This window comes from Ipomoea nil, unplaced genomic scaffold (assembly GCF_001879475.1).
Source record: "Ipomoea nil cultivar Tokyo-kokei standard unplaced genomic scaffold, Asagao_1.1 scaffold2283, whole genome shotgun sequence".
Lineage (NCBI taxonomy): Eukaryota > Viridiplantae > Streptophyta > Magnoliopsida > Solanales > Convolvulaceae > Ipomoea > Ipomoea nil.
In genome coordinates this window covers 108,175-163,442 of record NW_017618711.1, presented here as the reverse complement: position 1 = coordinate 163,442, position 55,268 = coordinate 108,175, and the positions used below count along the sequence as shown (strand labels likewise).

General features: G+C 33.4%; 5 protein-coding genes and 1 long non-coding RNA gene across 8 annotated transcripts; 3 read left to right on the top strand and 3 right to left on the bottom strand.

Moving 5' to 3' along the window:
• Window positions 1-5,146: 5,146 nt before the first annotated feature.
• Window positions 5,147-7,799, bottom strand: LOC109151093 (F-box protein At5g49610-like). The gene is made up of 2 exons (XM_019299005.1): window positions 6,483-7,799; window positions 5,147-5,741 (listed from the first exon to the last, which is right to left on the bottom strand). The coding sequence occupies exons 1-2, from the start codon at window positions 7,729-7,731 to the stop codon at window positions 5,734-5,736; spliced, it is 1,257 nt and encodes a 418-aa protein (XP_019154550.1). The 5' UTR covers window positions 7,732-7,799; the 3' UTR covers window positions 5,147-5,733.
• A 10,510-nt stretch (window positions 7,800-18,309) lies between these two features.
• LOC109151262 (pheophytinase, chloroplastic) lies at window positions 18,310-21,294 on the top strand. 2 transcript variants are annotated; one of them, XM_019299182.1, is made up of 7 exons: window positions 18,310-18,623; window positions 18,715-18,813; window positions 18,956-19,094; window positions 19,806-19,976; window positions 20,099-20,339; window positions 20,423-20,514; window positions 20,847-21,294. In XM_019299182.1, exons 1-7 carry the CDS (start codon window positions 18,527-18,529, stop codon window positions 21,097-21,099), a joined length of 1,092 nt encoding a protein of 363 aa, XP_019154727.1. In that variant the 5' UTR covers window positions 18,310-18,526; the 3' UTR covers window positions 21,100-21,294. The 2 variants fall into 2 exon arrangements, with proteins under 2 accessions (XP_019154727.1, XP_019154726.1); XM_019299181.1 differs by having other exon boundaries at window positions 18,312-18,623; window positions 18,712-18,813.
• A 210-nt stretch (window positions 21,295-21,504) lies between these two features.
• Window positions 21,505-27,892, bottom strand: LOC109151267. Its single transcript, XR_002049275.1, has 3 exons — window positions 27,608-27,892; window positions 22,912-22,918; window positions 21,505-21,514 (listed from the first exon to the last, which is right to left on the bottom strand). It is a non-coding gene; the product is annotated as an uncharacterized LOC109151267 (long non-coding RNA).
• Window positions 22,341-25,795, top strand: LOC109151264 (soluble inorganic pyrophosphatase-like). The gene is made up of 9 exons (XM_019299184.1): window positions 22,341-22,439; window positions 23,037-23,172; window positions 23,380-23,408; window positions 23,777-23,842; window positions 24,415-24,522; window positions 24,675-24,740; window positions 25,024-25,144; window positions 25,356-25,437; window positions 25,511-25,795. The coding sequence occupies exons 2-9, from the start codon at window positions 23,043-23,045 to the stop codon at window positions 25,551-25,553; spliced, it is 645 nt and encodes a 214-aa protein (XP_019154729.1). The 5' UTR covers window positions 22,341-22,439; window positions 23,037-23,042; the 3' UTR covers window positions 25,554-25,795.
• LOC109151263 (gamma carbonic anhydrase 1, mitochondrial-like) lies at window positions 26,286-35,959 on the top strand. The gene is made up of 5 exons (XM_019299183.1): window positions 26,286-26,586; window positions 27,327-27,470; window positions 34,431-34,556; window positions 34,641-34,792; window positions 35,235-35,959. The coding sequence occupies exons 1-5, from the start codon at window positions 26,472-26,474 to the stop codon at window positions 35,487-35,489; spliced, it is 792 nt and encodes a 263-aa protein (XP_019154728.1). The 5' UTR covers window positions 26,286-26,471; the 3' UTR covers window positions 35,490-35,959.
• Window positions 35,960-41,110: 5,151 nt separating this feature from the next.
• Window positions 41,111-47,834, bottom strand: LOC109151261 (alpha-dioxygenase 1). 2 transcript variants are annotated; one of them, XM_019299180.1, is made up of 8 exons: window positions 47,658-47,834; window positions 46,740-47,003; window positions 46,180-46,463; window positions 45,368-45,581; window positions 44,915-45,288; window positions 44,459-44,661; window positions 44,126-44,369; window positions 41,111-41,530 (listed from the first exon to the last, which is right to left on the bottom strand). In XM_019299180.1, the coding sequence occupies exons 1-8, from the start codon at window positions 47,775-47,777 to the stop codon at window positions 41,305-41,307; spliced, it is 1,929 nt and encodes a 642-aa protein (XP_019154725.1). In that variant the 5' UTR covers window positions 47,778-47,834; the 3' UTR covers window positions 41,111-41,304. The 2 variants fall into 2 exon arrangements, with proteins under 2 accessions (XP_019154725.1, XP_019154724.1); XM_019299179.1 differs by lacking the exon at window positions 41,111-41,530 and adding an exon at window positions 43,420-43,770 and having other exon boundaries at window positions 47,658-47,833.
• Between the last annotated feature and the right edge of the window lie 7,434 nt (window positions 47,835-55,268).

Below are 55,268 nucleotides of genomic sequence, written 5' to 3'. Positions count from 1 at the left end.
GATTGAATTTTTGTGTTATAAACTACCAGTCTGCCAATGTAATTAAACTTTATAAATTGCTACTTTGCTAGTCTATCAGTGTAAACTGTGTGATTAAATTTTATAAACTGTCAGTGTATTTGTGTACAGCATGAGTGTGTAATTCAGTAATTGTGTAAATAGTTAACAGTGTATAATGTGTTAACCCATAAAATTGATTAACTGTAGATGTCAACACACTCATTTGAAAGGGTGATGTCTGGAAGAATTAATATTAATTGTGTAAATAGTTAACAGTGTATAATTTGGAGTCGATGATTGATCAATAGAATTTGGAAGAATTCTGCTATCTTAACGTAAAATGTTCACTTAGTTGATATTAATATTAATAATACTAATTATTTTATTATATAATAGTAATAATATTAATAGTTTTATTATATTTTATTTGATAGATTTGAAGAAATTGAAGATTTGAAGATTTGAAGGATTTGAAGCTTGGCAGGATGTTGTTTCATGAAATCTATGAATTATCAATGTTTTTAATTGTTTGTTCTTAATTTTTTATCACTTGTTAATTTGTTAAGACTTGTATTGGACATTTGGACGTTTGGATTATTTCTGACTTTCTGTTGATGTATTATGTTGGACTAATGGAATGGCAGTGCGTATTAAAAGTTTGGATTTTAACTTTGGATTGAATTGCTTTGTTTTCAGTCGGTTTTTTGGTAACCGGGTCGGTTTTCGGTCGGTTTTGGTCGGTTATGGAGGTAAAAAATTACGGTCAGTTTTTCAGTTTTTCAGTTTTTCGGTCGGTTATGTAACCGACCGACCGTTTGCTCACCCCTAAGTCTAGCCATGAAGAAGATTAAATAAATAACTTTTAAATTTTATTTTTTTAAAATAATTAATTTGGAAGGATGACCTGTTGACCTGTTGGATACCTTCAAATTGGAAGAATGGTTTAAAATTGGTTAATTGAGTTGGGGGACTCAATTGTTAATTTTTTTAGATTGAGTGACCTAATTACACTATCTTGTGCAGTTCGATAGCTTATTTGACCCTTATTCCAATGGTATATTTGACATTTTTTTCAAAATTAAAATATTTTTCTAAGTTTCCAAATCCATAGACCATAGTTATACATTCCATCTTCACCAATATTTCCATACTCGAAAAACTTCCTAGTAAGTTAACCGTTACTTGGCTTCACAGTTGCCACCATCTCAAAACCATTATCAACCACAGAAACACTAACACGAAACAATGGTTTCCGTCTGTTATGGGTGGTGTTTTTGGTCTCTAATGGATGGCGACATGGTAAGGCTTCCAACCCTTGGGTGTTTTCTGGTTGTTCTATGGTTCTCCGGAGAGAGATTTCCGGCGGTATCATCGGATTTTCTGGGCGGTGACTTCCGTGGACATTGTTTCTTCTCTACAAGCTTCACGGCCAATTTTGGATATTGATGGCTCCCCCTTGTGGTGAAACCGTCGATTTCATGAGCTGTTTGACTCCCATCTTGGACCTTGTTTTTCACTAAAAATGATGGCTGGAGTCCGGACTGAGTTGGGGGAGGTGTTTGGTGGCTGTTCGTGCATCAAAAATCTCTTAACGGTGATGTCCACGTTTTTTCCGGTCATTTTTGGTGAATCTCTGGTTCGAAATCATGGTGGTCTTTGCTCCGGTTGGTGGTGCAGTCTGTATTTGAGGTTTCAGTTCGCTAATGGAGGCTGGATTTGGTGTTGTTCATGCTCGCCGGAGAGATTTTTCCGGTGGAAGTCCGAGGCGGCGGTGGCGCTCCGATTGGTTGACCGTAGCTGTCTTCGGTATGGAAAGTGCGATGAATCTGGGATTTGCGAGATTTGTGGGATCATATTCTTATGGAATTGATTTGATTTATCTACAAAACGCGTTGTTGAGTTTTGTTCTCCGCATGCCGAAGATGGAAGGTGGTCGTGCATGGATTAAGGGTGCTGAGACCGGGTTGACCCGCGTAATAGTGGGTTATCCGATTCATGGCATTATGGTTAAGTATTTTCGGGTCAATGATTTTAGCATGGTGGACTCCGTGGCTAGACGGGAAGAGGGCTTGATTCTGAGCCGTACGGCGTGGGTTCGAGTCTCTGTTATGGCGGAGGCTTTTAATTAATTCTCCCTCCCTTATGTAGACATTATGCTACCACACTTCATTTATTATCTTGTGAGCTACTGTTCTAAAGGTCGAGTGTGGTGTAGTGGCAGCGTGGGCGTGCTTGGGACGTTTTGGCCAGGGTTCGAGTCTACGTGCACCGTTGTCTTTGGATTTTAGTGCTTTTCATTGGAGTTTGCCGTGCATGGAGTGCATATGAGACACATCATGCCCTACTAATTAGGCTTAGCTTATTTAATTATTTGCTTAGTCGAATTTGTGTTTAGCCGATGGTGGTTCCAGATTTCGTGTGTCTATTTAGTATTTATGTTTTTGTTTTAAGTAGGGGTATGCCCCGGTGACTCGTGTATTTGGACGTTTGTTTTTTATTTACATCCCGATTTCTCGAAACAAATCTATGTCCATAATGCCAATCAACGAAAAAATCTCCATTTCCTCCTCTCAGCTACATATAATAAATTCTACCATAAGATATACCGAATTCAAGAAAGCCCAGTATTCGACTTCCAGAGCATTTCCAGTGGAATTAGAACTTAGGGGGTGTATTCAATCATGACTTTTATGGAGTTTTAAAGACTTTTATGAACTTTAAAAGTTTGGAGGTATTCAATTCAAACTTTTAGAGAGTTTTAAAAGTCAGGCGGTATTGAATCAAGATTTTTAAAGAGTCTTTAAAAGTCGTGTGGTATCCAATTAAGACTTTTAAAGAGTCTTTAAAAGTCATGTTGTATTCAAAAAGTTATGAACTTACTTTTTAATTTTAAGACTTTTGTAGACTTTTCATTCTCAAATATAAATAGTTGAAATCCAACCATCAACCCCAGGATTTCAAATTTTCTTTCTAACAACTTTGAATGTTTTCTCTCTCTATTTAAACTCTATAAACCTATCTAAATTCAATAAAATTATTTTTTTCTTCATTATCCTATATTTTCCCCATACCTAAACTCTACCAATTTTTCTCTCTCCTAATAAACTTTAGAACCTTCATCTAAAAATTCGAAATATATTATTTTTACTTCATTATTATTGCTTGTTTATATTATTTTTATTTTTTTTATATGAATTTTTTATCCCTAACTTTCCCTAATTCTCCCTAAATACATGAACAATGCAAATTTTTCATCATCAAATTTTAGTATATGTTTCATAATATTCCTATAAATACTTATATATTTTTATTTTTATTCTTTTTATGTTTATATTCGTAATATATATTTTTTCGTTTTCTAACAACATGTTACTACGAATAGCGAATTACTGTTCGCAACAACAATTTGAGGTTGCAAACATTGTTGTTGTTTGCAGTCTCAAATTGCTATTGCAAATAATAATTCTTTGCGTGATTCGGTGATTCCTAGCTATATATCAAGTATAATTTTATATTTTATCTATATTATTAATATTAGTTTTTTTTTATGCAACTTGTAATTATATTTTTAACATGGTTGCAATAGACGCTAGGCGCTAGTCGGGCGGTAGAGTAGCGCCTAGCGCCTAGGCGGCTAACTGAAAAAATGAAAAACAGTACACGTGTGTAGGTGCATATATGTCATATTATACATACATACATATATATATATATATATATATATATATATATATATATATATATATATATATATATATATAAATGAAAAAAATTAGCAAGGTCGAGTCAGCTGGGTTAACTCGGCTAACTCGACAGAAATTGACGAGTTAATTCGGCGTAATCGGTCGAGTCGGCCGGATTAACTCGGCTAACTCAACAGAAATTGACGAGTTAACTCAGCGTAATCGGTCGAGTTAGGCGCTAGGCAGCCGGTTTCCTAGGCAGGCGCCTAGGGGAGAAATCGCCACGGCCTAGGGGCGCCTAGCGCCGATTACTCGGTGCCTAGGCGGGATTTTTGCAACCCTGATTTTTAAATATTTTATTTGATCAAGTCTTTTCTTATAATATTGTTCAATATTGTTATGAATTTCTAATGAAATAGTGTTTTTTTTTTTGTTGATATTTATTAATAATATATATAAGTAATAATTAGCATATAAGTCTCAGCAGTCAGCATACTATGGATAAAAATAATAATGTTGAGAATGTTGATGTGGGTGAAGAACTATATAATAAGAAGAATTGTATGATATATTATAAATGTTTTGTAAGAAAATTGTAAATGATAAGAATCAAAATCATTGAAAGTTTGTAAAGATGTATTCAATTTAGAATTTCAACGACTTTTGTAGACTTTTTAAAATAAAAAATTGATAAAAGTCGATTAATGTTTTTTATATAGACTTTTATAGTCTTATAAAGTTTTAAAAAATTTTGAATGACTCTATAAAAGTTTATTAAAATCTATCATTTTCAAAGTTTTTAAAATCCCCTTAGAATCCATGTCGCCTTCGTGCGCCATAGTGCTAGGCACGCTTAGAACAGATTGGTTCATTCCTTGCCCCAAAAAAGAAGTTAGAAATAATAAAAACTCATTAAATGCAAAAGAAACATAATATAGCAATCCAGTAGCTTGAGACATTTGATAATTAGACTTACGAATTACAAATATAACTATAAATGGATGATGGACATGTTAAAGAGTTTTTAATCATTATACGGTGGACAATAACACACATTGCAAGATGAACCATTGACATGTATGTTTATTTTTAATGTACTACATACATATAAGACATTTAATTGCACAAACCAAAACCCCAAACAGCACATCACCAACCACCACCACCAAATTAAATCATGACACTAGTCCCAAATAACGTAAACAAATCAATCCACACATGTCACCAACAAATAATGAAAAAGAGCACACCAAATCCACCAAAAGCACACACCCACACTGAAATGCACACACCATACCCTCCCACAGGGTAAACCATAAACCCACCTCTACATTCATAGCACAATAAATTACCACCACACCCCAAATGGCCAAAGCACATCACACTAACAGGTCAAGCAACAAAATGAATTTGCATTAAAAAAAAAAAAAAAAAAAAAAAAAAAAAAAAAACTCCAAATGCCTAAAAAATGAGGAAAAATAAAAATCCACAATGAGAATCTAATTTCACCAGTAGAGACAGGAAAAAGGTGCAACATTTGATTCAGAGAATACAAGATGTTATTAAAACCACCCTTATATATCTTTCGGACAAGACTTACTGTCTCAAGCCTACTCCAAATCCAAGTGATAAAGAGTTAATATTTTTCATATATGTGCCTACGTAGAATATTGCCACAACAAATACCCTTTAAGACTCAAACTATAGACACCACTATTGCTATTGTAATGGAATGACAAAATTATTCATACATTACTGGAATCATATTATGCATATCTTAAACTGCATATGATGGAAGTGACAGTGCAATTATAATAAACCTTCCAGCACCAAATATGACCAATTTACTAACCATACAAGGATGAGACCACTTAAACATCAGAAGGTAACTTGTCCAACAGAAAGGAAAAAAAGTGCATTCCTCTTTCGATACTTTGACTGCCTGATGGAAGAGCCAACCATGGAGAAACGCACACAGAGAGGGTCGGCAACGGAGAGGAACTGTGGAATTTGAGGCGGACTCGGCGCGAAGCAAGTCGGTGGTGAAGCATCACGCTGCTGCACACGCAAATTCAATTCCATATAAAATCTCGGGACTCTATTTGCTAATTAATTAAGAGTATGTAAAATTACAACACAGCCCCTAAACATAATAAACACCAACAGCAAACACTAAAAAAACACCTCAAATCAAAACCGTTAAAATAAAAAAAGGAATGAAATCTCACTGGATCTAAATCCTCTCTCTCTCTCTCTCTCTCTCTCTCTCTATATATATATATATATATATATATATATATATATATATATATATATATATGCTAGGACAAGATAAGTTTGTAGAAATAGTTATGAACTAAAACAACACAATGATCAAACAAAAAGAAACCTTCAAATTTGTTGTTTTTTCAAATAGATGGGCAGAAGGTGAGGAAACTCGATCTATGAATTTCCAAGAGTATTTTAATTATCTGCAATTATAACATGTAAATATATTAGGACAAATATATATATATATATATATATATATATATATATATATATATATATATATATCCAAATGCAACATTATTGATACAACAAATTAAACTATAATCCAAATAAAATGTGCTAGCCGGCCACTGAGCAAGCTATACAAATTATATATATGCCATATATATATAATAAGAAGCTAATTGAGGGGAGCAATCACAAGGCCAGAGAAGTACTAGAATGGGAAATATTAAACAAACTGCCATAGAAATCTGATGAAAGATTAGATCGATATTGTGTGAAATTAATACTTTTTAATTAACTTACTTTGAATTGTGCAGCCGCGGATTAGTGGTGGCACTGGTGTTGGCCACCACTGATGAGTAATTGAATTAATAATTCCATTACCAATGAACCACCCAGAAGAATTGGTCCAATAAAAATAACTCCCATCTATGTGGTTAAATCCTGTGTCTTTAATTTTAGGATCAAGATTAGGATGCAGAAGGTCTAGGTTGGAGAGAAACATATCTCCTCTAAAATAAACCTTGCGCACCAAACTCCACTTCCCCATGTCGTAGTTCTCCAGCTCCCATATATAATATATGGGGATTTCTGAGTGAAGAGCCGAAGTGCATGTTAAACGAAGACGATCCTCAAATACTCCAAGGGTTTGGGCGCAACACCCCTCAGCTTCCATATCAGTTGGCATATAAATTGCACGGGAAATTTTTTCAGGAGAATTATAGGGATCATACACAAGAATATACGCACTAAGCAACATATGTAGCATCCCTTTATAGGGGACAAGAAAGACAGAAGAACGGAGAAGAAACAGTGATTTGATGGGCCATGGTGATGAGATCACAAGAGTTTTCCATTCCTGAGACGAGAAGAGTTGGAGTCTGTATTTGCCCCTGGAAACGGGTGGGGAAACACAAATTTGAACCACCACACAATTATAGCGAGAATTGTCTACACATTGCGATTGCTGAGGGGTGGTGCAAAGGGAACAGGGCGCAGGAACGCAAAGTAAGCCAAAGGACATTGCTCTGGGCATCTTCCTCTCACTGAGTTTGAATTGGGGGGGAGGAGGAAGAGCAGTCCAGTGCTTGGTTACTAGATTACAGACATAGAATAGGGATAGGAATTTGGGGAAGGTGGTGAGGACGCATATGGGGGCGCATAGAATTAAATCAGCACACGAAACCTTCAAATAAATTCTGAGTTGGGGATCGGGACAGGGAAGGAAACTTAAATCCAGCTTGCGGAAGCCGCACAAATTGGCATCAGGGTGGGGGTATCCACCGCAAACGATCGGGGAAAAGGGGTCAATCTGAGATTGGAATATAATGCAGGCAGACGATGAATGAAGAATTGGCGGAAGGGATGGGTCATGGCGGCGGTGATTGAATAAAGTAATAAAATACTGAGAAGAAATAAGAGAACACCATGTCTTGCATACCAATTTCAACCGGATTGCTGTTCTGCAGGGGAGCCTGGCCAGGATTTCAACTACCAAGTTCTCGCCCAGATTACTGAACAACAACTCAGAGGATACATCTGAGAATTCCATCAACCTGGCGTCCTTAAGGCGATCGATAGCTTCGTTCTGTTCTGTTCTGTTCTGTTCGGTGATGCCAATTCTCCCAAACCCTAGTTCGCACTTTATAGGTACTGTGTTTTATATTTTTTTATATATATAATATTTTTTTTTGAATGCTACTAGCTCTATTACAATGTAGTATCTGTTCATATACTTTCTCAACCTACTGAAATACAAAGAGCTAACAACGCCTCCACTGAGGCTCGAACTCACAATCTTCCAAATGGAAGTTCAACCCGGGTACCATTTTAATAAATAAATAAATAAAATTTATAAAAAAAACAAAAATAAAAAATATTTTAAAAAGACACGTGTCAATCGTGTGTAGGCTTAACCTGTTAAACAAGTCACTTTGGACTTAATTGAATAATTTTACATGTTTAGGGGATCTAAATGGAGCTCTTTATAGTTAGAGGACCCAATTGCACTATCGGGTCGACTTAGGAGGCCAATTTGACACTTTTCCCATTTTAATATTATAAAATAGTGTAATACAATTCTTATGTAATAATTTTTTTTTTGAATGCTACTGGCTCTATTACATTGTAGTATCTGTTCATATACTTTCTCAACCTACTGAAACAAAGAACCAAGAACCAATAACGCCTCCACTGAGACTCAAACTCACAATTTTTCAAATGGAAGTCCAACCCGGGTACCATTAGATCACATAGTCTTGGTTTTTATGTAATAATCTAATATATATACTATTATTAAAAATAAAATCATAATAACAATAATAATATGGTTAATAATACTAATAATAATTAATAAAAAAGTTAGCAGTAAACAATGAAAATAAAAAAAATTATCCCTAATTCATTCAAAATGGAAAAGGAAAACGGAGTTTACTGATTAATACAAATAATGATCATTAAAAAAAAGTTAGAAGTAAAAAAAAAAAAAAAAAAAAAAAAAAAAAAAAAAAAAAAAAAAAAAAAAAAGAGATCCCTAATTCACTGAAATGGGATATGAAACAAAATTCACTAATTAATACAAATAATAATCAGTAAAACAGTTAGTACTAAAAAAAATCATTAATCCATATATACTATATATAAAAATAAAATCTTGAAACTTTAACTTCTCGCTCAATTCCTAAAAAAAATATTGATTTCTAATAAAATATATTGCTTTCTACTTTCCTACTATAATTCTAGGTTAAAATTCCTATTTTAATATTATAAAATAGTGTAATATAGTTCCTATGTAATAATCTAATATATACTACAATTAAAAACAAAATCATAATAATAATAATAATAATAATAATAATAATAATAATAATAATAATAATAATAATAATAATAATAATATGATTAATACTAATAATCTATATCTATCAATACTATATATAGTGTAATACAGTTCCTATGTAATAATGTAATCTATACTACAATTAAAAATAAAATAATAATACTAATAATAATAATAATAATAATAATAATAATAATAATAATAATAATAATAATAATATGATTAATACTAATAATCTATATCTATCTATACTATATATATAAAAACAAAATCCTGAACTTAAACTTCCCGTCCAATTCCTAAAAAATCTTGTTTTCTAATAAAATATATTATTTTCTACTTTCCTATTCGTACTATAATTCTAGGTTAAAATTCATAATGTAATCTAGACTTCTATACTTACTATATATAAAAACAAAATCCTAAACTTTAACTTCCCGCCTAATTCCTAAAAAATCTCATTTTCTAATAAAATATATTCTTTTCTACTTTCCTATTTGTACTATAATTCCATGTTAAAAATCCAATTCTAATATTATAAAGTAGTGTAATACAATTCATATGTAATAATCTAATCTATACTTCTATTAAAAACAAAATCATAATAACAATAATAATATGACTAAAACTAATAATAAGGGTTAATCAACGTGATCGGCGTGATGAATTTTGACATTAAAACAATAGTTGTGGATGAAAATTGGTACTAAAATATTAGTTGTGGATGAAAATTGGTAGGAATTAAACATGTGCACCAAAATTGTCATTTTGCTAATACTCATGGGACCAAAATTGATATTTGCTCATAATTCTAGGTTAAAATTATATTCTAATATTATAAAATAGGGTAATACAATTCTTATGTAATAATTTAATCTATAATACTATTAAAAACAAAATAATAATAATAATAATAATAATAAATAATAATAATAATAATAATAATATTATTATTATTATTATTATTATGATTAATACTAATAATCTATACTATATATAAAAACAAAATCATGAACTTAAACTTCCTGTCAAATTCTTAAAAAATCTCGCTTTTTAATAAAATATATTATTTTCTACTTTCTTATTCGTACTATAATTTTAGGTTAAAATTCATATTCTAATCTATACTATATATAAAAACAAAATTCTGAACTTTAATTTCCCGCCCAATTCCTAAAAAATCTCGCTTTCTAATAAAATATATCGTTTTCTACTTTCCCATTTGTACTATAATTCTATGTTCATATTCCAATTCTAATATTATAAAATAGTGTAATACAACTCCAATGTAATAATCTAATCTATACTATCATTAAAAATAAAATCATAATAACAATAAAAACGTGACTAATACTAATAATAATTAATAAAAAAGTACTCGCATGGGTAGCTCAACTAGTCATAGAGGTGAAACTTTGGAAGAATGACCAGGGATCGAGTCTCACCAGCGGCAATGAGGGGGTGCGAAGTGAGCAAATGTGCAAATGTCTAGCCTCTATGGTTCATGTTCATTTGAAACAAACCCTTACGAGGCGTTTGGTTGGAGAGGAAGAAGGTTTACATGGGAATTGAAAGGGAATAAGTAGTATAAAGTCAAAAATGTCCATTGTTGTTGTTAAGCATTAATTTTAGGTTAAAAAAAAAAGAAGGGGTAATTTTGACTCATCACTTTCTTTTTTTTCTTCCTAAAATCCCAGGAATTAAAATCGCGAGGGGGGACATGGGATTTTAATTCCATGAAAATGGAGGAATTGCAATTCCTTTCAACCAAACAAGGGAATTTAATTTGTGGCATTTGGAATTATGTGGGAATTAAGTGGGAAGGAATTTAAATTCCCTTCAACCAAACGCCCTGTTAGGGTTGGGGTTCAACCTTTTGAAAGAATAATTAATAAAAAAGTTAACATTAAAAAATGAAAGTAAAAAATAAAAATTATCCCTAATTCACTAAAAATGGAAAAAGAAACAGAATTTACTGATAATACAAATAATAATCATTAAAGAAAAGTTAAAAAGTAAATAAAAAAATCAAAAAGGATCCCTAATTCACTGAAAATGCAATAGGGAACAGAATTCACTCATTAATACAAATAATAATCAGTAAAAATGTTAGTAGTAAAAAACAAAAATAAAAAATAATTATTAATCCACATATACTATATATAAAAACAAAATCTTAAACTTTAACTTCCCGCCCAAATCCTAAAAAAAATCTTTCTTTATAATAAAATATATTGTTTTCTACTTTCAATTCGTACTATAATTCTAGGTTAAAATTTCTATTCTAATATTTTCATTCTTTCTAATAAAATATATTATTTTCTACTTTCTATTTGTACTATAATTCTAGGTTAAAATTTCTATTCTAATATTAATATTGTTTTATACTTTCTATTCGTACTATAATTCTATGTTAAAATTTCTATTCTAATATTATAAAATAGTGTAATACAATTGCTATGTAATAATCTTCTTTTTGAATGCTACTGGCCTTCTAATATTAATATTGTTTTCTACGTTCTATTCGTACTATAATTCTAGGTTAAAATTTCTATTCTAATATTATAAAATAGTGTAATACAATTGCTATGTAATAATCTAATCTATACTATTATCTATACTATATATAAAAACAAAATGCTGAACTTTAACTTCCCGCCCAATTCCTAAAAAATCTCTCTTTCTAATAAGAGCATCCACAATAGTGGTTCAAGTGGAGTTATTTCATAAATAAATCACTCAAGTCAAAAATAATACTTGATGTGGGAATGGGTTATTTGAAAAAGAATGAACTTGCAAAATGTGGGTTAATGTCAGAAATTATTAAAAAAAAAAAAAAAAAAAAAAAAAGAAGAAGAAGAAGAATAAGAAGAAGTAAGGCTGTGCGCGTTTCGCGCACAGCTAGGCAAAAACCAGGCGCGTGTAGTGGTGCGTTAGGCGCGCCTGACAGCATCAGTTTTTTAATATTTTTTTTTAAAATCAATTTTCTCTTTTTTTTTTCTTTTTTTTTTTTATCTCCTATTCCCCATTCTCGTTCCTAATCACTATTACATTATCCCCACATTCTTCCCAACTGATGCGGATGCTCTAAAAATATATTGTTTTCTACTTTCTTATTCGTACTATAATTCTAGGTTAAAATTCATATTCTAATATTATAAAATAGTGTAATACAATTCTTATTCTAATCTATCCATACTATATATAAAAACAAAATCTTGAACTTTAACTTCTCGCCCAATTTTTAAAAAATCTCTCTTTCTAATAAAATTTATTGTTTTCTACTTTTCAATTCGTACTATAATTCTAGGTGAAAATTTCTATTCTAATATTATAAAATAGTGTAATGCAATTCATATTATAATCTATACTATATATAAAAACAAAATCATGAACTTTAACTTCCCGCCTAATTCCTAAAAAATATCTCTTTCTAATAAAATATATTGTTTTCTACTTTCTTGTTCGTACTATAATTCTAGGATAAAATTCCTATTCTAATAGTATAAAATAGTGTAATACAATTCATATTCTAATCTACACTATATATATAAAAACAAAATCCTAAACTATAATATCTTACAGTTGGGGCTGATTGACTGGGGAAGGTTTTGTTGAGGTAGGAATCACGAGACTATTCGTATTGATCCCCACAGACGGCACTAATGTTGATTTTATGACTTTTGGGCAGTCAACGACAGGCCAACACTACCGTTAGAATAACGAGAATATAGGAGAAATATAGGGAAAATATAAGAACTTTGTATTAATGAGTATTGTTGGTGAATAATGAAAGTCCCCTCCATCCTGTGAGGGGTTATGGTGCACACGGTTGCAAAACGACGTCGTTTTGACTAAAAACGCGCGTCCCATTTAAAAAAAAAAAATCAAGTTTTGATTCCCCTCAACAGCATTATTGTGGATATATAGTTATGAATTTGTGGATATTTAGTTCATTCATTGTGGATATTTGGTTCATTCATTGTGGATATTTAGTTCATTCATTGTGGATATTTAGTTCATTCATTGTGGATATTTGGTTCATTCATTGTGGATATTTAGTTCATTCATTGTTGATATTTAGTTCATTCATTGTGGATATTTAGTTTATTCATTCTGGATTTTGTGTTATTCATTCACTGTGGATATATAGTTATGAATTTGTGGATATATAGTTATGAACTTGTGGATATATAGTTATGAATTTGTAGATATATAATTCAAATTATGCAAAAAATAAATAAAATGCTATTGCCGGGAATCGAACCTGATTTTTTTTTTTTTTAAGTGAGACGCGCGTTTTTACTCAAAACGACGCCGTTTTTGCAACCGTGTGCACCATACATGGTGCACACGGTTATACATGGTGCACACGGTTGCACAACGTAATTTGCGGTGAGGGGTCTGTTTATACATATTTTAGGCCTAGAGCCCTACAAGGAATAAGAATTCTAGACTGCCTCATATTGGGAGTCTTAGTTACATAATAAAACCTAATTCTATTATACTAGAAATAATGAGTCCAATTCTAATTATATCGGGAATACCGAGGCCAATCCTTCACAAACTCTAGGGTTGCTCCATATCGTGTATCTTTCTTGGGCTTTCTTGATCCAGTTGTTTTCTTAGACCGGTCCATGTGGCCCAGGCCTAGTATATTATCCATCAGTCTCCATGGCTGGCAATGTTGCAAAAATCCCGCCTAAGCACCGATTAATCGGCACCTAGGCGCTAGGCGCTGGTCGGCCGCCTAGCGTATCACCATAATCGGTGGTCTAGGCGCCTGACCGGCTAGGCGACCGACTAGGCCGCCTAGGCACTGACCGCCTAGGCCTCCTAGGTGCCGACTAGGCCGCCTAGGCACCGACTAGGCCACCTAGGCACCAACTAGGTCGCCTAGTCAGCCAATTAACTATTGTTCCATTCTTTTTTAAATGAGTTATTTCACACAAAAACAACATCGTTTTGAGTGAAATAACCCTAAATTTGTCAAACTCTAGGGAATGTTAGATTGCTGGGAATGTCATATTACCTTAGGGAATGTTAGATTGCTGGGAATGTTAGATTCCTGTGTTTGGTTAAAATTGGGGTATATAATATAATCATGTTTGGTTTAGAGTTATCTTTTATACACACTATAATATCCTTAACATATTTTCATATATTTTAATAAATTTAAAAATTAAAATAAATAAATAAGATAACTGTATCATATATAATTACATGATTTTAAAATAATAACTAAAATCTTGAACTTGAGAAACAAAATTATTTTATATGCTAACATAACATTATATATATATATATATATATATATATATATATATATATATATATACTAATAAGAGCCCAAGAGAGTTAGGCCTATAATGGGTAGAAAAAATGGCGGTCAAATTTTTTAATCAAATGAATGGCTCAGATTGATCAGATTTTAATTTTTCCTTGAGATTTCCTAATTTATCCTTAATGAATATGATTATCCGTTAACTTTTCCGTTAAATATTATCTTTTCCGTTAGTTTCGATTAATTCACCATTAACTTACTCATTGATTTCAATAAAAAAGGTCTTAGGTTCGAACCCCATCTCAATCAAAGTTGGCATAATTAGTATTCTATTTAGAATTATGTGTCTACAATGCCTTTATTCAAAAAAAAAATTATTCATTATCAATAAATTAAATAAGAAAAATAATTTCATTAGTTATATTGTCTTTATTTTTCTCCAATATAAAAATTCTTTACATTCAAAATTCAAATTCATCAATTGATTATATTCGCTACATTGTCCCTACAATGTCTTTATTAAAAAAAAAATTATTCATTATCAATAAATTAACTAAGAGAAATAATTTCATTAGTTATATTGTCTTTATTATTCTCCAATGTAAAAATTCTTTACATTCAAATTCATCAATTGATTATATTCACTACATTGTCTATTATATTTTTTTTTGTGCACTATTTTTAAATTAAATATCAAAGTTATAATACAAAATAATGATATATATTTATTTACCAAGTATTTTATTAATACCATGAAAAATTTTTAAAAAGTTTAATTAATAAAGTCAATCATATTAACTACTTGAGGGTTTGTTGACAAAGGAAATATTCGAATCACACAACAAATTGAAGTGAGAAACTACCTCGCAATGTCCTTGTTTGACAATCAGCAGTTAGCGCTTAGCGTTAACAGATTATATTAGCGGATTGGACCAGCGAATTATATCAACGGTTGGTAAAAAGATATTTAAAAAATTAACTATTTAAATTAACATTTAAAATGACCTAAGGGTATAATAATAATAATAATAATAATAATAATAATAATAATAATAATAATAATAATAATAATAATAATAATAATAATAATAATAATAATAATACTACTACTACTACTACTACTAATAATAATAATAATAATAATAATAATAATAACAATAAACAATAATAATAATAATAATAATTGTTTTAATAATAATTTTTTTTTAAATACAGATGTGTTTTGGAAAAATAATTCTCAAAAACGTTAAGTGAAAATATTGTAAATTGCAATGTTTGTATTTTCAGTGGTTTGGAACAAATTGTTGCTTCCAACTATTGAATAACCAAAACACTTTCTTTAACATTTTGATTTTTGGGTTACATCATATTTTCCAATCGTCCAATATCTTTGGGTTACATTATAATTAAATTTTTAAATTTTTTACTACATCTAAATTCCTCAAATTAGGAATTTCTTTATCCATAATAATTTATTCAACAATAATGGTTGAACTAAATGAATACTGAGCAAAACACATAAAGGACTGGTCTTGTATATATGTGCATTCATTTAATATTTTAGAACCCTTTGCAACAAAAATACTTGGTTACTATTTAAAAAAAAAAAAATAGTAACTATTATAATGGATCTCCTATATTATATTGTATTCATAAACTATGAATTACATATTTAAATAAACAAATTAGACATTAAATTACTTATGTTGAACTTCTCATATATAATCTTCCATTATATACTTTCAAATATTTATTTAATTATAAACATTGGGTAGAAAAATGACTGTCAAATTATTAAATCAAATGAATAGTTCAGATTGTTCAGATTTTAATTTTTCCTTGAGTTCCTAATTTATCCTTACTTATATGATTATTCGATCTGTTAACTTTTCCATTAAGTATCGTTAGTCTAATTCTAATATTAAAGTCTAATATAGAATTATAACTACAACATTAATCTAATTCTAATATTAAAATCTTAATAGAACTCTAACCACAAATCCTACTGCCGGAATCTCCTCAAACAATATTAGAATATATTTAATATTTTATGCTTTAATTTTTATTTGCTATTCCTTATGTCCTGTATTTGGTTTCAACCATACCCATACAATTATTTTGTTGACAATTATAATCAATCTTGACTATATTATCTTACATTTGTAAACTTAGAATTACCAATTTAAATACACAAATATATTCAATTATCTATACATGAACAATTCCAATATAATCTTGCCTTGATATACTTTAAAATACTTATTTAAGAAAAACATTGGGCATTGTCTCAATCGCGCAATGCGCGTAAAAAACTAGTATATATAATAAACTAACATAACTTTGGTTATCTTACATTACCTAAGATTTTGAAGGGAATCACATTCCCTTCAAAATCCTATGTGGAGGGAATGTGACATTCCTTGGGAATGTTAGATTCCCTAAGATAATATGAACCAAACACCGGAATGTGAGCTTTGGAATGTCACATTCCCTTGGTTATGTTATATAACCTGAACCAAACGCCCCCTAGATGTTTTTTAAGTTAATATTTAATATTTTAGTATTAGCTATTAAAGTATTAAATAGTTTATAATTATCAAGTCTTAATAAATTTTAAAATTTTAAACAATTTTTAAAAAAATAAAAAATAGGAAAAATAACACTTCCCCCCCCCCCCCCCTAAGTTATATACTTATAGCATTTTCCCCCCTGAATTATTTAAGTGGCCCTTTTCCCCCTAAAATGTTAAATGGACATATTTACCCTTAAAATTAATATTTCATTTATTTTTCTTCTCCAACAAATTATTACTATAATTTAGTTCAAACCAAACAGATATTATAGCAACCAAACCAAAATATTCCAATTACAATTTAGAATCAAAACGTGATATTTAGAGTTTATTAAAATCGCAAACCGGAATGGCCGGTTCATGTTCCGAACTGAAAAAATAAAATACATTTATTGTTGAATTTAGACTATTTTAAAATAAAATTTTAAAATAAAGACGGTTCAAAATCGCGAACCGGATCCAGAACCGCCGGTTCACGGTTCATGATCCAGTTTTTTTAGTTCATAAATTTAATAAATTGAAATTCAAATATTGGGTTCTAGATCTGAATCATAACCGAAAAGTTTTAATTCGATTGCTATAGTGTCTGGTTTAGTTCGAACCGAACCGTGGTCATTGCTACATATACACAATAATTTGTTGGAAAAGTAAAATAAATAAAATGTTTACTTTAAGGGTAGAAATGTCAATTTAATATATCAGGGGGGAAAAACCATCACTTTTAAAATAATTGAGTGGCTAATGTGCTTACATAAATAATTGAGGGGGAAAAAATGCTATAAGTATATAACTTAAGGGGAAAAAGTGTCATTTTCCCTAAAAAATAAAATAAAAAATACATTGGCGCCTAGGAGCCAATTAATCCCCGCCTAGGCGCTAGGCGCTCTCCGAGCGCCCGATTGACGCCTAGTGATTTTTTCAACCATGATGACTGGTCTTCGTCTCCACGGCCGGAGATGAAGAAACTCTTCATCTCCGGCCGTGGAGACGAAGAGTCCAGCCATAGAGAAGAAGAAACTCTTCGTCTCTATGGCCGGAGACGAAGAAACCGGCCGAGGACGAAGAAGGTTTCTTCGTCTCCGGCCGGAAACCTGTTTTTTTTTTTTTAATTAAATAAATAACTTTTAAAATTTATTTTTTAAAAATAATTAATTTGGAAGGATGATCGGTTGACCTGTTGGAAACCTTCAATTTGAAAGAATTGTTTGAAATTGGTTAATTAATAGACTCAATTGTTAATTTTTTAGATTCAGTGACCTAAATGCGCTATCTTGTGCAATTTGATAGCCTATTTGAGCATTATTTTAATAGTATATTTGACACTTTTTTCAAAATTAAAATATTTTTCTAAGTTTCCAAATCCATAGACCATAGTTATACATTCCATCTTCACCAATATTTCCATACTCGAAAAACTTCCTAGTAAGTTAACCGTTACTTGGCTTCACAGTTGCCACCATCTCAAAACCATTATCAACCACAGAAACACTAACACGAAACAAATCCATGTCCATAATGCCAATCAACGAAAAAATCTCCATTTCCTCCTCTCAGCTACATATAATAAATTCTACCATCAGGTCTTACCGAATTCAAGAAAGCCCAGTATTCGACTTCCAGAGCATTTGCAGTGGAATTAGAATTTAGAATCCATGTCGCCTTCGTGCGCCATAGTGCCAGGCACGCTTAGAACAGATTGGTTCAACCCGAATAGGAACAGCCTAATTGCTCCTGCGAGAATCAACCAGAGTAAGCTTTCAACCCCATTTTGTTTCAATCTTGAAAATCTCTAGTCTTAATTAAATTCGTATTCTTGGTATCTGTTGAATGTTTGAAGGAGGCAAGTGCGAATTGAGTAGAAGGGGTTTTGTTTTTAAAGGGATTTTTGCTGCTGGAGCTTCAGTTATAGCCCCTTCTGAAGCTGCACAGCCCTCTCAAGGTCAGTCTAGTAATCAAGTACTCATTTTGATTTTAATGCCTCTCTGATCTGAGTGGAGTGTTGTAGTTTCAAGATTGTATTGCCAACTGGTAGAGCTTTTGTCAGTGAGTTTGAGATTTGTAACTTGAAATTGCTTTAGTAGGGTTGGAAAGGTTGCCATTTAAGCCAGAGGGGTACAACTTCTGGACATGGAAAGGCCACAGAATTCATTATGTGGTGGAAGGAGAGGGGATTCCAATTGTTCTAGTTCATGGCTTTGGTGCTTCTGCTTTTCACTGGAGGTATTTTTTTGGTTTCAACACATGTTATTGGTGCTTATGAATTAAGATTCTAGTTCACCTTTCAGACAAATGCATTGTATTCCTACTCTTAGACCTCTCTTAGTTGGTTTTGATACTCTTTTTTTGAGTGATGAGGGAAAGAAGTGGGAAACCACAGCCACTCCCCGAGAGTGTGCACTTAGTCAGGTTGCCCATAGCTGACTGGCTCAAACCAAGAACGCCAATAGGCTTGTTGCCCATAGCTGACTGTCTCAAACCAAGAAGGCCAATAGGCTTCTTACCCTCTGAGTCGAACTTATAACCTTATGGTTACAAGGCCAAAAGCCTGACCAACTTGGTTGGGGTTGCATAATAGCAATCCAAATGTGTCTTCATTATGATTGCTTGTACCTTGAATTGTGGTTCTTGGGATCTTGTATTTTGCAGTCTTAATAGTATCCAATTGATTTATATTTGTGCTTGCATTCTTCAAGACAATAATTCCATCCATTGCAATCCTACTATCAGGCCATTAAGCCTTGTTTTGGAAAAAAAGAAAAAAGAAAAAAAGTTGTTCTTCTTATGGGTTGGGATTTGGGAAAATATAAATGCATACATGGTTATCTTTTGACCAGCCAATATGAGGTTCATAGCCATCCCCAGATTCTGCACTGTGTGTAAGACTGCATTTATTGAATTTTTTTCAGAAACATTTTTCTTTCTATCATTCAGGTATAATATACCAGAATTGGCTAAAAAATACAAGGTTTACGCTCTGGATTTGCTTGGGTTTGGATGGAGTGAGAAGGCACTCGTTGAGTATGATGCCTTGATCTGGAGAGATCAGGTTGTGGATTTCTTGAAGGAGATAGTCAAAGAACCAGCAGTTTTAGTTGGAAACAGGTAACTTTGTGCTAAATATCTGAGATTTCCCGTAAAATTAACGAGTTCTCTTCGTTCCTTTTGGTTTGTGATGGCCAGTGGCCGTGAAATGACTAATTTCGCCTGTATGCATGCTTTGACAGCCTCGGAGGGTTTACAACTTTGGTAGCAGCAACAACATTGCCAGAAAAAGTGAAAGGAGTTGTCTTGTTAAATAGTGCAGGACAATTTGGGGACGCAAGTTCTGCAACGACTGAGCAAGAAGACACAGCCTTACAGAAGCTCATCCTAAAGCCATTGAAGGAAATCTTTCAACGTATTGTTCTTGGGTTTTTGTTTTGGCAAGCCAAACAGCCAGCTCGAATCGAATCCGTTCTGAAGAGTGTATGGATCCCTTTCCAATTGTTTAATGCATCATTCCTACTACCGAAACGCTAAATTTACTTACACGTTTGTTATAATTGCAGGTCTACATAAATTCTTCAAATGTAGACAATTATCTTATCGATTCAATAACTAGACCTGCAGCTGACCCTAATGCAGGAGAGGTGTATTACAGGTACCATAATGAGTAGATGACAGTTATGTGTAAAAATTTTGTTATGATAGAATTGCTTAGACCCGTGACCTAGCTCTGATACTACTACGCTAAAAGTTATAGCTCATAGTGAAGACACAACTAAACTCAAATACCATTTGTTAGGATAAGTGTTAACTACTACACGCCAAAAGTTATAGCTCGCTAAGACGCAACTTTATTTCCTTATACTGACACATTTTCGAGAAACAGGGTACTGGACTTGGCACTTCAGGCTTCTGCAACTCCCCTAGCCACCAATTGTGTCTTCATATTTATGCATAAAAGTGTATAATGTTGTTGTGTAAATGCAGGCTAATGACACGGTTCATGTCGAACCAGAGAAAGTACACTCTGGATGCAGTCCTGAGCGAGCTGTCTTGCCCGTTGCTGTTGCTGTGGGGCGATTTGGACCCTTGGGTGGGTCCTGCGAAGGCCAACCGAATCAAGGAGTTTTACCCAAATACTTTGCTGGTTAACCTGCAGGCGGGGCACTGTCCACACGATGAAGTTCCAGAACTGGTGAATAAGGCACTGCTGGATTGGTTGTCAACTCTCAAGCCTTAGCTTCTTCTCCTTCTCTACAACAAGGAGGTTCAGTTCTATACAGCCACTGCGTTGCTTAGATGTACGTTCATGAGGTTCGCTCGCTGTAATTGAATTGTATATAACTATATTCTTTAGCTTGATTATCAAGAAAAGCTTTTGGTTGGTTGTTCTTTGAGCTGTTATTTGCAAGTTGAGAAAAGCTTTTGATTGGTTGATCTAACATCAAGTAGGGGTAACAATTTGCTATAAAGGAGTCTTTCTTTGAAGATTAAAGGGTGAGGTGAGGTGAGGTGAGGTGAATTACAAGGTGAGACGCTTACACAAAATTATTTTACGCAGCAGGCGAAAGAGAGAAATATTGAGAGAAGACTCAAAGTTATATTAAAAGGAATATCATATAAATCAGTTTAATTGGCGTGAATGGTTGTGTACTCTCATCGAGATTGGGAGTTCGGTTGCTCAGGGCACCTTATGGTCTGACCAAAAAAATTTAAAAAAAAATTCAAGATTATATTGGGTCCTTACAAGAAATGAGATTTTTCTCTGTATTACCTTCTAGACTCTTATTTTGACTTATTTAATCACTATTAGCTCTTTGACTTGGTTAAACAATCAATATAACTATATAAATGTTTGATTAATTAGTGTTTTTGTAATTGTTTATTGATTCAAAACGCTAAAATTCAAACAGCTTTTAATAAAGTCATGTTGCATGTAATAAGCTACTACCTCCATCCCATTTTGTGTGTCTTGGTTCGGTTAACGAGGCTGAAGTTATTTTTAATCTAATTTTTCATAATATTAAGTTTAGTATTTGTATACAAAATTTATATATTTAGAAACTACACTAAAAGTACTATTAAACACAAAATATCAAATTTAAAAATAAGTAAAAAATACCAAAGAAAATAAACAAAGAAGAAAGAGTTATTTTGACCCAATAAATAGTAAATAGGACATATAAAATGAGACAGAGGGGTATAAACTAACAACTAATTTACCAACTATCTTTACTAATACTTTCAACTAGTCAAACCTACTAATTCAATCAGCTAATATCTATTTATCAAACACCCCAAAATGTAACAATGTCAAAATATATTGAAATTTGCATGTAATAACGTCCGTGGCCAACTAAATTGGAACAAATTGTATTGCGACAGTGTGAATTGGCCAATGATGATTGATGAAAGCAACTCAATCCAACGACTCTCACTGACTTTAGTCTGACGAGTGGACCACTAGTCCTGAAATGCGGAGTATATATTCCAGAAACGCGACAATATTTATTAGTTCGTCATCGTTTGCAGCCGGGAAGAGAGAGCTCTCACCACCACCTCATAACGCCAATCGCAACAGTAAACCTTCTTCTCCTTCTCCAATATCCTATCTCTCTTTGCTTTATTCAAGTATCTTTGCAGAAATCGCGACTTCATGGCTGTTCATACTGTCCGCTACAGTATTTTATGTAGTCATTATTTTAGAAAGCCCTTTTTAGATTTTTGTTTTTGTGTTTGTATTGATTTATATTTATTTTTTTAGACTTTAGATTGGCGGTTAGTTGCTACTTGGATGTGTTGATTCTTACCTTTTATTTTATTTATTTTTTCTGATTCCAGATTTCGGAGTTTTATACTTGAATCAGTCTGAAATTTTTATTTTCTTAATTGTAGAAAATTGATCTTCTGTTGTTTCTGTTGTATATAATTATCAATAGTATCATGAATAGTGATTTGTGGAAGACAAGCCTGGCAAAGTAAACAGTATGATGCGTAAATGTTTACCATTAGTTTAGTGAAAATGTGAAATGCTAGCATACGATGATGATACTGCCATCCTTATAAGTGTTGATCATATGGCCATTCTTGTTGTACACTTGTTTGTATACTGATGCTGCTGATCCCTCTAATTCCTTATATTTCTGTTGCCCTGTTTTTTTGTTTTTTCCTGTTAAGATAACAATGGCTGAAGGCCACACCCAAGGGGGAGGAAGAAACTCGTTAAGCTCCCGTGCTGTCCTCAATCAGAGGATTCTCTCCTCTATGTCGCGAAGAGCTGTTGCTGCTCACCCATGGCATGACTTAGAGATAGGTAATAGTTGCAATGGATTTCTTTCAAGTGTCAGGTTCTTTTGACTAGAGTACATGATGAACTCCTTAGCTGTATGATTATTCTAGAAATGCATTTTTTGGTGATAGTCTGGTGTATATCATCTCAGTGTTTTTGTGTATAAAATTTCAGAACTAATTTGTCTAATTATTGGTTGTACTTATGTGCTCTATTACATGATGCATGCAGGGCCAGGTGCGCCAGCAGTATTCAACTGTGTAAGTATTGATGCAAAATGTACCTTCTAGTTTTTGTATACTCTGTACTTAATAAGATGTTGAACCTGTTATTGTGGTTATACATGATTAGATAATCTGGATTTTTTTATGTTCGGTGTATATATACTTACAATTCAAAAAATCTCTTTTGAAGTACTTGTCAATGTTTATTCAATTTTCTGGTAGTTGCGCAAGACAAAGAAATGGTATACAGCTTACAGGGGTCTGCTTACTCCTACATGTATTTGCCTGTTGTATTTGTGCTTGTTTCACTCAGGGATTTAGGCTTTTTGCTGCCTTTCTCAGATGTAGAAGGTCATTATAGTGTTGTAAATAAATGACCTTAACTAATTTATTTTCTGTGGCAGGTGGTTGAGATTGGAAAAGGCAGCAAAGTCAAGTATGAGCTTGACAAAGCAAGTGGCCTTATAAAAGTGCGAATTTTGCCTATAAGTTTTCTTTATTTTATTTTTCTTTAGATCTTCAATGTGTCTCTGCCATAACCTAGAGTTGTTCTATTTGGTAAAGGTTTACTTTATGCTTTTCACTTGTATGGGTTCAATAAATGTCCCAAGTGTAGGAGTCATTTAACTGTGATAAATGTATGTACATATATTCTGTCTTTAATATAGTACAAGCTAGAAACCATTTGCATACTGTTGCTTAGTTGAGTAAGCTCAAAATGATTATTAGAAATCATTAAATGTGTAGGGTGCAAAGAACAATACCCAGGTTATAGATATACAACACAGTGTACAGATGTAGGATGATGACAAAATCAAGATGAATTAAATTTACATTAGCATGCTCATATTCTTAATTAGATGTTCATTTAAAGACTTGTCTGATGGGAAACTAATTTGTGATTTGTGAATTGTGATTCACCAGTTTGCTTGTTTCATTTGGTAACATTAGATTGTGTTTCATTAGTTATTCAGCCTGTTTATTAGTATTGTGATATTGTCTCCAGTGAGTGACTAAATTTGTATGAATTTTATATGATTAGGTTGATCGAATTCTCTACTCATCTGTTGTTTATCCACATAACTATGGTTTCATTCCAAGGACCATCTGCGAAGATAGTGACCCTATGGATGTCCTGATACTAATGCAGGTTACCTTATTTTTATTTTTATTTTATTTTAACTAGACAAACACACAAACAATTTGGCTTTTGAAACGATCAATCAATCGACATACTTCTAACTGGCTGTATTTGAAATGATCAATAAATCACCTTCTAATCTGGCCCTTTCTCTCTACTAGGAACCTGTGCTGCCTGGTACATTTCTTCGTGCTCGTGCAATTGGATTGATGCCTATGATTGATCAAGTAAGTGCATTTCATTGTGCTCTACAAAAGGACATCATTATCTCATTGAACAATATTTATAATGGAGCATGCAGCTAGGCAATACTACAAGCATACTAATGAATGATCTAAAATGCTCTAATTTGCACTCATCTTTAATGTTGACTTGTAACAAGCTGTTTTCTTTTGCTCTGTGAAGTTAGTAGTTGTTTATTCTATTATATTGTTTCTGCTAAACATGAAAGTTGGACATTTTATAATATCTTTGATTCATTGCTAATTGTGAAAGAGGATCCTGTTACAGGGTGAAAGGGATGACAAGATAATAGCTGTGTGCGCTGATGATCCTGAGTTTCGCCATTACAATGACATCAAGGAACTTCCTCCACACCGCCTGGCTGAGATCCGCCGCTTTTTTGAGGACTGTATCCACAATGTGCTAATCCTTGATATTTTTATTTGCACCTCAGCTGAGTATTTCATCCCCATCTATGCAAATGGATGAATTTTAGTATGCATTTTACTGATGATTAAGGGAGTGAGCGAAAGCCTCATGTCATATCTACATAGTTATCCACTTATCTGCTTTCTTCAATCCCCATTCATTCTTGGAAATCCTTTACTATCAATGAATAGACAAAAAGAATGAAAACAAATCAGTGGCAGTGGAAGATTTCTTGCCTGCAGAATCGGCTGTTGATGCTATCAAGTACTCCATGTAAGTTGAATCCCCCTAACCCCGTCCCCAGGAAAATTCAGTAGTGACTTTTTATTCCATTTTGTGATCTCAGGGATCTTTACGCTTCTTATATTGTGGAGAGCTTGAGGCAGTGAATCACTCCACCATTATCAAGTTTCAGTGCATGTTCACTAAACAAATAACTCTGGACCTTCGAAGCTTAGGGCTCTTTGCTTCTATGACAATCTTGTCTGAACTTATAATCTTACATTTTAATCCATTTTAGACATCTTCATGATGTTTATGAAGTGTACTATTTTAAGTGCTTTTTGCTACAAAAGCTTATTATAATCGAGCAGTGCCGCTGAAAGTTACAAGTTAATTTGCAGGTTTTAAAGATGGTGGGTAGATTTAGTAATATAATTGTTCTAATGGTACAACAAGCCGTTTAATATGTTCGGCAAAAAGAATGTTGTTTATATCAAATGTTTCAACTCTTAATTAAACCAGTTTATGGACAGACTCGAATGTCGAGTTTGGGCGTTAAACTGAAATCAAATAAAATAGGAATAAAGTTTAAATTGCTCACTGAAGCCACTGAACGAAAAAAATAAAAAAGTGCAATTAGGTTACTGAATATTCCAAATGTATGCAATTTCACTTGATAGTATGTTACTATTCATTTCATCAGGTTTGTCTGCTTACGTGAATGGTGATTTGATTTTTTAAAATAATTTTTAATAATATATTTTAAAAAAATAAATAAATTAAAAAATTAAAATTGACTATTTGGGCTAAGCCTGACAGTTTACGCACCTAGTAGGGTCAAACTGTAAAAAACTGGGCCATTACGAGCGAGTTGACTCACTAGTCCAGTACCGACCGCTACATGAGTAGTAACTCGTTTCAGCTCCCTTCATTTTCGCTTCTTTGTTATGGTCTCCACACTCCATTCTGCCCCGGAAGCGAGCTGAAGGCTCTTACACTTTGAGAAGCCATATCTATATCATCTTTAATCGCCAATCTTTGAATCCGTTCTGGAATTGAAGGAGTAGGCGAAGGAATTGAAGGAGATGGGTTCCCTTGGGAGAGCATTTTACACTGTCGGATTCTGGATCCGCGAAACGGGTCAAGCACTCGATCGCCTGGGCTGTCGCCTCCAAGGCAACTACTACTTCCATGAACAACGTATGTCTCTCGATCTTCGCCTCAATAATTTGATATTTAAATGTGTCAAATTTTATCATGAGAATGTTGTGTATCCAATCTTCTGACGGAGAGAAAATTTTGGATTCCTTGCAAGCATTCATCGATTTGGCGGCTACTTATGTGTAAATTTTTTTTCTTCATTTTCCGTGTATGTTATTTTAATATTTTGTCAATTTTGTTGCTACTGATTGAATGTTGAAAGTGAAATAATTAGCTTGGAAAAATAATGAGCACTTAGTCTCTTGAATTACTGTGAAAAGATATATGCTAAAGCTTAGGTGGTGGAAGACTATCCATTCTACTATGAAAAGATGTCAGATTTTTTACTCTGGGTTAATAACAAAGCAATGCCATACAACACTCCAACAGGATTATTGATTCCCAATAATTGATTAGAAAGTGAAAAGTTTTAATTCATAAGCTTTTTGCAGATGCCTTGTTATTGCTGAAGAATAATTGAAATTAATAACAATGTGCTCGCTTTAAGCTGGTTAAAGTTCCTGATCAATACATCTTCATTTCATATTTTCATTATGGATTTTCTCTCGAGCATTGTACTGGAAGCTTACCACTTAAGTGTATCTCCCTGCAGTGTTCTCTGTTTGATGAATTTATGTGTTCTTCAACTTCAGATTTTTTCTCCTTACCACTTAACCAGCATAAATGTATGTAAGGTTGAATTTCTGACTTAACATCTTTTACTTTTTTATCCATTTCAGTGTCTAGGCACAGAGTCCTTATGAACTTGTTTGATAAAGTTCCTTCAGTTCATAGAGAAGCATTTGTTGCACCAAGTGCTTCTATCATTGGGGATGTTCAAGTTGGAAGGCATTCCTCTATCTGGTATGGATGTGTTCTACGAGGTAAGCTGTACAAAGTATCAGAAGATTGAGAAACAACAGTCTTCTGCTGTTAGTGTGTTGATGATGATTCCAAAATTATGTCTTCTTCCAGAAATTCCTGATCTTAAGTGTGGGGTTTCAATTGTTGTGATAAATACTCAAAACTTACAACTGTTGTTATTGTTGACACCTAACACAGGGTAGTCTTTTAGAAGTCCACTGTATTAAGATTATTGGGATCCTCTTGTACTTGGAGCCTTATCTGTTCTTATCCTTTCAACATTTTACACACTGCTTTGTTGATTGACTTAATTCATGGGTTTGGAATTTGTCATAGTGGGGGCTATTCAGTAAATGGAAAATATAAGAAAAATGGAAAGCAAAAATGTAAAAATGGAGTTTGTGTTCAAGTTGTAAAAATGGAGGAGAGTTTGCCAATTGGAAAATACAGGTGAACAGTACCTGCAAGTACAGTTCACTCTTGTTTTCCACTCCAGGAAGATTTTTTATTTATTTATTTTTGGGATAAATGTTCTCCATTTTGAGAATGGAAAATTGGAAACATTTTCCATACTGAACGCTCCCAAAACAAATCCCTTTCCAGACAATAGGCTTGAGTTTGAATCCTTCTTTTCAGCCCCTTTTGACGTACCCCAACAGGAATTCTTGTTTCAATGAACTACTTCATTAAGCTGGGCTATTTAGGATTTCAATGTATCATTTTTAATCAAAATAACATGCAGTTGTTCCCCTCAAGGTTTTTATTCAAATTGTAAGATTCAGCATGGATGAGAGAACTTATTTTCCTTTAAATGGCCATCTCATAACTTCTTCTTTAATAACATTTTCAACCTTGTCTCAAGGCATCTAGATGTGCCTTTTTGCAGTTGATCGGTTGATCCTACTCATAAAGTGAGCAGAGGTTAGGTTCATGAATGATTAGGTTGACAAATTAGTGGCTTTGTGATATGGTGCTGAAAAATAATTGCTAATTGGGCTATCATTTGTCTCGCATCTCTGGGAGTGTTTTGTCAACTCATGGTGCTTGGTTTTCTTGTTTCTTGCCACTTTTTGTTTTCTGTTCTTCTATCTTCTCCTTTCTGATAGGACAAATTCCAAATTGACTTCTGGCCATATCAATAGCAAACAACATAAGGGGCTAATTGGGAAACAGAAAAAAAAAATATATTAGTACTAAAAAAACAGATGGGGTTGCGTCCTTTTGAGGGTGAAGAATAGAACTTGATTTTATTTTCTTGCGAAGTAGGCCAGTAGGGTTTGAGGAACTGTTGGTAGAGAAATAGAAAGAGAACTTGGGGGATTGGTGGCAAGAAGAGAACAGAAGGTTTATTAAAAAGCTCTAACTTGTACCATTATAGTGGTAATTGGTAAATAATGCAGTGAAAAGATACTTGTGCCCTTTGAAGTAGAAATAGTGCTGATGATGCGTTCTTTGGAAAGGCATATCAGCGCCGGATTCGAAATCGCATGGAAGATATGTAGGCAGCAAACTAAGGGAACAAATCAAGATGATCTTTTTATTTCCTTTGTTAAGTGAGTTTATTTTAGGAAGACAATATTCTGCCTTCCTTTTGAATTATGTGAGTTTATTTTAGGAAGACAATATTCTGCCTTCCTTTTGAATTATGTACTAGCTGTGCTTAGTTTGCTATAAGTACCAGACTCTTAGAGAGTGAATAAATCAAGCATTGAAGTTTAAGAAATTAAGGAGCCGGAGACTCCAGAAACTCCTTCTATCTTTACATTATATTCCCAACTCCCCTACTTTGCAACTTTCATTCTTCCTTCCTTACACCATAGCCAAGTCTGCCTCTTCACAAACCCCAGCTTCTCGCCCATTGACGAGAGCTTTTTGCCGAGAACATAACATTCTGGTTCCGTTGCCGGGCGTCAAAATGGGCGATATGAAGAAACTCCAGGACGAGGTCCGAGCTATCCAGGCTTCCGTTGAAAAGTTGGAACACCTTCCTGCAACTGTGGACGCTCTAACTGAAAACGTAGCCAACCTCACCCAGATGGTACACTCTTTCTTCACATCACCGAACACCGCTGCCGCTACTGTCACTTCTTTTCTGGGCACCCAAGTTCCAGAAACTGCACCACCACAGCTAGCTGATTCCACCCATCCGACTAGATTCACCAAACTTGAGTTTCCCACTTTTGATGGCAAAAGCGACCCTCTTATTTGGCTCTATCGCTGTGAGTTGTTCTTTGAAAAATCGCCACATTCTGATCATGAGAAGGTTACCACTGCAGCATATTATATGTTTGATAGTGCCCAACTATGGTACAAACGTCGCTTACAAGATGGTCAACTATTTTCTTGGATCCAATTCAAAGCTGCATGCACCCTCCGCTTCGGACCGCCCCGGAGCATCAACCCGTTAGGAGAGCTGGCAAACCTCAAACAACAGGGTCGGGCTGTCGATGACTTCATTGATGATTTTCAGCTCTTGCTCGCACGGGCTGACAATGTCTTGTACTCCCAGCAGGTAAACTTATTCACTGCCGGCTTGGATGAGATCCTACGCATTGATGTTGAACGACTGAGACCTGATTCGCTTGATGAAGCCATTAATATTGCACGAGATTATGCTCGTAAAGGCACCCTGCTTTGTCCTACTACCTCCCGGAGGCCTTTCCCACCACAAACTCCACCGAGCAGCGCCATTACGGTACACCAACAGCCACTGGGGCAGAATACCACACAGTCTCGACCGCTGCGACCGAAGAAGCTTTCCCCGGCTGAGATGCTGGAACGGCAAAAACTGGGCCTTTGCTACAACTGTGATGAAAAATGGATTAAGGGCCATCGTTGCAAGCGCCACTTATATATGCTGGGAATTATTGAGGATGAGGAAGATGACGTGGATAATTGTCTGGAGGACTTGGAACCAGAAATCTCTCTCCACGCTATCACCGGCATAAACCATTCCCAAACAATGCAGATTCGTTTGATGGTTGCGGGTTCACCGATCATTGCCTTGGTTGATTCTGGGAGCACTGATAATTTCATCAATATCGCCACTGCCCACCGGCTTCATTTGCCTATCACCCCTCGCACTGGTTTGCATGTTGCTGTAGCTAATGGCGAACGCATGCCTAGCTCCGGAATCTGCCAGAACATGTTTTTACAGTATGATTCCATCTCCTTCATTGAAAACTTTTTTGTCATCCCTTTAGCAGGAGTGGAGTTGGTATTGGGGGTCAAATGGTTGCGCACGTTGGGCCCTATTTGGTGGAATTTTGAAACAATGCAAATGCACTTTGCGTGGCAGGGGACCGATGTGGTGCTTTCTGGGATTTCAGGTTCTGGTCACCCATCTTTGCACCTCCTTCACCAGCCCCTCACTGAAACTGCAGCAATGGATTCACTACTTGACCACTTTGCATCAGTTTTCGGCACCCCTCAGTGCCTTCCGCCCTCTCGCAGTTGTGACCACAGGATTGTAGTGGCGCAGGGAACTAATCCCGTGGTTGTCCGACCATATAGATATCCTCACCTTCAAAAAGATGAAATTGAGCGACAGTGCAGTGACATGCTCCATTCGGGGATCATTCGACCAAGCAGATCTCCGTTTTCGTCCCCGGTCCTCTTAGTCCGGAAACAGGACCTCTCTTGGCGCTTCTGTGTGGATTATCGGGCGCTTAACGCGAACACCATCAAGGACAAGTTCCCAATACCCACCATTGATGAATTGTTGGATGAGCTCCACGGTTCAAAAGTGTTCTCCAAATTGGATTTGCGTTCCGGCTACCATCAGGTTCGTATGCACCCGGAGGACATTGCTAAGACAGCTTTTCAAACACATCATGGCCACTTCGAGTTTCTCGTAATGCCATTCGGCCTCTCTAACGCGCCATCCACTTTCCAAGCACTTATGAATGAGGTATTCGGGCCTTATTTGCGTAAATTTGTGCTCGTATTTTTTGATGACATCTTAATCTATAGCGCGACGTGGGTTGAGCACATTCAACACCTCCGCCTAGTACTGCAGTTGTTACAAGACAACACGTTATACCTCAAACGTTCTAAATGCGTTTTTGGAGATCACCAAGTTAGTTACCTTGGACATGTGATCACTGACAGTGGCGTTGCTGCAGATCCTAGAAAAATTCAGGCTGTTCTAGATTGGCCTACTCCGTCCACACTCACTGCCTTGCGGGCTTTCTTGGGCTTGGCTGGATTTTACCGACGATTTGTAAAAGATTATGGGGTTATTGCTGCGCCCCTGACCAACCTCCTACGCAAGCATTCCTTCAACTGGGACAATGATGCAGACGCTGCATTCGCTACTCTTAAAAAGGCTTTGTCTTCAGCTCCGGTTCTTTGCCTCCCTAACTTTGCAATAATTTTTGTAGTAGAATGTGATGCCTCCGGGGTGGGCATAGGCGCTGTTCTGCACCAAGACGGGCACCCTATCGCTTATTTCAGCCGCAAGTTGGCTGATCGGCACCTGAAATTACCAGCCTATGAGAGGGAACTCATTGGCTTGTCTCAGGCTGTCCGCCATTGGCGCCACTATCTGTGGGGGAGGGAGTTCGTCATCAAAACGGACCATTATAGCTTGAAATACCTGCTGCAACAACGACTCACTACCTCCCCGCAACAGCATTGGATGAGCAAACTTCTGGGATTTGATTTCAAGGTGGAATATAAGCCGGGGAGGCTTAATGTCGTGGCAGATGCCCTCTCGCGGCGGGACGAAGAGCCTAGCACTCTGTTTGCCATCTCGTGCCCACGTACCTCCCTTTTACAGGACATTCGGGATGAGCTCGCACAAACTACCGAAGGGCGTGCTTGGGTAGCCCGCGCAGCAGCTGACTCTACCAATGTTTGGACTGTTCGTGATGGTCTTCTGTTTAAAGGTACTAAACTGGTTTTGATTCCATCTTCTAAGTTTATTCCAGTTGTGCTATCCGAAATTCATGGCTCCACTCATGAGGGTGTTCAGAAGACGATCCATCGCATCCGAAGGGAATTTTATTGGCCTAAGCTTGCTGATTCTGTGAGGGAATTCATTGCCCAGTGCACCATCTGTCAGCAGCACAAGTGGGAGAACACACACCCCTCTGGGTTGCTACAGCCGCTCCCTATTCCGGAGCAGATTTGGTCAGAGGTTTCCATGGATTTCATCGTTGGTCTGCCGAAGGTCCAGGGGAAGTCAGTGATCCTAGTGGTTGTTGATCGTTTGTCTAAATACGCTCACTTCTTCCCGTTGGCTCACCCATATACAGCATCTTCTGTAGCATCCATCTTCTACGCCAATATTGTTAAATTGCATGGAATTCCAGAGAGTATAGTCAGTGACCGTGACCCATCATTCACAAGCTTGTTTTGGAAAGAACTTTTTCTGCTCTGTCGCACAACGCTGTCCTTTTCATCTGCGTATCACCCGCAATCTGATGGCCAAACGGAGGTGGTAAATTGCACAATCGAGATGTACTTGCGGTGTCTTGTGAGCAGTTATCCAAATCGTTGGGTGGACACTCTTCCGTGGGCAGAGTATTGCTATAATACTTCATTTCACTCTTCCCTCAAGACTACTCCGTTTCAGATGGTCTATGGTCGTGCTCCTCCTCGCCTAATCCCTTTCGAACCAGGAACGACGAAAGTGGCTGCTGTGGATGACCTCCTGCAGATGCGAGACGAGATTTTGACCCATGCGCGTCATCACCTTCAAGAGGCTCAGGTTCGTATGCGAGAGCAATATGATAAGCATCACAAGGAGGTAAACTTTGAGCCTAATCAATGGGTTTGGATTCGTCTCCAACACTACAGGCAGCATTCTCTTGCCCGTAGGAAATTCCATAAGCTGTCTCCAAGATGGTACGGGCCCTATAAAATTTTACAACGCATTGGTCCTGTGGCATACAGAGTAGAACTGCCTGAGAATTGCAGAATTCATAATGTCTTTCATGTCTCTAAACTGAAGGCTTTCGTGGGTGATCCTCCTTCGCAGCTTCCGACCTTGCCACCAATCACGGATGGTCGACTAGTCCTCCAACCTCAGAGGGTTCTGCGCTCTAGGCTCAATCGTGGTTCACCGGAGATTTTAGTTGTTTGGAAGGGTATTTCAGCAGATGACGCCACTTGGGAGCAACTGCATGACTTTAAGCTCCAGTTTCCTTCTTTCAAGCTTGAGGACAAGCTTGTTGTCCACGAGGGGAGTAATGATGCGTTCTTTGGAAAGGCATATCAGCGCCGGGTTCGAAATCGCATGGAAGATATGTAGGCAGCAAACTAAGGGAACAAATCAAGATGATCTTTTTATTTCCTTTGTTAAGTGAGTTTATTTTAGGAAGACAATATTCTGCCTTCCTTTTGAATTATGTGAGTTTATTTTAGGAAGACAATATTCTGCCTTCCTTTTGAATTATGTACTAGCTGTGCTTAGTTTGCTATAAGTACCAGACTCTTAGAGAGTGAATAAATCAAGCATTGAAGTTTAAGAAATTAAGGAGCCGGAGACTCCAGAAACTCCTTCTATCTTTACATTATATTCCCAACTCCCCTACTTTGCAACTTTCATTCTTCCTTCCTTACACCATAGCCAAGTCTGCCTCTTCACAAACCCCAGCTTCTCGCCCATTGACGAGAGCTTTTTGCCGAGAACATAACAGCTGATCTCATGGATTTAGATGTTAGTTCTTAATGATTCGTCTACCTTTTTGAGAATGAAGTCTTGGGGAGAATATGCCAAGGGACTTGTTATGGCTTGCAAGAGGATGAGAAGAATAGGGGTGATGATAAAAGTGCATAATAATTTTAGTGCAAATGTTTTACAAATCATTTCAACTTATAATTGCTTAATGGCAAACCCTTCAAATATGGAGGAACCAATCAAGCTTACAAAAATTCATCTGCACATAAAGTCATAAATAAATTCACCCTTGTACTTTCATGAGTTTTGTCTTCATGAACTGTGGCTATTTGTTTCATATATGTGCTTCTTGCAGGTGATGTGAATAGCGTAAGCATCGGAACTGGAACCAATATCCAAGACAACTCTCTTGTTCATGTAGCCAAATCCAATCTAACTGGAAAAGTGTTGCCGACAATTATTGGCAACAACGTTACTGTTGGTGAGCAATGGCACTGAATTTAGTGTGCTGCCATCTATTATTTTGCTGATCTTGTGGGATAACTTTTGACTTTGAACTGTGAAGGTCATAGTGCTGTCTTACATGGATGTACTGTTGAAGATGAGGCATTTGTTGGTATGGGTGCAACCTTGCTTGATGGGGTGGTTGTAGAGAAAAATGCCATGATTGCTGCTGGTGCTCTTGTGAGACAGAATACAAGGATTCCTTGTGGAGAGGTTTGTAAGCTCTTATTTTTTTTAGCTAATCAGCTTTTATACCTACTTAAGTTAAATAGAATTGCAGAGGATAAACTTTCATCACCAGCATTATTCTAGAAAAGCAAATTATTTGATTTAAAAATTTTATTCTTGTACTAGGATCAGTTTTTGGCTTTATTTTGTGAGTAGCTCAAACATGTTAAAATTACTCGTTACATTTTCCAGCTGATGAACCCTACATTTGTTTAAAAAAGAAGTGACTTTATAATATACCAGTCATTCTGGTTAACATGGTGGGCTAACTGCATATTATCAAGTGAAGTTGATTGGTCCAATATCTTGTAATAGGAAATACAATATTCTTTGCCTTTTTCTTATTATAGGCTAATACTTAAGTTGCAACTCTTTCCTGTGCAATTGTAATTCAGTCTCTAATCACTGATACCTGTGGGTCTTACAGGTTTGGGGCGGAAATCCTGCCAAGTTCTTAAGGAAACTCACAGAAGAAGAAATAGCTTTCATCTCCCAGTCAGCCCTCAACTACTCAAATTTAAAACAGGGTCATGCAGCTGAAAATGCAAAGAGCTTGGATGAGAATGAGTTTGAGAAGGTTCTTCGCAAGAAGAAGGATGAAGACAACGATTCAATACTGGGTGTTGTTCGTGAAACACCCCCTGACCTCATCCTACCCAATAATGCGCCAAAGGCTTCTTAAGCGCAAGTTAGAGGTTGAGTGAGTATTTGGTGAATTTGATGTTAACTGACATTTTGTTGTAATGGGCAGATTAACAAGAAGGAAATGCCCATGGTTCATGTCTCTAATAATTTTGGCCGCCCCCCAGGCTTGCATATCAAATATGGATGGATCTTTGCTTAAATTTACTGGAGAATGGAGAAACAAAATTAGAGTGTTTTAGCAACACTAGGGAGTGTAGGACATTGAGTGAAAAATTTCTTCACAGTTTCTTCATTTGTATGTCAATAATGCTCATTGCCCCATTCCTTCCCTCATATCGTTGAGGTCATGTCTTCATTTGACACTGGATTAGAACTTAGTTTTCCTCACCCGGTTTTATCCGATGGGATTATAATTATGTGTGTCATTTTGTTGATGAGGATATTGTTTTCTTGTACCATCACCGTTTCCGTGCTTATAATTTGAACATACAAGTATTTGTTTGGCCAGCTACAACATATGAATATAGACATCCCCTTAAAAATCTCAATCTCCTTGAGAAAGAGCTAAATGAATTTGAGATGCAGGTCAAATAGATCCTCTAGTTATAGTTTTCTTCTGGTTTTTTGACCAGTGCTTTCTCCTTATCCGTGTGATAAGCATCTCTAGTTCTCTTCGGATTTTCGTTCTGTTTTTTTTTAAAGTCATTTTCGATTCTTGCTGTGCTGTTGGGAACTGCTTTTGCTTTCTCTATGGCGATGAGGAGTCGTTTGTTGGAGTCAGCTTGTGCCACGCTCACTCTAGCTGAGGGGGAGGAAGATGGTTTGGTAGTGAGCACTGGCGACATCAATGAGGAATGTGCGGACAGCCGGACAATCGTTTCACTCTCTAGGAAGATTAACCACGGAGAAGTCCATCAAGTTTAATGTGGATTAGCCAATTTCATTCCCTGCTCGATTCAAGACGTGTGCTTATCATAGAGGGATATGCTTAAATGGTTATGTCCACCAACTTATCATCAATTGATTTTAAGTAGGATATAACAATTAGATAGCCATAGAATTTCGTGGTTAAGCATGTTTGACTTACAATAGTCACATGATCCATAGAATTCTGTGGTTAAGCATGTTTGACTTACAACAGTCACATGATCCACTAGGAAGTAATTTGAGTCATCAATTGATTTAAGTAGGATATGACAATTAGATAGCCAAAGAATTCTGTACTTAAGCATGTTTGACTTACAGCAGTCACGTGATAGGTGACCCACTAGGAAGTAATTTGAGTCTAGTCCCGGATGGTGATCCAACAATTAATATCAGAGCTGAGGTCACGGGTTTGAATAGATGGCAAGGCGACAGACGAGTCCAGTCTTGGATGGGATTAATGGCTAGCAGAAGCTAAGCGCGCTACAAAAGGTTGTTTTTGTCGGCCTTTCTGTGTAACAGTCCACCAGTAGCGGAAGAGAGGGTGACTTACCATACAAGAATCTTCCAGTTCTTACAGAAGCTCTTTGTTACTAGTCAAGTGGTACAAGAGCTGTATCTTATCTTATAGCTCGACGGGTCGCCCTTTCAATAAAGTAGATAAAAGAAACTATTAAATAGATAAGGAGTAGGTGAGTGAGTGAGTGAGTCCTCACTCACCTAAGTGATTTTGGTCACCTAGCAAGCCTTTTATTTGGTAGGTAATATCGCTAAAGTGTATTATTAGTTTTGACTACAAATGAAGGAACTCGAAGTGAAAGGGCATCGACTTATTTCTTAGAATTAGAGTTCTACCGTAGCAGATCGAGTCAAGCATGTTGCGCAAATGGGCTTGGTGATCAAAGGTTGCGGCAAGTGCTAGAAAGGGGATTATTGGACATTAGCCGGGTTGGCCGAGTTCAGTCCCTACTCGATTCGAGACGTGGCGCTGTGGCTTACCATGTGAGGGATGTAGTTAAGTAGAATATGACAGCCAGATAACCAAAGAACTCTGGGTTAAGCATGCTTTACTTACAACAGTTACAGGATGGGTGACCACTAGAAAGTAAGCATAGTGCAACACTGAGATCCAACATAAATATAGAAGATGGAATAACCATGGGTTCTTGAAGATGAACATGGCAGTTTTCAAGCTGCGAAGTGCACGGTTAAACTAGGTATTTTCTTAGTGCACGAGACAGAGGTTATAGTAGTTCATGAAGCTCTTAGTTGGTTGAAGGATCAAAACCTTGAACGTGTACAAGTGGAAACAGATGTCCTTCAAGTCGCTAATGGACTCAACTCCTAAGATTTTGATTTTGCTTTTGATATGGTACTTTTGGATATTAAAGACTTATGTAATCACTTTTTCAAAGTTTACGTCTCTTTTGCTAAGTGATAGCTTGCTTTTGATGATATGGTACTTTTAGATATTAAAGACTTATGTAATCACTTTTTCAAAGTTTGTGTCTCTTTTGCTAAGTGATCCGCGAACTAGCCTGCTCATTTACTAGCTAGGGAATATGTTTCAATGGTTGATTGCATGGAGCGTGGTTTTTCAAACTTTTTTAAGAAAAAAAATAAAAAATTTGTAATGCTTTGACTTCGGATCTTTGTGAATGAAGTTGTTTACTTAAAAAAAAAAAAAAGAAAAAGAAAAAAGATCAGGCTTGTTTGATAATCGGTGATTAGCGTTTAGTGATTAGCGATTTGTATCAACGGATAATGTATGCTTGAATGCCTTCACATTATAACTTTGAATGCCACCTTACTTGTATTAAATGACAAATAAAATCGTATGTATTCAGAAATCTCTATATAGAGGGTCATTATTTGATTGGTTGAGATTAAAATAGGAGAACTACCCTATTTCAAAGGACTTAAAGCAATAAATGAATACCACTTCAAATGTGATTTGTCTACTTCAAAAAAAAAAAAAAAAAAAAAAACGTTTTCTTTTTTCTTGAAAAACATCAAATGTCACTTTTATCATTCAAAAATAAATAAATGTTGTGTATATTTTCTAAAAGAGAGAACTAAACAAATATTGTGCCATGGTGCACCTGCCCCTCTCGTGCCAACTAATAATTGGCAAAGTATATACAAGATTAAATGAGAATAGGGTAGCACCTTACTTGTATTAAATGATAAATGAAATCGTATGTATTCAGAAATCTCTATATAGAGGGTCATTATTTGATTGGTTGAGATTAAAATAGGAGGACTATCCTATTTCAAACGACTTAAAGCAATAAATGAATATCACTTCAAATGTGATTTGTCTACTTCAAAAAAAAAAAAAAACGTTTTCTTTTTTCTTGAAAAACATCAAATGTCACTTTTATCATTCAAAAATAAATAAATGTTGTGAATATTTTCTAAAAGAGAGAACTAAACAAATATTGTGCCATGGTGCACCTGCCCCTCTCGTGCCAACTAATAATTGGCAAAGTATACACAAGATTAAATGAGAATAGGGTAGTTTAAAAAAAAAAAAAAATGAGAACACGGTCTTCATGCAAAAAGTAAAAATTGATATCAGTCGTCCATCAAATTTATTAATGGTTGAAATTAGTAAAAAAAAAAAATGTAAGATAATTTTTATAATTATTAAAAATTTTAAGAACGGTGTTTATTTTATAGTTATTACAAATTTGAAAGTTTAGTAATATAAGATCCTAACATTTGATTTCTCAACATGCAGAATGTGAAAGTGTCCACACTTTTTACAATGGAAGTGTTATATATACATACAATATAATTTGGTTCAAATGCAGCGCTGTTCTCCCATGAGGTCGTGCAGACTCATCTGGACTATTGGATGCTCTTAAATCAATGGTTGAAAATTAATGAAGATGAAAAAAGCGCAGTGGTATTTTGATAATTTTCTGCAATATGTTTATTTCGGTGGTGCACTAAGTGTTGGGGGTGTGATGCACTTGTGAGTGCTTTGTGGTGCACTAAGTGTTGGGGGTGTGATGCACTTTTGAGTGCTCTGTGCTGCACTTTAGAGTGGACCATGGTGCACCACAAAGTGCTGGTATTTGATGCACTAATGAAAAAAACGTTGTAACATTTTGGTATTTTTTTGAACCATGTATATTTGGGTGGTGCACTAAGTGTTGGGGTGTGGTACACTTTTGAGTTTTGAGTGAGCTGTGGTGTACACAAAGTGCTGGTTTGTGGTGCACTAATGGAAAAAATGTGGTAACATTTTGATAATTTCTTTCATCAAGTATATTTTGGTATACACTTAAGTACTAGGGTGTGGTGTACTGATGAGTGTAATGTGCTGCACTAAGAATGAATGCATCACCAAACATATGTAAATGCACTAAGCTGCACAACCGCGGGGAAGGATGACCAAAATAAACCAGGCCATATATATATATATATATATATATATATATATATATATATATATATATATATATATATATCACATTTATTTCTTAGTTAACCACTTTAAATTTGTATATTGACGTCCATTTGAAATATAGGGGACCATATATATTACATTTATTTCTTATTTAACCACTTTAAATTTGTATATTGACATTCGATATATAGGGGACTAGGGGTGTAAACGAGCCGATCCCCGAGCCTAGCTCGTTAAAGGAGGCTCGGCTCGAGTTCGAGCTCGAGAACTGATGCTCGAGCTCGAGCTCGGTAATTTTCGGGCTGCTCGAGCCGAGCTCGAACAGCTCGATTATTCGAGTTCGAATTCGAGCTCGAGTTCGAGCTCGATTTTGACATTGAATTTGACCTATTTAATATTTTTGATTAAAAATTCAAACTACTTTGTTTTATCCATACATAAATAATAAAAATCTTTTAGGGATTTTGAGTTTAAAATTTTAATTTCTAATTGTTATTTTTATATATTATTATATTATATTATATTATGTATTATATATTATATGGCTCGCGAGTGGCTCGACGAGCCACGAGCCTAGAATATCTAGGCTCGGCTCGAGCTCGATTACTAAACGAGCCGCTCGAGCTCAATTTTGACCGAGCTCGAGCCGAGCTTTGACCGAGCCGCTCGCAGGTGGCTCGCGAGCTGCTCGGCTGATTTACACCCCTATAGGGGACCATATATGTATAAAAGTAAATTAGTTAATGTGCTGTTAACGGCGTTTTGCATTTTATGTTCAGATTATGAATTTACATTTATTAAATTATGAATTTTCTGTTATGAGATTATGAATTTACAGTATGTAATTATGAATTTTCTGTTATGAGATTATGAATTTACATTTATTAAATTATGAATTTTCTGTTATGAGATTATGAATTTACAGTTATGTAATTATGAATTTTCTGTAAATTCATAATTTCATAACAGAAAATTCATAATCTCATAACAGAAAATTCATAACCTCATAAAAGAATATTCATAATTTCATAACTGCACATTCATAAATCTATGCCTGTACATTCATAATTTATGAGTGTTGAAGAAGTTTGCGCGAAGAGGAAGTGAAACCGCGAAATGTGAAAATGAAAAAAAAAAAAAAAAGTCCCGCTGTTAATTAAGAGAAAGAACAAAAAAAAAAATAATAATAATAATGGTGTCGTTACCGTTGGGACCGTGTTCACCATGGATGGTGAACACGGTTCCATGGCATAACGATTGTATATACCATCAGAGTGCGTTGCAGCATGACAACAATCAAAGAGGAATTTTGCTCATTCAAGAAATTAATTAAACCACACTTCATTATTATTATATGCATGAATCTTTACAATTTCATGCATAGTGTTGCTATACATACATTGTTGAACTTAATTAAAATACATACAATCAAGAAAATTAAAACAATAAAAATAACAATCAAGTACGCAAATTAAGGCGGATATGATATGATCGAGTTGCAATATAGGTCTTAGTGAGGAAGACGAAGGTAGAGCGGAATGGGGTTGTGAGGTTCCGGCGGTGAATCCCAGACTGAGAAAGCACTGTTCGAGTTCATCCACTTCTCACTCATCTCTGGATAATGCCGATCCAACACATCTTTCAGGCTCTCCGTCGTGTTAACCCATTCCAGCCCTTTCTTCGTGTATGTTTCGTCGTTGTAATTGGTGGTGAAGAACCTGTCACCCTCCAGCCTCCTGCACCATTAATTCAATTCAATTAGTGTATCGCCTTATGGAAAACAATTTAGGTTGAGCTGATCAGCTTAAATCAATAAGAAGCTAGCTAAAAATATTACTAGGGGCTAGGGGTTCATATATTTTTAAGGGGTATTGAACCCACAACCTCAAGTATAACAACACAAGTTCCAAACCACCAAGCCAATCAAGATCTTGTGTATTAAAGGGTAGAAAGCTCCACTTATGCATGGGAGCAATGGCGGACCTAGGGGCGTGACCCCTCCCTAATTTAAGCCTTTTATAAAATATAAATATAGGATTTACTAAAGGTTTTTGTAGACTAGTTGGTAGAAACCTTAAGTTGTTTATTGTAGGTCATAAGATCAATTCCCACTGGTTTTGTATTTCTTTTCTTTTTTTTTAACCCTTCCAATCCTTTTTTTTTTTTTTTTTTAACACAAACGAAACTTCATTACTGATTAAAAAACGTTGCAATACTTCAATAAATTAAATATTTAAGTCTATTTTTTTGTGAATCATGAGATTTGATCCTGAGCATTCATTTTTTTTTATTTTAATGGTTCAGATTTCAGAATTTTTTATTTGTACGTAAATGGCTGATCTGTAATATACTTAGAGTAGTTGAGTAATTTTGCACATGTATTTATTTCTTTTCTTATCAAAATCTGTGATATTTTATTTGTTTCCTTGTGCGTATGTTTTTCTTCAACGCCAAGAGTCGATGCTGCTACACCTCTTCTGTGATATATATATATATATATATATATATATATATATATATATATATATATATATATGGTCCCCTATATATTTAACCACTTCAAATTTGTATATATATTATAGGGGACCATATATATATGGTCCCCTATATATCAAATGTCAATATACAAAACGTTTTGTTTTTTCCTCTTGAAAACATCAAATGGAACTTTAATTTTTCTCATTGAAAAATAAATAAATACTGTGAATTTCCTTAAAGAGAGAAATAATTTACACAATTATTCTTCACAATTATGTTCATATAAGTAGTACATGTTTTTGTTTTTTTATTGCTTTTGTTGGGTGACGAGGGAAATTAATTTGTAACAGTTATTCGATGCTATGCATGGGATAAATTCGCCTTGTGACCTTACTACCTTAGTAGCTCTCAATGAATATTGAACTTAGAACATTGTGATTACTAAGCCAACAACTGACGAACTTGACTAGGGTAACCAATTTATTGTTTTTCTAATATATAAGGATGAGATATGTTTTTATTTAATAATTCGGTTTAACAAAAAAAAGAAGTTTAAATTTTCTAAATTATGTTGGGATTGTAGGAAGTTATAATTTTTTGTGTTTGACTGAAAGTAATAAAAAAAATGTATGTTTTATGTTTGATTTATTTCTTAAAATATGTAAATAAATCTATTACTGAGTTATTTCTTATAAAATAGTAATTATTTAAATGATGATGATAATAATTATTATATTAAAACAAAATTATAAATTAAATTTTATAATAGTCAAAATTGTATGCTTTAATTTCTGTTTGGTTAATTTCTTAAAGCTGATTTTTTCTTACAATTTGAGTCATTTTTCGTTTTATCCGGATTGAATGAATATTTTTGTTAACTTTATTTTATGTTTAAAATTTAGAAAAGTCAATTTTCTAGTTTTCAAAACGAATCGTTAATGTGTAATCGCTACCTTAGTGATTGGTTCAAGCGGACTAATTTTATGGATTGATAGTCAATATATATTATTTTAAGTGTTCACGGCTTTTGGAATAAATGTTTAGGCGGCCTATACCATCAGAGCGTTGCACCATGCATGACAACAATCAAAGAGGAATTTTGCTCATTCAAGAAACCAAACTTCATTATTATTATTATTATATGCATAGTGTTGCGTATACATTGTTGAACTTAATTAAAATACATACAATCAAGAAAATTAAAACAATAAAAATAACAAGTACGCAAATTAAAGCCGATATGATATGATCGAGTTGCAATATATATAGGTCTTAGTGAGGAATACGAAGGTAGAGCGGAATGGGGTTGTGAGGTTCCGGCGGTGAATCCCAGACTGAGAAAGCACTGTTCGAGTTCATCCACTTCTCACTCATCTCTGGATAATGCCGATCTAACACATCTTTCAGGGTCTCCGTCGTGTTAACCCATTCCAACCCTTTCCTCGTGTATGTTTCGTCGTTGTAATTGGTGGTGAAGAACCTGTCACCCTCCAGCCTCCTGCACCATTAACAATATTATATTCAATATCTTCAATTACTGTTTCGCCTCGTGACCCTAGCCAGCAAGAAGGTAATTGAAACAGTTTATACATGTTGAGCTGATCAACTTGATCAAATCAAGAAGGTTAATATGTCATTTCGTCGGGGAGTTAAGCTAATAGTCTGACTAACTTGGCTGAACTGAGGTTGTCAGCAAAGAATGGAGGTAAGTTAAACAGGTTGAGCTGATCTGCTCAAACCAAGAAAGTTTATATAGACTGGTCCCACTGAGAGTCAAACTTAGATTACTAATAGTCTGGCTAATTTAACTGAAGTTGTCTATCCCTATACTAATAGTGTAATTTTTGCTTCACCTTGATGCCATGAGAAGAAATATGATGAAGGCAGTTTCGCTGATAGCGAAGCCCTTGATCTTTTTCTCAGCCATGAGCCCAACCAGAAGGTCCAAATCCTCCACGTCGTCGCCGTAGACTTCCCGGAGAGTTTTGATGGCTTCCTCGTCGTCGGTCAGGTCTTCCCATTTGGAGATGGGGATCAGAAGGATGGCCCTACGGAACTCATTGTATCTTGCTACACTCATCTCTCTGTCCCTATACACTATATTATGAATCAAATCAAGTTAAAACATTAACGTTTTAACGGTTAAATATCATTTTACAATCTCTTATAACAAAAACTATTGATACCTTCTAGAGCAGGTAGGTCAACGTGATCTGGTCTATCGGTCCCGTCGGGATTTTGAGGGACAAGGTCCCTCATCCACAAGGGATAATTCCAGAGTTCAAGTGCACCGCAGGCTTGGTGTCCCATTGACACCATTTGCCTTGCAAACCCTATTTCCGACAATGTCTGTTCTCCTTTCCGACCAATCAAATCCACCATGTCAACCCTACAATAATTAATGCAACATTAACCCATAATTACTTTTAATTTGTCACAATATGTATCTGAAAATTATGGAATTTCCGATCACTTGAAAGTGATCTGATCTTAAATCAAGTCAAAAGCATTGTTCCGACCACTTTTGATATTCGGACAAACTTTTGTTGCTATTTCCGACCACTTTTTACTTTTGACTCGATTTAAGATCACTTTCAGGTAGTCAAAAATTCCATAATTTCCAATAGTGATAATAGACATACTCTCGGGACAGTGGAGGTGATTTGTTGGGTCCAGGGGCGGCGTTAATATTCCTAAGTGAAAGCTTTTCTGGAAGGAGTGGATGCATCCTGTAAACGCTGGTGAATTCTTCTGTCAAGGAATATGGGACGCCATGGTTTTCAGGTTTCTTCATACCCACGAAACCACTTAAGAGATACCATCCCAAATGCCCAAACGTATCCTTAAACTTCTTCCCCAGCAAACCGTACCAATTGGCCCTCATCCCTGCAAGTAATGTATCAGTTTTGAGCAGCTCCACGGTCCAGTCAATGGTGTGAACCTTCGCAATCACTGCAGACGTCACTAGCCTTGCATGCCGGTAAAGTTCCTCGTCCTTTAATTCTGGATATCCCTTCTGATAATTCACACAAAAAATATAAGTTGATAGTTGAATTGCACATTTATGTTTATATTATATGAGTAATCATCATCACCTTTAGGGCATCGCACACTGCATTATGCTCCATAACAAAGAGAGCTTGCAACGACAAGAGACCAGCCCAGGTGTTACGAACATCTCCGGATATAATGTTCCCATCTTTGTCCTGGAGGAGAAGACCATCTTTCCCTATCTTCAGCTTCCCGTCTTTGAATGTTCTCACTTTTTGCAATGCTCCGGCGTTGCTTCCATATATAGCACTTCCATCCCTTCACCCAAAAATTTAACCAAATTAATTGAACATCTTTTTACAATAAGCTAATGTTATTAATTAGTCAAACCCACTAACCCAACCAGCTAACAGCTATTTACCCCATCAGTTATTCTATTAACTAGTCAAACTCACTAACTCAATCAGCTAACAACTATTTACACAACACTCAAAATGTGGGGCTACTTACTACACAAATTAAATATAAGAGAATAAAATTGAGCATTCACTACTATGGGGTAAGAAGCTAAGGATTATATAGGCCCTGTCTGGTAAAATAATTAGCCTATATATAGGTCAATTTTGGCTTATTTGATCACTATTAGTTGTTTGACTTGGTTTAAAAATCAATATAAGTGTTTGGTTAATTGGCTTTTTATACCCCAAATTGCTAAAATTCAAAAAGCTACTCAAAACAACTTTTTCAATTAGTTTTTTTAGAAAAGAAATTATACCAAACAGCTAATTTTCCAAACACTTTTCTACAATCAGCTAATGTTATCAACTAGTTATATACCATCTAATTAACCCAATCAGCAAACAGTCATTTACCAAAATGGTCATAATCTTCCCGAGAGAGCACATAGTATACGTACCACCATGGTGTTCTGCGGTTTCTGTGGCCGGACTTGATCTCATAGAAGCCGGTAGGCTCCTCCTTTGCTTTGTAGAACTTGAAGGATTTGAGAGGGCATTGATTTGCTACTTCTTTTGGTGCAACAAGCTCAATCTGTTGTGTATCTTCTAAGTGGTCAATCCAATCGTGTATCATGAACTGTATCCATGAAGCCGCAATCATGTTGAATTGCTTCCCAGTATCGATCAAATTTCTACGTGCCAATAGCTTCGTCGCAACCACCATCGGATCTGGCTTCTTCAACTGCATATATATATATATATATTATGCTTTTCAGTTACCTGCTATCTAGTCCATATATATATATCACTACTGGAAATTATGTAATTTCCGACCACATGAAAGTAATCTTAAATCAAATCGAAAGCAAAAAGTGGTCGGAAATAGCAACAAAGATTTTTTCGGATACCAAAAGTGGTCGGAACAAGGCTTCCGACTTGATTTATGATCACTTTTAGGTGATCTAAAATTCCATAATTTCCAGTAGTGTATATATACATCGTATCTGGTTATATATACCTTGTTTGACTGATCAACTGGAAGGATGTTCCTGCCGAAGAAAGAAAATTCTTCTCCGACACCTTCATTGAAGGGATCATTGTAGCTTCCGTCAGCCGTCCGGTAAGGGTAATCCGCCGGATTAAATCGGACGCCGGTGGGCGTTTTGCCGACGTTGAACAAGTTGTATTCCTGGTGAAGGTGGCGGCGAATGCCCAGATACACCAAACCTAAGAACACCGGCAACTTGTGCCACAATCCCAGCTTATCCACAAAATGAATACCCTACAAAATTAAAACGTACAGTGCAAACCAAATATTATATTGTGTGCATTAAAACTTTGAACAAAACACCATGCCAAACACTAATTATTATCACATGTATTATAGTTAGGTTGTTAATTATAAAATATCAACCCTCAATTTTACGGCTAATATATTATGTGTTTGTAAATAAATGAAAGTCACATAATATGTTAATTGTGCCGTTAATTAACATATTATGTGTACGTGTTGAGCATATAATATGTAAAACATAAATCTGCACTCTAACTATCAGCTTAGACTTTTAGTTGAAATGAAGCATATGCTTCAATTTGGTATCAAAGCAACTCCATGTCAAAGATTATGGGTTCGAATTTACGAAAAAATAAAAGATTATGGTCCACGGATTACGTTGCTTGGAACCCATCAAAAAGCAATCAGCTCATACACGTGAGTGGGCATGTATTATATATAGATGTGCAAGCTAAGGGAATTTAAGTCTTTGTATTAAATGTATTAACCAAACCAAATACAGTGTGCATTACAATTTTGAACAAAATACTATGATATATAATAATTATTATTGTCACCACACATGTATAATATATAGTTGTTAATTTTAAAATATCAACAATTAATTTTACGGACAAAATATATTACTTAAAAAAAACTTACTAGGAAGAGAAGCTTATCAAGCAGGGTCATTCGGTCGACGACTTCATGGAAGTCTTTGTGGATGAAATTGTGAAAAGGAGCGAGCAACACAGACTTAAGAGATGCCATAACAATGGACATTATTTTTATGGAACAGGAAAACAAAGATTCAATTTGTTGAACTAATGAATCTAAATGATTCCTCACCTCGTAGTATATATAGAAGACTTAGAGAGAGCACCCAAAAAGAGAATGTTACGTGTTCTACAACTATGAGCCGGCTTTGACAATTCTATTTCAAGGAATTGAATAATCATTGGTCTCAATATATGGTCTGCAACGAGTCACGACAAAAAAAAAAAAAAAAAAAAAAAAAAAAAAAAAAAAAAAAGGAAAACAAGTACAATACTCAATCTTAAGAACTCGTTATAGCTTCTATTACCCAATGGACTGATGAAGATGATAAATCGGAAATAAAGTTTCGATGGCAGCTTTGATAATTGATAGATGAAGCACTTATCAATTACCACTATAGTAACGAAAGTATTATATGTACAACTTTTATTATTATTATTATTATTATTATTATTATTATTATTATTATTATTATTATTATTATTTTAATTTATACTTGTGTAACAATCAATAATGTCACATTTCGATGACAAGTGTTTGACTCGGTCCTCCAAATTAAACCTTCAACCAAGATGTAAACTACCTAAAACAAAATCAAATCCATGCATTTCTTTATGAGTTAATACCCAAAATCGTCCTCGACTATATTGGTTTTTCTCAATTTCGTCCTAAACGACTTTGGTGACCTAATATCGTCCTAGACTTTTGTGTTTCGCTCAATTTAGTCCCAGATTTTTGTGTTTTTGCTCAATTTAGTCCCTCATTTGTTATTCTGTCCAATTGGTGTTAGATAAATAGACAATTCAGTAATTTTAATATTGGCATCTCTTTAATCATAGACATGTGAACTGCGAAATCCCCCTTTTTTTTTTTTTACGAATTACTCCAGAATTACTCCTAAAACTGCGAATATAAAATTTGATTTGCAGGTCCGGGAGTAAATATGGGTGTAATTCGTACGAGAAAGAGGAATTTCGCACTTCACAAGTTGAAAGTAAAGAGAGATCAATATTGACATTACTGAATTGTCCCTTAATTTAACACTAATTTGACGGAATAACAAATGGAGGACTAAATTGAGCGAAACACAAAAGTCTGGGACGATATTAGGTCACCAAAGTCGTTTAGGACGAAATTGAAAAAAATCACTATAGTCGAGGACAATTTTGGGTATTAACTAATTTCTTTATATTTATTGACTATTATAAATGGATGAGAACGAATTACATCAAATAGTAGTATTTCAATCAAGTTTCACAAGCTACCTATTTTGCATAAAAAGTAAAATAAACAAAAGAATAGATATATTACATATTTACATAAATGTTATTTTATTCTTTTAGCTATATTCTGTGAACCAAATTTTCCTAATTGATTTCGTAAATTATTTTAATCGGTTTCACACTATATATTTGTATTAAATAATCGGTTTATAATTTGTTGTGAATTGGCTTATGAGTTAATACTTTGTCTCACTTTACATGTCATATTTAATATTTATTGGTTAAATTAATTTTTTAATATTTTTAATATAATTTTTAAATATATATAAATTAATTAAATTAGATACATAAAATATGATGGAGTAATACAACTTAAAATATTGCACTTTCAACGTGCCAAATTGCATTGTCAACATACGCACAAGTAAAATTCAAATAGAACTATTCCTAGATGGCTAGATAGTACTGAGAAAATAAATTAAAAAGGAAAGGGATTTTCCCATTTTCTGAAAAAATAAAAAATAAGAAATCCCACTATCCTATATTGGGACCACATGCAATTAAATGAAAACGTTATTTACAATCTTACATCAAATATTTGAGAACAAGAAGTAAAAGATTGAATAAATTTAAAAGTACAGGTAGTTTTATAGTCCTATAAAAGTAGACGATGTTTCGTTTTCTCTCTTAATATTATTTTGTAATATTCATATTTTTATGTGATATATTTAAACGATTAATACGTCGTAGGTTCTTTTAATTGCTTGACGCGATTGATTAATTTGCAAACAACTAATCTATATCTATATCTATATATCTATATATATTATATATAAAAGTAAAATCCTCTTAACAAATTTTTCCTCCAAAACTTTTGTAGTAAAACTTATTTGGTAAGTAAATGTCAAATGGAAATTAAATCTATATCTATATATATATATATATATATATATATATATATATATATATATATATATATATATATATATATAAAAGTAAAATCCTCCTAACAAAGTAAAATCCTCCTAACAAGTTTTGGGGGGAGCGAAATTTGTTAGGAGGATTTTACTTTTATATATATATATATATATATATATATATATATATATATATAAAAGTAAAATCCTCCTAGCCAAGTAAATGTCAAATGGAAATTAAATAAATCTATCTATATATTATATTATATATTATATATATAAAAGTAAAATCCTCCTAGCCAAGTTTTCCCCCCAAAATTTAGAGGCATTTTTGTAATATCAAATATTTAGACAAATATGGCATTTTAATAATATTAAAGATTTTACCTTTCTTGAGATCTCTTACCATTTTATAATTTCAATACTAAACCCTTTTGATCTCATCCATTGTGTATAAATACACCTTATATGACCATACACAACCCCAACTAAGGTTAATTATTTTATTGATTTTTGCTAATCATCCTGTGATCTTCCACAGTTGAGGTTAATGCGTGATTTGCACTGGTGAGGTTTTCATTATCTTAGTTTCTTTAATTTTTTCTTCTTTTTGGGTTTTATTTTGTTTTTATTCTTTTGTATTTTCTGATTTTTAAACAACAAAAGTGGTTCGTAAGAAAAAATGTTGATATATTCTTCTTTTTTTTTTGTGTGTCTATTTTTGTAGAGAAGATACGGATATAGAAAGATTGATCGGGAAGCAATAGACTTCTAATCATCCTGTGATCTTCCACAGTTGAGGTTGATACGTGATTTGCACTGGTGAGGTTTTCATTATCTTAGTTTCTTTTATTTTTTCTTCTTTTTGGGTTTTGTTTTGTTTTTATTTTTTTTTGTATTTTTTGATTTTTAAACAACAAAAGTGGTTCGTAAGAAAAAATGTTGATATATTCTCTTTTTTTTGGTCTATTTTTGTGGAGAAGATACTATACGGATCTAGAAAGATTGACCGGGAAGCAATAGACTTCTAATCATCATGTGATCTTCCCCAGTTGAGGTTGATACGTGATTTACATTGGTGAGGTTTTCATCATCTTAGTTTCTTTTATTTTTTCTTCTTTTTGGGTTTTGTTTTGTTTTTATTTTTTTGTATTTTATGGTTTTTAAACAATAAAAGTGGTTCATAAGAAAAAATGTTGATATATTTTTTTTTTGTCTTTTTTTTTTTTTTTTTTTTTTTTTTGTGGAGAAGATACAGATCTAGAAAGATTGATCGGGAAGCAAAAGAGTTCCTTGCTCATCAAGATGATAAAGTTTTGTGATCGAGGGACGAATTATGTGTATATGTAAATATATATAGACTTATAGAGGGAACCATACAAAGAATACAATAAAAACCAAAATGAAATTAAAAGCATTTTTTAGTTGTCAATATATCAAAGCATTGGACTTTGTTTCGATTCAATTTCTCCGTTTCTAAAGTGTACATTTTTTGTAATAAGAGAGTAGTTTGTCTTTCCCTTCAAGACGTTTTTCTTGCCATTTAATTTTTTTTTTTTTTTTAGGAAAAAAATGATTAAGTACTGTGACTTTTTTTTTTTTCAATAGAGTATTATTTTGATTTTATTCTTCATCTGACATTCCTTGATATAAAATCACTTTACTAATGTGAAATAATGTTATTGACTTACCATGTTTGCTTCGATATGCTAAACCATTTAAAATTTAATACGGAGTAAAATTTATATATGTAATACTTCCGTAATAATATTGAATAAATATTAATCATATGTTTAGATTTAATAATCTATTATATTAAAAGAATTATTTATTAATTTAATATAGTGATGGTTAATACGGGTAAACCATATATAAGCAATATTTTACCTTAAGAATATTATACCTTAATTATAAAAATTCTACCTAATAATTTTAGTATTAAAAGTCATACAATAATTACCATAAACAATGTTTAATAATTGTCAAATTCTATTATGCAATAAAAATTACTATTATAAAATTTTTTGTAATATGGACACATTATTTTTAATTATTTTGATTTAATAATATTATATCTTATGTATAAAAATTCAAATAATACTTTTAGTACTATTGGATATTGATTGACTAACAATTATTTTAATTATTAAGGCAATTAATGGATATTTTGATTTAAAAAATTTTCAAATATATAAATTATACATAGTAGCATTGAATCAATTAGTAAGACAATTATATTAGGTAATCTAATAAATAACTTACTTTTTAAATTATATCTCATCTTTAATCTTTAATAATGAATATTTTCTTAAAGTATATACATAGACTATGGTTATCAATATAAAATTAAAAGTATATATATATATATATATATATATATATATATATATATATATATATATATAATGGATAATATTATTAGTACAAAATAAGTTATACTTACCTTAATAATTAATTATTAATATTATTACCTAATAATTATATATTGTTACCTTTTTCGGTGTAATTATTATGGTAATTTATATACATATATATTTTTATACTTAATGTATAATATATTGGCATGAAAAAAATTATACTTATCTTAATATATAATTAATTTTTAATATAATTTCCTTATTTTTATTAAAGATAATTATTTTGATAATTTTTCTTTCATTATTTTGTGTGATTATTATGGTAATGTATTTAAATTTTGGAAGAGATTATTACAAATATTATAATTAATATAAGTAATATAATTAATGAAATTATTATGGTAATTGTCACAATATTTGGTAATTATAATTAATATAATTAAAGAAATTGAGAAATATAAGATTTCTTCCCTAAAAATATTTGTGACAATTTATTTAAATTACAATTAATAAAATATGAAATATAATTAAAGAAATGAAATTATTAAATTAACAAAACATGAATATTTCTAATCATACATACACTTATGCACTATAATAATCATGTAAAATTTAAATGCAACTTTTAAATTTTTAAATGTAATTTTTTAATTATAAATCTATCAATATAAATTATAATTAATGAAATTATATTATAGAATTTTCCTATTTTCATTTTAATAAATATTATGTGTCTATAAAATGAATTATACAATCATATAAGGAAATGCGTCGGATTAGAGTTTAAATTTATTCATAGAAATTTTAGAATTTACATTTTTTTTTATAAAACTAATCAAATGTTAATGTTAATAATAATAAGAAGAATTTTAAAATCAGAATTATAAATTAAGTATTAGGGTAATAATTAATCTATATATATTATATATTATATATTATTATTATTATTATTATTATTATTATTATTATTATTATTATTATTATTATTATTATTATTATTATTATATAAAAACAAAATCATCCCTTTTCAAAAAAAAAACAAAAACAAAAACAAAATCATCCAATTTCATTTTCCCGCCCAAAATTTTGTAGTAAAGCTTATTTGGTAAGTAAATGTCTAATGGAAATTAAAAAAAAAAATCTATTAATTGGTAATATTGCATAATTGGTAACATTATGTATGGTATTATATTCTATAATATAATAATATAATTGATAATATTATTGTTCAAGTATAATAAAAATCCTATGTAATAATGTAATAATAAAAAAATAAAAATAAAATTAAAATAATAACAATAACAATAATAATAATAACAATAACAATAAATTTAATAATCCAAACAAAACTATATACAAAATAAATTTAAAATATTTAAAAAAAAAAAAAAAAAAAAAAAAAAAAAAAAAAAAAAAAAAGGAAGAAGACAAAGGTGGCTTCCCTTTGTAAATGATGTGGGATCATTTTGATTCCACATTGAAAATGTTTGGAAAGATGAGCTCTTAAACTCCTCTATATAAGAGGGGCATTTACAAACATATAATTGCTTGCCCATCAATATGGGCAAGTATTGAGAAGTCCAAAGACTTTTTTATTTTTATTTATTTTTATTTTTTTTTATTTTAGTACTATTAACCTGACAATTTATGCTGTGGATATGTGTCCACCTTGCAATGTAGACACAGTTCAAAAATTGTTCATAATTATTAATATATAATTCAAAAAATTATGAACATATAGTTCTATAATTATGAACATAGTGTTGTGAACATAATTATGAACATATAGTTATGTAATCATGAATATAGAGATTCAATAATTGTGAATATGAAGTTAAAAATTATGCATATATATCTTTATAATTATGAACATATAGTTCAGTAACTATGAATTTAGAGTTCTGTAATTATAAATATAGAGTTCAATACGTACTTATGAATATGAAGTTCAAAAATTATGAATATATAGCTTTATAATAATGAACATATAGTTTAGTAATTATAAACATAGAACTGTGTCCACCTTGCAAGGTGGACACGGTTCCACAACATAACTATTCGATTGACCCTGTAACACGTAAAATTTCTCAACCTATTGAAACCCAACGTGTCAAAAGGCTCTTATTTAAGAAATCTTATCTTAATGGCTTCTTATTTTAGTTTTTTTTTTTAATTTTTTTTTTTAAATTTATTAGGGGGTTTGAGAAAGATTAACCCAAAATGTATATGAGTTGTTTTAGTTTTTAGCAGTTTGGAGCAAATTGTTAAGTTATTAAATAATATTTTTAGTGTTTTGATTAAATATAAAATGTTAAACAGATGAATTTATTAAAATTTTGACGAATTTGCCAAATAATCAGATTACAACAACAACAACAACAACAACAATAATAATAATAATCAAAAAAAAAAACTATATACAAAATAAAATTAAAATTAACCAAAAAAAAAAAAAAAAAAGACAAAGGCGAGCCACCGGCACCCTTTGTAAATGATGTGGGATCATTTTGATCCCACATTTAAAATGTTTGAAAAGAGAGAGCTCATCTATATAAGAGGAGCAATGAGACTCTTATAAACATAATTGCTTGCCCATCAATGTGGTCAAGTATTGAGAAGTCAAAAGGTTCTTATTTAAGAAGCTTTAACTTTGTCTTCTTATTTTAGTTTTTATTTATTTATTATTAGTAGGGGTTGTGGAAGATTAACCCAAAATGTATGTGTTGTATTAGTTTTTAGCTGTTTGGAGCAAATTATTGAGTTATTATATAATATATTTTGATTTTGATATTTTGATGTTTTGATTAAAGTTAAAATGTTAAAATACGAATTTATTATAATTTTAGCGAATTTATCAATAATCAAATTACAAATAATAATAATAATAATAATAATAATAATAATAATAATAATAATAATAATAATAATAATAATAATAATAATAATAATAATAATAATAATAATAATCCAAACAAAACAATATACAAAATAAAATTAAAT

Bases quoted from the DNA above. Each gene is read 5' to 3' on its own strand.
- LOC109151093 (XM_019299005.1), bottom strand. From the start codon at position 7,731: ATGGAATTCTCAGATGTATCCTCTGAGTTGTTGTTCAGTAATCTGGGC.
- LOC109151262 (XM_019299181.1), top strand. From the start codon at position 18,527: ATGTCGCCTTCGTGCGCCATAGTGCCAGGCACGCTTAGAACAGATTGG. The intron at 18,624-18,711 runs GTAAGCTTTCAA...GAATGTTTGAAG, and splicing joins TCCTGCGAGAATCAACCAGA to GAGGCAAGTGCGAATTGAGT. The intron at 19,977-20,098 runs GTAACTTTGTGC...ATGCTTTGACAG, and splicing joins GCAGTTTTAGTTGGAAACAG to CCTCGGAGGGTTTACAACTT.
- LOC109151264 (XM_019299184.1), top strand. From the start codon at position 23,043: ATGGCTGAAGGCCACACCCAAGGGGGAGGAAGAAACTCGTTAAGCTCC. The intron at 23,173-23,379 runs GTAATAGTTGCA...TGATGCATGCAG, and splicing joins ATGGCATGACTTAGAGATAG to GGCCAGGTGCGCCAGCAGTA. The intron at 25,145-25,355 runs GTATCCACAATG...ATCAATGAATAG, and splicing joins CCGCCGCTTTTTTGAGGACT to ACAAAAAGAATGAAAACAAA.
- LOC109151263 (XM_019299183.1), top strand. From the start codon at position 26,472: ATGGGTTCCCTTGGGAGAGCATTTTACACTGTCGGATTCTGGATCCGC. The intron at 34,557-34,640 runs GTGAGCAATGGC...TGAACTGTGAAG, and splicing joins TGGCAACAACGTTACTGTTG to GTCATAGTGCTGTCTTACAT. The intron at 34,793-35,234 runs GTTTGTAAGCTC...TGGGTCTTACAG, and splicing joins CAAGGATTCCTTGTGGAGAG to GTTTGGGGCGGAAATCCTGC.
- LOC109151261 (XM_019299180.1), bottom strand. From the start codon at position 47,777: ATGTCCATTGTTATGGCATCTCTTAAGTCTGTGTTGCTCGCTCCTTTT. The intron at 47,004-47,657 runs GTAAGTTTTTTT...TTAATTTTGTAG, and splicing joins TTGATAAGCTTCTCTTCCTA to GGTATTCATTTTGTGGATAA. The intron at 45,289-45,367 runs GTGATGATGATT...GTGAATTATCAG, and splicing joins CAGTGTGCGATGCCCTAAAG to AAGGGATATCCAGAATTAAA.